This window comes from Pelophylax lessonae, assembly GCF_965119305.1.
Source record: "Pelophylax lessonae genome assembly, chromosome: 6".
NCBI classification, from domain to species: domain Eukaryota; kingdom Metazoa; phylum Chordata; class Amphibia; order Anura; family Ranidae; genus Pelophylax; species Pelophylax lessonae.
The window spans coordinates 31756271-31828359 of record NC_138773.1 but is presented as its reverse complement, the minus strand read 5'-3'; the positions used below and the strand labels follow the sequence as shown (position 1 = coordinate 31828359).

At 46.3% G+C, this 72089-nt stretch overlaps 1 protein-coding gene across 1 annotated transcript; it reads left to right on the top strand.

Moving 5' to 3' along the window:
- Window positions 1-14364: 14364 nt before the first annotated feature.
- On the top strand, window positions 14365-52414 carry TNFRSF12A (TNF receptor superfamily member 12A). Its single transcript, XM_082260128.1, has 5 exons — window positions 14365-14493; window positions 41944-42045; window positions 44496-44633; window positions 47668-47722; window positions 51958-52414. Exons 1-4 carry the CDS (start codon window positions 14421-14423, stop codon window positions 47718-47720), a joined length of 366 nt encoding a protein of 121 aa, XP_082116254.1. The 5' UTR covers window positions 14365-14420; the 3' UTR covers window positions 47721-47722; window positions 51958-52414.
- The last annotated feature ends 19675 nt before the right edge of the window (window positions 52415-72089 follow it).

The window sequence follows — 72089 nt, the reverse complement described above, 5'->3', positions numbered from 1 at the left end:
GATGAGGCTGAACGTATGGGAAACGATGAGGCTATGCTGATGGACACTGATAGACTTGTGGTCTGTGGATGACAGATGACAGGGCGGGTCGTAAACAGTAAAGTGCATGGCCTTTACAGGAAGGGGTGGGTCATATGTAAATTAGGGGGTGTACAAGTTTTGTCAGGCCTAGGGCAGCACAAAACCTAAATACACCACTGCCGACAGCAGAACGGCCGATTGTTCCTCAGTCAGTACAGATTTCGGCCGACAAAAATGTGATGATCAAGACTGGGCATGCTCAGAGAAGAAAAAATACACGAAAAGTAAACCAGAACATGACATCACTTCTGCAGTTGGTTGTTGTTGGCCGAGAAAATTCATGTGCAGTCTAGAGCACATTTCAACCAACACAACAACACTGGACAAAAGACGGCCGAACGGTCGGCCAACAATTGGTGCGTGTGTACGAGGCTTTAGTCAGAAGATGTTGGATCTTCAGTGGACTTCGTTCAGGGAAATTTATCCCTGAAGCTATTGAATAAATGGTTGCAGATAAAGTTAAGGTTAGGTTAGTTGGAGTTCAGCAGCACTGTTGCAATGTCTCCCTGATCGCATTTGCAGTTCACTCGTTTTTTTCTCTCTTGAGTTGCTCTTCATAGCCTACACAGAAGCAGGTGATGTACAGACAGGGTGACCCACATGACTTGGTGAAGAGGGTGATCGTTGTAAAGGTTAGGTGAGTACATTGCTATTTTGGACCTTGGCACCCGTTATCCACTGCATTACCCAGCCATATATGATCTCTGTAACAGGGCCAAAACATTTTCCCTCCAGGTAAGTTTTCCAAAACTCCAAAAAATGTCTTCTAACCTTACCGGATCCTCTTTCCCTAGTTCAAGCAGAACTTTTCCTGGGACAAAAGTCACCTGTAAACTTACATAATATCAATTACCGACTACTTGAATTTTTTTTTCCGTAGTGTAAGCTCCAGAGGTCTCCGTACACAGGATTAAAAATAAAACTTGAGCAGGAGCATGGGGAGTTGTAATCAGCAGCAGAGGAGGAGGTGGGATGGGTCTCAGTCACATGGATACAGTTGGGCATATTCAATAATAATAATCAATAAATTATCAGCGCAACTAACTAGTGAAAAAACCAGAGATAATATAAATAATTGAAACAGCAAATTACCACTTTCCCACTGCTCACATTGCTGCTACTGCAGCAATGTGGCTCGTTATCATCCAGCGACGTAGACCTACATCGCTGGACTCCTCCCCCTGTAGGCGGCGGAGACGCGCTCCCGCTGTTTTCAGTCACAGCGGGAGTCGGGCCAGGGAAGGAGCGGCGGCAATCGCCGCTGCTCTTCCCCGATTGTCAGGGAATCGAGTGAAGAGACCCGCCCGCTTGTGCAAACAGAGCGGGCGGATCTCCTAAGTGACAAACAGGGTCAGATTGCAGGGTTCAGCATAGCTGAACATGCGATCTGTCCCTGTGTCACTCAGTCACCTCCCCCCACACACGTCAGTAAGCACCAGGCATACATTAACCCCTCCCTCTCCAATAAAATTAACCCCTTCCCTGCCAGTGTCATTTTTACAGTAACAGTGCATATTTATAGCACTGATTACTGCAGTAATGTCACTGGTACCCCCAAAAGTGTCAAAAATGTCAGTCAAGGGTCAGATCTGTCCGCGGCAGTGTCGCAGTCCCGCAAAAAAAAACGCAGATCGCCGCCATTACGCGTTAAAAAAAAAAAACACCAAAAATGACAGAAATCTTTCCCTTAGTTAGTAAACGCAATAACTTTTGCGCAAACCAATCAAAATACGCTTATCGTGATTTTTTTTTACCAAACATAGGTAGCAGAAAACAAATTGGCCAAAAATTTTAAAAAAATTTGATTTTTACATTTTTTTGGGGGGGAATTTCATATAAAAAAATGTTAAAAATATTGTTATTTTTACGAATTAAACGCTATTTTATTGTTTATAGTGCAAAAAGGAAAAATCGCACTGGCGATCAAATACCACCAAAAGAAAGCTCTGTTTGTGGGAAAAAAAGGAGATAAATTTTGTTTGGGTATGGCGTCGCACGACCGCGCAATTGTCAGTTAAAGTCGCACAGCGCCGAATCGCAAAAAGTGGCCTGGACGTAAGACAGCAAAATCCTCCGGTGGTAAAGTGGTTAATACTAGTGCAAATAAGTATACAAATATCAGTGCAATAATCCGGCTGCAAACACAAATGTGTAACACCTCACAAATAATATGCAAATACCTATAAAAGTGCTGAGCCAGAAATACTTAATCAATATATAATGTAGTAACTGTGGCGCTACATGCATGTGTATCTGTCTGCATTGCGTGCACCGCTGAGTGTCGCTAAATGTGAGTACCTTTTACTATACCTAATAAAGACATTGGTATTCAGACGGAGAGCAATATATATGTCCCCTTTGTTTTATATATACATCGATTTCTGAGTTTGATTGGAGTTCATCCATCCCCACCTGAGTTATCCATGTTGGGCTGACCGAGAGAGCTAGGAGAGGATAATCTCCAGGTTGCTACAGCTGATATATGCGATCTTTGACCCTTTATGGGTCTGTGGCTGAGGTGAGAGACCAATCTAGCTGGTGGTGGGATATACTGTATGCACAGCGGTGTTTGTGAACATTTTTTTTTTTATGATTTTCTTACCACTTTGTTTTTTTTACCACCTTGTTGGAAGTTTCTTCTTTTCACCTTTATTTGGACACTTATGGACTCTTTTGATATTTATTACACCATTAATATCACCTATTTATATATTGATTAAGTATTTCTGGCGCAGCACTTTTATAGGTATTTGTATTCAATAATAAAGGACTAGCTGCAAAGAAACCACTCAGAATATTGTTTACTGAGATTCATTGTGTACAAGGTGAATTTTTATAAGTTTCTTTATTTTACTGCAATTAGCAACTTGGCAATATTTCATTGCATAATCTGCATTTGCAGTCCAGATGTACCTAAGGAGCTTTTGGCATTGATATCAGTTAATAACCACTTAAGCCCTGGAAGATTTTACCCCCATTCCGACCAGGGTTTTTTTTGCGATTCGGCACTGCGTGACTTTAACGGACAATTGCGCGGTCGTGCGACGCTGTACCTAAACGAATTTGACGTCCTTTTTTTCCCACAAACAGAGCTTTCTTTTGGTGGTATTTGATCACCTGTGCGATTTTTTGATCATGCACTATAAACAAAAAAAGAGCGTCAATTTTGCAAAAATAACAATATTTTTCCTTTTTTTTTTTATATGAAATTCCCCAAAAAAAAAATTAAAAAATCAAAATTTTTTAACATTTTTGGCCAATTTGTTTTCTGCTACATATGTTTGGTAAAAAAATTGCAAAAAGCGTATTTTGATTGGTTTGCGCAAATGTTATCGCGTTTACTAACAAAGGGAAAGATTTTTGTCATTTTTGTTGTTTTTTTTTTTTAACGCGTAATGGCGGCGATCTGTGATTTTTTTTGCGGCACTGCGACATTGCGGCGGACAGATCGGACCCTTGACTGACATTTTTGACACTTTTGGGGTTACCAGTGACATTTATACAGTAATCAGTGCTATATATATATATGCACTGTTACTGTAAAATTACACTGGCAGTGAAGGGGTTAACTTTTTTAAAGAGGGAGGGGCTATGTGTGTCCCTAGGGGCGGGATTCTAACTGTGATTGGCTGTGGCTTGATGTGTAGGAACAATGATCAACGGTCCTACATAGTAGAACCGTATGATCACTATTCCTACACAGGGGAGAATGACAGGCGGCTTGTTTACATAAGCCGCCTGCCTTTCTCCCGCTGTACCGACGATCGCCGAGTGACCAGCGGACATCGGGTCTGCTGGTCACACACGCGGGGGGGGGGGGGGTCCGTGACCGCGCGCTCGCTCCCTAGACCCTTGTTTTACTATTTTGTTATGATACATAGTCCATCCAAGATTGGTGTCTCCACCAACCCAAACAGTCGTGATGAAGGTGTTATACTCCCTTTTTTTTGTCTACGTTGGCTTATAGTGAAGGCATCATAGAAGGGTAACTCCATCATTTGGCCAATAAGGAAATTAAGAAAAACTAGAGATTCCATTGTTATGTTGTATGATAAGAAAATGTCACCTTGGACTCTGTTAGGTTCCATAAATAATCGCTTCTCAGCCTTTTGGCTAAGGCCATGTTTATCATCTGTTCCTGTCAGTTTCCAGTAGGGGTGTTCCTCCATCATTCTGGCTTTTTGGCTGGTATAGCTGGCTGTATTCCTGCTGGCATGATGGGCATCCCGAGGGCTCTCCTCATGGGAAGGCATCCAAATTGAACACCAACTGTGTAAGGTGGGGGTCGGCAATACTTTCCTAGTGTGAAGGGTTCTGAGGGGCCCAGTGCCTCCTGATTGGAGCAGTACTGCCTTTTCTGGCCAGGGGTTGGAGAGGCAGAGAGCCTGCAGTGTTAAGCACCCACTGGGAGTGGCACCCTCAAAATGCTCCTCATACCACTATGGGTTTGGGACCTCACTGTAAGAAAGGGCACTAAGCCACAACATGACCTGTTTTTTTTCTGCATGTTGCCTCATAGACTAAGCCTTTTGGCCATGACTGGCGCAAATTTTGTTACCAGGCTGCAAAGCCTAGCCACTGCACATGCACTGACATTTTTCTTTTTTTTATCTTTCCACATGTGTGTTACCTGCACTTATATACAGTATTTGTGTTTTTTACACTCAGATGGTATGGTGTGGGTCTTCAAGCCTACCTTGAATCCTGGGGGGGGGAGGGGCTCTTCGAGAGAGCCCCTCAGCCAGTACTTGTTGGTTTGCTTTGGCTAATCATGAGGAGCGGGGTCTTTTGAATAGGTGGACCTAAGTGTGTCTTGACTCTGTCCCACACCCCGGGGGGCTCAGGGAAGTGTCCTTTCTCCTCAGCAGAGGACCATATGACACACTTTAAGTACACTTTTTTTGTGTGAATTCACATACTGTACACATTTTTGGTTCACTTTTGGTGTTTTGTTTTTGAGCACCGCACAGCGGTCTCAAGAAGAAGAAAAAAGATTAACCAAATATATCCAAAACTAAAATCTTAATCTTCTTCCATGCTCGCCCCTCGCTGCCTCTTCTCTGACGGCTGGCGGGAAGGTGATGTCGGGACGGTGCGTGAATAATGCACGCACCGCCCCCCCACGCGACGTCACCCGGGATGTCCGCTATGATTGGTCCAGGCTGGAGACTGGACCAATCACAGCCAGGGCATCCTGAAAGTGGGGAGTGTCGGGGCGCATTGCTCTGCGCCCCGATGACCCCCAGAAGGCCACCAATCGGCGGCTCTGCTGCAAGCACATGGGGTGCAAAACCCCACCCCCCCATAGCCACCAGTTAGTCCGGCGCCCCTAGTGGGCTGAAAATTGTATTTATTTTAGTTTTTTCCTTTTTTTTATTGGCCACAGAGATTGGGGGGGGGGCGGCGCCCCTGCGCCCCCCAATAGACCGGCCGCCACTGGTTGTAGGTATGCTGAATCACAATATATCTTATAAGTTCCTTGTGTAGTCTAATGATGAAATACTGTCTACCTGAATTTCTTGTTTTGCCCATAAAAGCTTCATCCTCTATAAACCTGATTATTGGAAGGCCATCCCCCAAAAGAGTTCTTCATAATGCACGATAGCTAAATAGTTGGAGTCCAGCTCTAGCCATGTGTGAAGGGGCGGATACAGACCCCTGTTCAGAATGAAGTCTCCAAAAGCCATTTAGTCCTTCAATACCAGTGCAAAAAGAAAAGCCATGCTGGATGGGATTGTACAATATGCCTGATGGATTTAAATGTTGTGATTGTTTACAAATGTATTAGACCTTCACTAATCTCACAGGCCTGTGTACTCAGTACAAGAAACAGAGTCAGGTTTCAAAAATGACATCAGGTAGAATATCTCTCAATAAAGTCTTTTCATGGTGCCAAAATGCAGAAATGTTCCCAACCATATTGGAGGATCAGTATCATTAGTAGTAATCAGATGGGCTTACGAAGGGTCGATCTTGCCAGACTAATCTGTTAACATTCTACGAGGTGGTGAGCTGCCATCTAGATAGGGGAAGGCCTGTGGATGTGGTGTGATGTGGCCGGTGCTAGACTATTTTACGCCCTAGGCAAGACCAGCTACTTGCGCCCCCCCCCCCAAAAAAAAAGGGAAGGGGTTAAAAACTCCTCTATGTCATACCCAGTGACCCTGATCTGATGGTTCCTCCATGTTATGCTTTCATACCCAGTGTCCCCCCATATTCCTCCATGTCACACCAGTGGATCCTAATGTCCCTCCGTGTTACACCCAGGGACTTTGATGTTTTTCCATGTCACACCCTTGGACCCCAATATTCCTCCATGTTATGCTGTCATACCCACTGACCCTGATGTTCCTCCATGTCACACCCAGGGACCCCCGTGTTCCTCCATGTCATGCTGTCATACTCAGTGACCCCAATGTTCTTCTATGTCAGACCCTGATGTTTTTCCATGTCACAGTTGGGGACCCTGATGTTCCTCCATGTCACACCTGGGGACCATGATGTTCCTCCGTGTCAAACTTCGGGGCCCCAATCCCCCATGGCACACCCAGGGACCCCAATTCCTCATGGCACACCTGGTGACCCCGAACTCCTGTTACACCCGGTGACCCCTATCCTCCATGTCACACCTGGTGACTCTGATTCCCCATGGCACACCTGGTGACCCCGATTCCCTTTCATACCAGGGATGCTCCATGTAACATCCAGGGACCCCAATCCCCTGTTCTGGGGACACTCACTGGGCGGTATGAAGAGAGTGGCCCCCTCTCTGCCCTCCTTCACTGTGATCCTGCTAAATTCCTTCTCCCAGGACGCTCCTCTCCTGGACCACAGTGCTCACCACAGCTCCAACCGACTCCTGGTGGAGGGAAAAGCAGCAGTCAGAGAGCCCCGCACCTCCTTCATCACCAACCTCCTCAGACCATTCTGGTGCCTCGTCGCTTCTGCCCCAGTAAAGGTTCCGCCCTCCAGTGCCGAGCTCCGGCTCAGGTTCAGCTCTCCTCCGCTCCCTGCTTAATACCAACCCAGGGAAATGAACGGCTGCCTACCAGCTCAGTGCAGAGAGTCACTTCCTGCCTGGGGTTAAGGTCGTTCAGCTCCAGCTGAAGAGGATCATCATGCAGGCAGCACTCTGGTGGACTCCATTCCTGCCTCTTGGGGCCCATCCAACAGTGGTGGAAAGCCAGGGCCTGATAGTTCCGCCACTGCACAAAGACACCTGGCATCTTTCTCTGTCCCTTCTTCCTCCCCTACCACCACCTCTCCCCTCAGCTCACAATAATCATTCATAATGGAGAGAGAGTGCCGACTCATGGCTGCGCCCCCAGGTGGCAATGCGCCCTAGGCGGCTGCCTAGTTTGCCTAGTGAAAGCATCGGCCCTGGGTGTATCTGGATTTTGCAAAAGCATTCAATACAGTTCCCCATAAACGCCTAATTTATAAGCGGAGGTCAGTAGGCATGGACTATAAGGTATGTTCTTAGACAGAAAACTAGGTACAGGGGTGTCTCCAAAGGGTGGTGATAAATAACGTGTACTCAAACTGGTCTGGAGTGGTAAGTTGGGTACTCCTAGTTTCTGTCTTGGGACCAATTTTGTTTGATTATTTCATAAATGATATAGAGGATGGGATACATAGCTTAATCTACGTTTTGCGAATGACACAAAAATAAGCAGGCCAATAACTTCACATCTGGATATAGAAATTTTACAGAAAGACCTGAACAAAATAATGGGGTGGGCAATTACATGGCAAACTAGGTTTAATATGGAGAAATGTAAGGTAATGCACTTGGGGGCTAAAAACATGAGCGCAAACTACTCACTAGGGGGAGAACCTCTGGGGGTATCAAGGATGGAGAAAGATCTGGGGGTCCTAGTGGAAGACAGACTGCGCAATAAATAGCATGCAATGTCAAGCTGCAGCCACCAAAGCTGGCAGAATATTAGCATGCATAAAAAAGGGATGTATTCCAAAGATAAAACTATAATCCTGCCACTTTATAAAACTCTGGTCTGACCACATCTTGAGTATTCGGTCCAGTTTTGGTCACCAGTCCTCAGAAGGGATGTGCTGGAGCTGGAGAGAGTCCAAAGAAGGGCAACTAAATTAATAAGGGGATTGGAGGACCTTAATTACGAGGAGCGAATACAAGCACTACATTTATTCTTGCTGGAGAAGAGACGCTTGAGAGAGGACGTGAAAGCAATTTACAAATACCTCAATGGGGTTTCCAGCGTAGAAAAAAAAACTATTCAGTCTCAGGGAGTGTAAGAGAACACGTGGCCACACAATGAGATTGGAGGAGAAGCGGTTTAACCTTAAGCTGCGCAGGGGGCGGTTCGCTGTCCGGGCGATAAGGATGTGGAACTCTCTTCCACAATTGGTGATGTCAGCAGGGAGTATTGATATTTTTAAAAGACTCTTGGGTGTGCATCTCAAAGAACACAACATACAGGGATATGGGAAATGAATGATTATAAACACTGCCACACGTATACCTACACAGGTTGAACGGGATGGACTATTATCTTTTTTCAACCTTACCTACTATGTAACTATGAGGATGACAGTAAACACAGCAACAACATTCTCTGCTCAGGTAACCAGTTAAGGACGGGGGACTGTAACAGGTTATGATGTTGGGGCGTATTATAGTTGGACTAAAACTGTTAGGTGATGGAGGGGTTTGTAGTCTCCAGTGGCTGCAACTATTCTGATCTCCCCACGTTTTCTATTCTCCTCTCCCACCTTTTCTACATTACCCTCTCCTCCTCCTTCCTATCTCTTCCACACTATCAGCTCCTCACCCCTTCCCACCTCTTTTCCCTCTTCTGTCCCCTCATATCCATACCTCTTATTTTATGTTCCCTCCTCCCAACCTCTACTCTCCTTACCCCTTCCCACCTCTCTTCTCTCCTCTTGTTTCATCTTCTGTCCCCACCTTTCTTCTCCTCTTATCTCCTCATCTCCCTACTAACCTCTCTTCTTCTATGCTCTCTTTCCTTCTTCTCCTCTCTTGTCCTCTACATCTCATCTCCCTTCTTCCCCTCTCTCCAGCTTTTAATTCTCACCTATTCCTTCCAGTCCCCACTCCTCTTTTCTCATCTCTCTTCCTCTCTGCTCTCGTTTCCTCTTAAAGTCCTCTCTTTTGTACACTCCAAACCATTGCTCTTTCATTTTCTTTTCTCTTTTCTTCCTCTCCCCTCCCTCTCCTCTTTTTCTCTCAACTCCTCTTCCTCTTACCTCTGCTTCTCTCCTTCTCTTCCCTCCTCTCCACTCCTCTCCCTTCTTCCCGACTCTGCTCCACTCCTCTCCACCCTTCCTCTCTCTTCCCTACTCATCTCCCTTATTCCTCTCTTTTCCCAGTTTCTCTCTCAACTCTATTTCTCCCATGCCCCCCCTCTTCCTCTCTCCTCTCTCCCTTCTTCTCTTCTTTTCCTCTCCCCTCTTCCTCTCTTCTCTCCTCTTGCCTTCTCCTCTCTTCTTTTGCTCTCCCCTTTTCCACTCTCCTCTCTTTTTTTCCACTCCTCCTCATCCTCTCCTCTCTTCTTTTCCTCTCCCATCTTCCTCTCCTCTCTTCAATTCCTCTTCCCTTTCCTTTCCCCGTTCCACTCTTCTTTCCTCTCCCCTCTTCCACTCTCCTCTCTTCTTTTCTGTCCCTCTCCTGTTCCACGCTCCCCTTTTCTTTTCCTCTTCCCTCTTTCTCTCTTTTTTCCCTCTCCCCTCTTTCTCTCTCCCCCATTCCACTCTTCTCTCCTCTCTTCTTTTCCTCTCCCCTCTTTCACTCTCCTCTCGTATTTTCCTCTCACCTATTCCACTCTCCTCTCTTCTTTTCCTTTCCCCTCTTCCTCTGTCCTCTCCTCTCTTCTTTTCATCTCCCCTAATCCAGTCTCCTCTCTTCTTTTCCTCTTCCCTCTTTCTCTCTTTTTTCCCTCTCCCCTCTTTCTCTCTCCCCCATTCCACTCTTCTCTCCTCTCTTCTTTTCCTCTCCCCTCTTCCACTCTCCTCTCGTATTTCCCTCTCACCTATTCCACTCTCCTCTCTTCTTTTCCTTTCCCCTCTTCCTCTGTCCTCTCCTCACTTCTTTTCCTCTCCCCTATTCCACTCTCCTCTCTTCTTTTCCTCTCCCCTCTTTCTCTCTTCTTTTCTTCTCCCCTCTTTCTCTCTTATTTTCTTCTCCCCCATTCCACTCTTCTCTTCTCTCTTCTTTTCCTCTCCCTATTCCACTCTTCTCTCCTATTCCCTCTTCCACTCTCCTCTCTTCTTTTCTGTTCCACTCCTATTCCACACTCCCCTTTTCTTTTCCTCTTCCCTCTTTCTCTCTTTTTTCCCTCTCCACTCTTTCTCTCTCCCCCATTCCACTCTTCTCTCCTCTTCTTTTCCTCTCGCCTCTTTCACTCTCCTCTCGTATTTTCCTCTCACCTATTCCACTCTCCTCTCTTCTTTTCCTTTCCCCTCTTCCTCTGTCCTCTCCTCTCTTCTTTTCCTCTCCCCTATTCCACTCTCCTCTCTTCTTTTCCTCTTCCCTCTTTTTTCCCTCTCCCCTCTTTCTCTCTCCCCCATTCCACTCTTCTCTCCTCTCTTCTTTTCCTCTCCCCTCTTCCACTCTCCTCTCGTATTTTCCTCTCACCTATTCCATTCTCCTCTCTTCTTTCCCTTTCCCCTCTTCCTCTGTCCTCTCCTCTCTTCTTTTCCTCTCCCCTATTCCACTCTCCTCTCCTCTTTTCCTCTCCCATATTCCACTCTCCTCTCCTCTTTTCCTCTCCCCTCTTTCTCTCTTCTTTTCTTCTCCCCCATTCCACTCTTCTCTTCTCTCTTCTTTTCCTTTCCCCTCTTCCTCTGTCCTCTCCTCTCTTCTTTTCCTCTCCCCTATTCCACTCTCCTCTCTTCTTTTCCTCTTCCCTCTTTTTTCCCTCTCCCCTCTTTCTCTCTCCCCCATTCCACTCTTCTCTCCTCTCTTCTTTTCCTCTCCCCTCTTCCACTCTCCTCTCGTATTTTCCTCTCACCTATTCCATTCTCCTCTCTTTTTTCCCTTTCCCCTCTTCCTCTGTCCTCTCCTCTCTTCTTTTCCTCTCCCCTATTCCACTCTCCTCTCCTCTTTTCCTCTCCCATATTCCACTCTCCTCTCCTCTTTTCCTCTCCCCTCTTTCTCTCTTCTTTTCTTCTCCCCCATTCCACTCTTCTCTTCTCTCTTCTTTTCCTCTCCCCGTTCCACTCTTCTCTCCTCTTCCCTCTTCCACTCTCCTCTCTTCTTTTCGGTTCCTCTCCTATTCCACGCTCCCCTTTTCTTTTCCTCTTCCCTCTTTCTCTCTTTTTTCCCTCTCCCCTCTTTCTCTCTCCCCCATTCCACTCTTCTCTCCTCTCTTCTTTTCCTCTCCCCTCTTTCACTCTCCTCTCGTATTTTCCTCTCACCTATTCCACTCTCCTCTCCTCTTTTCCTTTCCCCTCTTCCTCTGTCCTCTCCTCTCTTCTTTTCCTCTCCCCTATTCCATTCTCCTCTCTTCTATTCCTCTCCCCTCTTTCTCTCTTCTTTTCTTCTCCCCCATTCCACTCTTCTCTTCTCTATTCTTTTTCTCTCCACTCTTCCGCTATCCTCTCCTCTTTTTTTTTTCCTCTCCCCTCTTATTTTCCTCTTCCTCTATTTTTTTTCTCTCCCCTCCCCTATTTCTCTCTTCTTTTCCTCTCCCCCATTCCACTCTTCTCTCCTCTCTTCTTTTCCTCTCCCCTCTTCCACTCTCCTCTCGTATTTTCTTCTCCCCTATTCCACTTTCCTCTCTTCTTTTCCTCTCCCCTCTTTCTCTCTTCTTTTCTTTTCCCCTATTCCACTCTTCTCTTATCTATTATTTTTCTCTCCCCTCTTCTGCTATCCTCTCCTCTTTTTTTTTTCCTCTCCCCTATTCCACTTTCCCCTCTTTTTTTCCTCTTCCTCTATTTTTTTCTCTCCCCTCCCCTATTTCTCTCTTCTTTTCCTCTCCCCTATTCCCCTCTTCTCTCCTCTCTTCTTTTCCTCTCCCCTCTTCCACTCTCCTCTCGTATTTCCCTCTCACCTATTCCACTCTCCTCTCTTCTTTTCCTTTCCCCTCTTCCTCTGTCCTCTCCTCTCTTCTTTTCCTCTCCCCTATTCCACTCTCCTCTCCTCTTTTCCTCTCTCCTCTTTCTCTCTTCTTTTCTTCTCCCCCATTCCACTCTTCTCTTCTCTCTTCTTTTCCTCTCCCCGTTCCACTCTTCTCTCCTCTTCCCTCTTCCACTCTCCTCTCTTCTTTTCTGTTCCTCTCCTATTCCACGCTCCCCTTTTCTTTTCCTCTTCCCTCTTTCTCTCTTTTTTCCCTCTCCTCTCTTTCTCTCTCCCCCATTCCACTCTTCTCTCCTCTCATCTTTTCCTCTCCCCTCTTTCACTCTCCTCTCATATTTTCCTCTCACCTATTCCACTCTCCTCTCTTCTTTTCTTCTCCCCCATTCCACTCTTCTCTATTCTTTTTCTCTCCCCTCTTCTGCTATCTTCTCCTATTTTTTTGTTTCCTCTCCCCTATTCCACTCTCCTCTCTTTTTTTCCTCTTCCTCTCTTTTTTTCTCTCCCCTCCCATATTTTCTCTTCTTTTCCTCTCCCCCATTCCACTCTTCTCTCCTCTCTTCTTTTCCTCTCCCCTCTTCCACTCTCCTCTCGTATTTTCCTCTCACCTATTCCATTCTCCTCTCTTCTTTTCCTTTCCCCTCTTACTCTGTCCTCTCCTCTCTTTTTTTCCTCTCCCCTATTCCACTCTTCTCTCTTTTTTTTCCTCTCCCCCTCTTTCTCTCTTCTTTTCTTCTCCCCCCCATTCCACTCTTCTCTTCTCTATTCTTTTTCTCTCCCCACTTCCGCTATCCTCTGCTTTTTTTTTTCCTCTCCCCTATTCCACTCTCCCCTCTTTTTTTCTCTTCCTCTCTTTTTTTTCCTCTCCCCTCCCCTCTTTCTCTCTTCTTTTCCTCTCCCCCATTCCACTCTTCTCTTCTCTCTTCTTTTCCTCTCACCTATTCCATTCTCCTCTCTTCTTTTCCTTTCCCCTCTTCCTCTGTCCTCTCCTCTCTTCTTTTCCTCTCCCCTCTTCCACTCTCCTCTCTTCTTTTCTTCTCCCCCATTCCACTCTTTTCTATTCTTTTCCTCTCCCCTCTTTCTCTCTTCTTTTCTTCTCTCCCATTCCACTCTTCTCTCCTCTCTTTTCCTCTCCCCTCTTTCACTCTTCTCTCCTCTCTTTTCCTCTCCCCTCTTCCACTCTCCTCTCTTCTTTCCCTCTCCCCTCTTCAACTCTCCTATCTTCTTTTCCTCTCCTCCCTCTCTTTTCCTCTCCCCCATTCCACTCTCCTCTCCTCTCTACTTTTCCTCTCTCCTCTCCTCTTTTTCTCACCCTTTCTTTCCTCTCCTTTCTTCTTTTCCTCTCCCCGATTCCACTCTCCTCTTCTCTCCTCTCTACTTTTCCTCTCTCCTCTCCTCTCTTCTCTTTTTCTCACCCATCTTCTTTCCTCTCCTCTCTTCCTCACACCCCTTATCTCTATCCTGCAGTCTGAAGGAAGGGTTCATTAAAGGTATACTCTTCACTCCTCTGATGTAACCCTGTATTCAGGTAAAGTGCACATTTTTTCCTAATGCTCAGCACATGGTTGGGTGTTTGAAGTTGGCACAGACCTGGTTCACCAGCCTTCCCTCCCTCCTCCTCTCCCTGTCCCGCAGCCTGTTACTCCCTCTCTCTTCTCCTCCCCTGCTCTACCCCTAATCTTCGTCACAGTCTGGGGGTGGATAGAGGAAATGGGACAGACCTTCTGCTTATGGATTCAGGATACCAAGTCTGACTCATTCATTCCTGTAAAGGGAGCTGGAGGCAGAGGACAGGGGAGCAGAGACAAAGGGAGGAGAGGGACTGAGAAGAGTTCCAGAGAGAGGACATCAGTGGGGAAGAGAAGAGGAGAGGGAAGGAAGAGTTAGTAACGTTGGTGAAGAAGGGGGCAATTCTCTCCACAAAGAGGGCAGCAGGGCAGAGAGAGAGAGAGGGGGTCTGTGTGTGACTCACTCCTTCCTCCAGACAGCCAGAGACAGTTCAGAGTGCCAGGAGAGAAAGGAGAGTGACTCATTCATTCCTTGAGAGAAAGAGAGGGAATGAGGAGAGACCGCCAGGGAAGAGCTGGCACCAACCACCATTCACCTAGACCAACACGTGGCAACCAGTGAGCAGGAGACCACTAACTGCAGACTGGCATAGCATAGAGACTGGCACAGCACTGGGGTATAGGTTAGAGATTGTCACTATTACACATCAGACCTGGGCAGCCTGGTGCCACCCAACAGACAGAGGGGCACCACAGACATGGAATCCTGGACCTTACTGAAGTCTCTCCTGCTGCTTCTTCTGGTGGAGATCAGTAGACAAGAAGCCACAGGTAAGACATGGCAATTGTTTCACTCTGCTGAGGAATGTTGTATTGAATAAAGCATCAGTCTGTGGTGCAGAAGAGCTTACACTCTAATGTCCTCACCCCAGTCACAGCTTACTATTTTACAATTACATAGCTCTGACATATTACATAGTGCTGTACAGGGGACACTGAGCCATTCCCATCAATTTCTGCACCAGAGGAGCTTACACTCTAATGTCACACACTATATTTATTATTATTTTATATAGCTCTGACATATACCATAGTGCTGTACAGAGGACACAGAGCCATTCCCATCAACTTCTGCACCAAAGGAGCTTACACTCTAATGTCACTCACAATATTTATTATTCTTTATATAGCTCTGACATATACTATAGTGCTGTACAGAGGACACTGAGCCATTTTCATCAATTTCTGCACCAGAGGAGCTTACACTCTAATGTTGCTCACTATATTTATTATTCTTTATATAGCTCTGACATATACCATAGTGCTGTACAGAGGACACTGAGCCATTCCCATCAATTTCTGCACCAGAGGAGCTTACACTCTAATGTCACTCACTATTTTTATTATTCTTTATAAAGCTCTGACATATTCCATAGTACTGTACAGAGGACACAAAGCTATCTCCATCAATTTCTGCACCAGAGGAGCTTACACTCTAATGTCACTCACTATATTTATTATTCTTTTATAAAGCTCCGACATATACCATAGTGCTGTACAGAGGACACAGAGCCATTTTCATCAATTTCTACACCAGAGGAGCTTACACTCTAATGTCACTCACTATATTTATTATTCTTTTATATAGCTCTGACATATACTATAGTGCTGTATAGAGGACACAGAGCCATTCACATCACTTTATGTACCAGAGGAGCTTACACTCTAATGTTAATCACTATATTTATTATTCTTTTATAAAGCTCTGACACATACCATAGTGCTGTACAGAGGACACAGAGCCATTTTCATCAATTTCTACACCAGAGGAGCTTACACTCTAATGTCACTCACTATATTTATTATCCTTTTATATAGCTCTGACATATTCCATAGTGCTGTACAGAGGACACATAACCATTTACATCAATTTCTGCACCAGAGGAGCTTACACTCTAATGTCACTCACTATATTTATTATTCTTTTATAAAGCTCCGACATATACCATAGTGCTGTACAGAGGACACTGAGCCATTTCCATCAATTTCTGCACCAGAGGAGCTTACACTCTAATGTCACTCACTATATTTATTATCCTTTTAATGTCACTTACTATATTTATTATCCTTTTATCCTCTGACATATACTATAGTGCTGTACAGAGGACACAGAGCCATTTTCATCAATTTCTGCACCAGAGGAGCTTACACTCTAATGTTGCTCACTATATTTATTATTCTTTATATAGCTCTGACATATACCATAGTGCTGTACAGAGCACACTGAGCCATTCCCATCAATTTCTGCACCAGAGGAGCTTACACTCTAATGTTGCTCACTATATTTATTATTCTTTATATAGCTCTGACATATTCCATAGTGCTGTACAGAGGACACAGAGCCATTTCCATCAATTTCTACACCAGAGGAGCTTACACTCTAATGTCACTCACTATATTTATTATCCTTTTATATAGCTCTGACATATTCCATAGTGCTGTACAGAGGACACAAAGCCATCTCCATCAATTTCTGCACCAGAGGAGCTTACACTCTAATGTCACTCACTATATTTATTATTCTTTTATATAGCTCTGACATATTCCATAGTGCTGTACAGAGGACACAAAGCCATCTCCATCAATTTCTGCACCAGAGGAGCTTACACTCTAATGTCACTCACTATATTTATTATTCTTTTATAAAGCTCTGACACATACCATAGTGCTGTACAGAGGACACTGAGCCATTTCCATCAATTTCTGCACCAGAGGAGCTTACACTCTAATGTCACTAACTATATTTATTATCCTTTTATATAGCTCTGACATATTCCATAGTGCTGTACAGAGGACACATAACCATTTACATCAATTTCTGCACCAGAGGAGCTTACACTCTAATGTCACTCACTATATTTATTATTCTTTTATAAAGCTCCGACATATACCATAGTGCTGTACAGAGGACACTGAGCCATTTCCATCAATTTCTGCACCAGAGGAGCTTACACTCTAATGTCACTCACTATATTTATTATCCTTTTAATGTCACTTACTATATTTATTATCCTTTTATCCTCTGACATATACTATAGTGCTGTACAGAGGACACAGAGCCATTTTCATCAATTTCTGCACCAGAGGAGCTTACACTCTAATGTTGCTCACTATATTTATTATTCTTTATATAGCTCTGACATATACCATAGTGCTGTACAGAGCACACTGAGCCATTCCCATCAATTTCTGCACCAGAGGAGCTTACACTCTAATGTCACTCACTATATTTATTATTCTTTTATATAGCTCTGACATATTCCATAGTGCTGTACAGAGGACACAGAGCCATTTCCATCAATTTCTACACCAGAGGAGCTTACACTCTAATGTCACTCACTATATTTATTATCCTTTTATATAGCTCTGACACATACCATAGTGCTGTACAGAGGACACATAACCATTTACATTAATTTCTGCACCAGAGGAGCTTACACTCTAATGTCACTCACTATATTTATTATTCTTTTATATAGCTCTGACATATTCCATAGTGCTGTACAGAGGACACAAAGCCATCTCCATCAATTTCTGCACCAGAGGAGCTTACACTCTAATGTCACTCACTATATTTATTATTCTTTTATACAGCTCTGACATATACTATAGTGCTGTACAGAGGACACAGAGCCATTCACATCGCTTTCTGTACCAGAGGAGCTTACACTCTAATGTCACTCACTATATTTATTATTCTTTATATAGCTCTGACATATACTATAGTGCTGTATAGAGGACACAGAGCCATTCACATCACTTTATGTACCAGAGGAGCTTACACTTTAATGTCAATCACTATATTTATTATTCTTTTATAAAGCTCTTACATATACTATAGTGCTGTACAGGTCACACAGAGCCATTTCCATCAATTTCTGTACCAGAGGAGCTTACACTCTAATATCCCACCAGTTACACACTAACATTATAGATTTGAATAGCTCCATAGTGTTGTACAGGGAACATTGAGCCAGTCACATCAGTGTCTGCACCAGAGGAGCTTACACTTTAATATCCGCCCACAGTCACACACTATCATTATCATACATTTATATAGCTCTGACATATACAGAAGTGCTGTATAGAGAACACCTTTTATCCTTTTATCTTTTGGTTTGGGTGGCACCGGGCTGCCTCTTAGTTTTTGCACCAAAGGAGCTTACACTCTGTTGTCCCACTCACACTATGTTATAATGATGATTACTGTTATTTTCCTATCATCCTTCAAAAAGCAACAACATGTTCTGTAGTGTTGTACAATGAACCGGTAAAGGGGTCACATGTAATACATAACATCAGACAACTGGAAGGAGACCCCTGCCCACAAGAGCTTGCAATCCAGAGAACACTGATAAAACATCTTTAGTGTTGGTGACACTTTGTAGCAGATTGAAGCATGGAAATGAAGTTGATACAAAGTTTCATCAAGGAGATGATCAATATACAAGTCTAGAGAGAAATATTTGGGGTCCTGGATTAGTAAATGTAACAAAGTTTGGTCACCGAATCCACAAGGAAAAGTTGAAATAAAAGTTTAGGAGAAAGTTTGGTAGCAAAGTTTGATTTGGCACAGTCAGCAACCAAACAAAAAGGTAATGGCCTTGAGCATTCATTGCGGTATGTGTCACCAGGAAATAGGAAAAAGAATATTGAACGCAGGGAAAGTGCGAAGTGTTGCAACCCCAATGTCGTCACCCGCAGAGGGGGGGCGGGGGATGGGTGTTAGCGCAGGAGCACATTGAAGATTGGTAAAATTGCCATGTGCAGATAATTAATACAACATGTAAGGGATTGAAGGGATCCAATATGAGATCCTGAGCCTGAGAACACACACATCTGAGTGAAGTTTATAGGAACATTGCTGAGCAATAATGGGCTCTGGGATTGTTTTGGAAAATGACCAGCATGCTGAAAAATATCTGATGTTTAACCATGAAAGTCATTGGCTATTGGCCATAAATAGGAAAGTCTTTTACCAATGCATTGCGGATGGTGTAAATGAAATATAATGGATGAGTCCAGTATGGGTTACAACAATGGCCAACTTAAAGGGCCACTCCACGCAGAGTTGATATGTCTCTCTTGGGGGCAGACTGTTGGGTTGAGTTGGCCACTAATTTCTGGGAATCCCAGAACTGAGATATCTGCATTAGTTCCCAACAAAGAAGTGAGAGCTCAGGTCCCAAAGTTGCACCGGTGTTCCCGGCTCCGCCTACTCGCTGCAGCCAATAGAAAAATGGCCAACTTAAAGGGCCACTCTACGTAGAATTGATATTTCTCTGTTGGGTGGAGACTGTTGGCCTGAGTTGGCCACTAGTTTCTGGGAATCCCAATATCTGCATTAGATCCCAACAAAGAAGTGAGATCTCAGGTCCCGAAGTTGCACCAGTGTTCCCGGCTCCGCCTACTCGCTGCAGCCAATAGAAAAATGGCCAACTTAAAGGGCCACTCCACGATGAGTTGATATTTCTCTGTTTGGTGGAGACTGTTGGGCTGAGTTGGCCACTAGTTTCTGGGAATCCCAGAACTGAGATATCTGCATTAGTTCCCAACAAAGAAGTGAAAGCTCAGGTCCCGAAGTTGCACCGGTTTTCCGGGCTCCACCTACTCACTGCAGCCAATAGAAAAATGGCCAACTTAAAGGGCCACTCTACGTAGAATTGATATTTCTCTGTTGGGTGGAGACTGTTGGGCTGAGTTGGCCACTTGTTTCTGGGAATCCCAATATCTGCCTTAGTTCCCAACAAAGAAGTGAAAGCTCAGGTCCCGAAGTTGCACCGGTTTTCCGGGCTCCGCCTACTCACTGCAGCCAATAGAAAAATGGCCAACTTAAAGGGCCACTCTACGTAGAATTGATATTTCTCTGTTGGGTGGAGACTGTTGGCCTGAGTTGGCCACTAGTTTCTGGGAATCCCAATATCTGCATTAGATCCCAACAAAGAAGTGAGATCTCAGGTCCCGAAGTTGCACCAGTGTTCCCGGCTCCGCCTACTCGCTGCAGCCAATAGAAAAATGGCCAACTTAAAGGGCCACTCCACGCAGAGTTGATATTTCTCTGTTGGGTGGAGACTTTTGGGCTGAGTTGGCCACTAGTTTCTGGGAATCCCAGAACTGAGATATCTGCATTAGCTCCCAACAAAGAAGTGAAATCTCAGGTCCCGAAGTTGCACCAGTTTTCCGGGCTCCACCTACTCACTGCAGCCAATAGAAAAATGGCCAACTTAAAGGGCCACTCTACGTAGAATTGATATTTCTCTGTTGGGTGGAGACTTTTGGGCTGAGTTGGCCACTAGTTTCTGGGAATCCCAGAACTGAGATATCTGCATTAGTTCCCAACAAAGAAGTGAGATCTCAGGTTCCAAAGTTACACCGGTTTTCCCGACTCCGCCTACTCGCTGCGGCCAATAGAAAAATGGCCAACTTAAAGGGCCACTCCACGTAGAATTGATATTTCTCTGTTGGTTGGAGACTGTTGGGCTGAGTTGGCCACTAGTTTCTGGGAATCCCAGACCTGAGATATCTGCATTAGTTCCCAACAAAGAAGTGAGAGCTCAGGTCCTGAAGTTGCACCGGTGTTCCCGGCTCCGCCTACTCACTGCATCCAATAGAAAAATGGCCCACCTTAAGGGCCACTCCACGCACAACTGATATTTCTGTGTTGGGTGGAGACTGTTGGGCTGAGTTGGCCACTAGTTTCTGGGAATCCCAGAACTGAGATATCTGTATTAGTTCCCAACAAAGAAGTGAGAGCTCAGGTCCCGAAGATGCACCAGTTTTCCCGGCTCCGCCTACTCGCTGCAGCCAATAGAAAAATGGCCCACCTTAAAGGGCCACTCCACGTAGAATTGATATTTCTCTGTTGGTTGGAGACTGTTGGGCTGAGTTGGCCACTAGTTTCTGTGAATCCCAGACCTGAGATATCTGCATTAGTTCCCAACAAAGAAGTGAGACCTCAAGTCCCGAAGTTGCACGGGTGTTCCCGGCTCCGCCTACCCACTGCAGCCAATAGAAAAATGGCCCACCTTAAGGGCCACTCCACGCACAACTGATATTTCTGTGTTGGGTGGAGACTGTTGGCCTGGGTTGGCCACTAGTGTCTTTAATCTCTTGGGGACTCAAGTACTGAGATATTATCTGCACCAGTTCCCAACAAAGAAGTGAGATCTCAGATGAGTTCCCAGCTCCGCCTACATCCTGCAGCCAATAGAAAAATAGCTGGCTTAAATGGCCACTACACACAGAATTGTTATTTCTCTGTTAGGTGGAGACTGTTGGGCTGAGTTGCCCACTAGTTTCTTCAAACTTTGGGAATTCCAGAACTGAGATATCTGCACCAGTTCCCAACAAAGAAGTGAGATCTCAGGTCTTGAAGTCGCACGGATGTTCCCAGCTCCGCCTACCTGCTACAGCCAATGGAAAAATGGCTGGCTTAAAAGGCCACTCCACGCAGAATTTATATTTCTCTATTGAGTGTAGATTGTTGGGCTGAGTTACCCACTAGTTTCTTTGATCTTCTGGGAATCCCAGAACTGAGATATCTGCACCAATTCTCAATATAGAAGTGAGATCTTAGATCCAGAGGTCCCACATGAGTTCCCAGCTCCGCCTATCTGCAGCAGCCAATAGAAAATAGCCCCCCCCAGTATTTTCTTTTTAAATATTATAATAACATCAGCATGGGGAGGAAGAGCCTGGTCTTCCTCTGTACATGGGGGTCATACACTCCTATATAGCACTGGGTACCGGTGATAGTTGAAGAACACCAAAGAAGTGAGATCTCAGGTGCTGAGATCCTACATGAGTTTCTGGCTCCGCCCACCTGCTGCAGCCAATAGAAAATGGTTCCCCCCATTTTTTTTATTTTATTTTATAACATCATCATGGGGAGGAGGAGCCTGGTCTTCTTCGTTTCATGGGGTCATGAACTCCTATATAGCACTGGCTATTGGTGATAGAACACCAAAGAAGTGAGATCTCAGGTCCTGAGGTCACATATGAGTTTCTGGCTCCTCCTACCTGCAGCAGCCAATAGAAAATGGTTCCCCCAGATTTTTATTCTATATTATAGAAATATCAGCATGGGAAGGAAGAGTCTGGTCTTCCTCTGTTCATGGGGTCATACACTCCTATAGCACTGGGTACTGGTGATAGTTGAAGAACACCAAGTCTCAACAAAAATGCAGCTCATTAACCAGTTAACGAGCACACCAAATGCTCAGCACTTTTGTAGCCATGTTTCAGGTCTTAGTTTGCCTTGAGCATGCTGGTACTTGTGGTTCCTCAGTCACTGGAAGGGCTTATTTTCCATTTTGGCACCTGCGAAATTTGAAGAGCACCATGTTGTAGCATAAATGCAGCTCATCAACCAGTTAACGAGCACACCTAATACTCAGCCCTTTCGTAGCCATGCTTTAGGTCCTAGTTTGGCTTGAGCATGCTGGTACTTGTGGTTCCTCAGTCACTGGAAGGGCTTATTTTCCATTTTGGCACCTGTGACAGTTGAAGAACACCCATAGGTGTGTGCAGCCTATCACATTAGGGTGTTCACCCAAAAGCTCAAACACACATGCCTTTCTCTGCTGCCAAACCGCTCCTTGTTTATTCTCAAACTGAAGCATAATAAACAGTTTACTATGCTTCAGTTGTGAATGAACTCAGTGAGTGAGTGGGATCACTGTGTTCATTTAGAAAAGGAAGCCCCCCACTCTCCATCTCCATCCTGAAACATCCCCTGCAGCAGCTGGGGGGGGGGGGAGAGGAGAGGAGGGAAGCCAGACGCACTGCAGGGCAGGAGGGCCAACGCGGGGGAATCAGCACTGCACCTAGTGATTAGGGAGTGCCTAGGCACACCTGGCACACCCCCTGCGCACGCCTATGAGAACACCATGTTTTAGCATAAATGCAGTTTATCAACCAGTTAATGAGCACACCCAATGCTCAGCCCTTTTGTACACCATTCCCCAGGTCCTAGTTTGCCCTTAGCATGCTGGTACTTGTGGTTCCTTAGTCACTGGAAGGGCTTATTTTCCATTTTGGCACCTGTGACAGTTGAAGAACATCATGTTTCAGCATAAATGCAGCTCATCAACCAGTTAACGAGCATATATAATTCTCAACCATTTGTCTGCCATGTCTCAGGGCCTAGTTTGCCCTCAGCATGCTGGTACTTGTGGTTCCTCAGTCACTGGAAGGGCTTATTTTCCATTTTTGCACCTTCGACAGTTGAAGAACATCATGTTTTGCATAAATGCAGCTCATCAACCAGTTAGCGAGCACACCTAATACTCAGCCCTTTTGTACACCATTCCTCAGGTCCTAGTTTGCCCTTAGCATGCTGGTACTTGTGGTTCCTCGGTCACTGGAAGGGCTTATTTTCCACTTTGGCACCTTCGACAGTTGAAGAACACCATGTTTCAGCATACATGCAGCTCATTAACCAGTTAACGAGCATATATAATGCTCAGCCCTTTGTCTGCCATGCTTCAGGGCCTAGTTTGCCCTGAGCATGCTGGCATTTGTGGTTCCTCAATCACTGATTGTGTTATTGCGCTGCTCACCCAACCTTTTTATACACCACTTAATGACTTGAACGACTCCCCTGGTACACTGCACTATTTGCAGCACCCTATGTATTTTTTAGTGAGAGGGTCTGCAGCAGAAAACCCTCAGGTTGCGATCATCTGCAGGGTACCCCCCCAGGATTGCCGTTGAGAAGGGGTAGCCACTATTTTGGCATGTGCCACAGTTGAAGAACAGCAAGTCCCCATCATGCCAGTGAATGAGCCTAAATATTACCTAAATTTTCTATACAGCATGCTGGGACTTGTGGTTCCTCCTCAGTGTGCCCCTCATCCACAGCAGCCTACATCTTAAGTGAGAGGCTCTGCAGTAACATAACTGGGGAGGGGAGATAATCTGCAGAATTTGCCCTACTCCCTTTTTCTTTTTTTATGAATGAACAAGTTCACATACTTGTGGGAGGTCCCGCCCCCTTTTCTTCCCTGATTGGCTGGCTGAAGATGATGTCGTACACAAAGGAATTTTCTTTTTATAGCGCCTTAAAGGCACAGGCCCCACCCTCGTGTACTTTCCTGAACCGTCACCTGATATCGCAGCCATTCGTCCGCTGGCATTTTCGCGTCGGCCGCATTTATTATTACATTTTTCAGGAATTTTTTCCTGCTTCTTTTCTATTCAGGTCAGATGGGAGCATCTGATTGGCTGCTGCTATAAAGATCATTTCCAATTTAGTTAATTTTCTACTAATATTATTATTATTATACAGGATTTATATAGCGCCAACAGTTTACACAGCGTAGAGGGGGCAGAACCATTACAGTACAGGTCAATACAAAAGGAATAGGATGGCTTTATACAATGTCACCAGCTGAAAGCTGAAATCAGGCTTGCAGCGAACGTTGTTGCTGTTTGTGGGAGTGGGAGGTACCTGGATGAACTTATGGGTGGGAAGGAGCTCAGGGTGGGTGTCACCAGGACAGGAGGCGGGGCAGTGACACCAAGTCTGCAAAATGGCAGCTCTGGAACGTGTTGTCACCTGATACTTTGCTGCCATATCCACGCAATGCCGAATTGCGCTCCCCCCCCCCCAAGATGTAAAAATATGTGTTAGCAAAAATCCCCCTTCCCCCCCAAAAAAAAAAATGAAGCACTAATCTGCATACCCCTAACCATAAATCCCCCCTTCCTCCCAGTACAAATCTACCCCCCTGCTGAAATCTTCCTCCTGGCACCAATCCCTCCCTCCCCTAGCTCAAATCTGATCTCTCCCCATATGCCCCCCAGCATAAATAAATTCCCCCTGCCCCCCCCCAAAAAAAATTCCCCCTCTTAGCACAAATCCGCTACCCCTCAAATTTCCCCTCTGAGCGCAAATCCTACTCCAAATCCTCCCCCCTTCCTAGAACAAATACCCCCCAGTCATCCCTACTAGCATAAATCTACCCCTCCCTCACAAAAAAATTCAGATCTTAGCACAAATTCGGACCCCCCCACCCCCCGACCATCCTTGCACAAATTCTCTTCAACCACCCCCCCCCCCCCTCCCCAACACAAATCTCCCAAATCCCCACTCCTAGCACACCTCCCCAAATTTTCCCTCCTAGAACAATTCTTGCCCCCTTTTGCCACTCCTCCAAATTCCCCCTCCCAAACACAAATCCCCTCTCCCCAGTCTCCTTGTGGTGCTCCCCCACCTCACATGATACCACAGTGGCCAGGGCAGCTGCCTCTCTTGCCCACCCCTTGTCCCGGCTCCGGTTCTGGGATCAAGGTCATCTAGGGCTCAGTGCAACATGCCAAACTGCACCCCCCCCCCCAAGATGTATTAGGTATTAGAAACCGCCCCACCCCCCAAAAAAAAAGCAGTAATCTGCATGCTCACCTCCTAAACATAAAATCCCCCTCCTCCCAGCACAAATCTGCCCCCTGCTGAAATCCCCCTCTCAGCACTAACCTTTGCCCCCCCCATCCCCCATCCTAACTTAAATCCTCACTCTCCACAACCCCCCCCCCTTTTCCCCCTTAAAAAAAACTCTGCCTAACACTAACCCTGTACTCCTCAAATATCTCCTATGAGTATTCATCCTCTCCCCCCACTTCAAAATCTCCCTCCCATCTACCCTACTAGCACAAATCTCCCCTTCTAGCACAAATACCCTTCAATCATCTCTACTAGCCCAAATCCCCCCCTTCAAAAAATGTCCCCTCCTAGCACAAATCCCCTCCTCCCTCTACCATATTGCCACTTCTAGCAAAACTCTTCTTCCCTCATCCCCCTCCCACAAATCCCCCCAAAACACCTTTCCTAGCAGCCCCCCCCCCCAAATTTCCTCTCCTAGAACAATTTTTACCCCCTGCTGTCCCCCAAGTTTCCCCACCCAACACAAATCCCCTCCCCCCAGTCTCCCTGTGGTGCCCCTGCACCTCAGAGGATACCACAGTGCCCAGGGCAGCTGCCCCTCCTGCCCACTCTTTGTCCCGGCCCTAATTATAACTGTGCCCACATGAAAAAGCTTTATAATCCCCCTAAGTCATGCAAATATCAAAATTCCTGGACGGGTGGGTGTGAGTCTGCAGGAGAGGGTGTTCATAGGCAGACTACATTTGCATGTAGACAACCCTAGGTAACACCCCAATGTGATACTGAGCCTCCATGATTGAAAGAACTGAAAGACAAAGAATGAAAGGGACGGGCCAGAGACAGTCAGTCTGGGGAGCAAAGCCCTAGATCAGGGGTGTCAAACTCAATTTCTTTGCAGGCCGCATCAGCATTATGGTCGCCTTCAAAGGGACGGTTAAATTGGTAAGACTAGATGTCTAGAGCACGCCACCCCCTCTTACATCAGATGGCAAGAACCCCCCCCCCCCCCACCATCAGAAGTCAAAGGTCCCCCACGCTCCCTTACATCACAGTACACCCCCCTTACCTTGTATTGCTGCTGGGAAGAATCTGGGGCTTGCAGGGAAGCAGAAAGTGCAGGGTCTGGAGGAGGACCAAGGTAGGACAGGGGCAAGGGCCACATAAAATGGCCTGGAGGGCCGGATTCGACCCTTGAGCCTTGTGTTTGACACATGTTTTTTTTTTTCCTTAAATCCGTGGTGGTGCAAAACCTAGAATGAAAAAACCCCGTAAGTCTACAAAAAAGTGCATGTGAAACACACACTTAAGGGTGTGCTTTTAGTCCACCCCCGGAAGGGGCAGGACCTCTACTCTGATCCCCCGGGGCACAAGGCTCCTGACAGGGACAAAGGGTTTCCAATGGTCTGCCTAGCCAGAAGGCCTGGCAGACCCCGTTCTTGTAGGCCAGCCGAAGCCGAACATTAAATACTTGGTCGTGGGGCAGGGGAGGAAGGAACCTGAGGGCCACACATCCCCCCCCCCCCTGTTCTTGTAGGTCAGCCAAAGCCGACCATCGAATACTTGGTCGAGGGGCTCTCCCAAAGAGAGACCCCCCCCAAAGGGCAGGGAAAGGAAGGAACCTGAGGACCACACATGCTCCCCCCGTTCTTGTAGGTCAGCCGAAGCCGACCATCGAATACTTGGTCAAGGGGCTCTCCCAAAGAGGGACCCCCCAAGGGCAGGAGAGGAAGGAACCTGAGGGCCACACATCCTCCCCTCATACTTGTAGGTCAGACGAAGCCGACCATTGAATACTTGGTCGAGGGGCTCTCCCAAAGAGGGACCCCCCAAGGGCAGGAGAGGAAGGAACCTGAGGGCAACACATCCTCCCCCCATTCTTGTAGGTCAGCCGAAGCCGACCATTGAATACTTGGTCGAGGGGCTCTCCCAAAGAGAGACCCCCCCAGGGGCAGGGGAGGAAGGAACCTGAGGGCAACACATCCTCCCCCCGTTCTTGTAGGTCAGCTGAAGCCGACCATTGAATACTTGGTCGAGGGGCTCTCCCAAAGAGAGACCCCCCAAGGGCAGGAGAGGAAGGAACCTGAGGGCCACACATCCTCCTCCTAGACGTTAGGGCAAACCCAAGGACTTACACCCTTCATCCCTGAGAAAAATACACACGAATGTGAAAGAGTGACAAAGAGTGGGAGGAAAAATTACTAAAAAATAAAAAAGTGGCCGTGCCAAATGTGCATTGGCCTAGGCCCTGAGGCCTGGTAGACAAAAATTGCCCCCGGACATAGCCAAAAGGCCAGGACCTAAAAGGCGCAGTACAGAAAGAAAAGCTTTTGGTGGCCTTTTCACACCGTGGGGTCCCACACCATTGTGTTACTTAGAGCACCCCTAGGGGTGACCATACCCAGGGGGCACAGACACCATGGACCTTCTGCACTCCCAGCCCATGGCCAGGCAAGGTAGAACGTTCAAACCAGGAGGTAATGGGCTCTTCCAACTTTCCAGGGGAATTTCTCCCGTGCCCCTACTGCCTGTGGGCGCCCGATTTCTGTTCAAGCCAGTTCTAACCTTCCAAGCCCCCCAGAGCTTCATAGCCCCCACTCCAACCTTGGTCAGGTCAGATGATAGCACATCGCCCCCCACTGGATCACTGATAAGAACAGATACTACATTTGATCTTAGCCAAAATGCCAAGAAGATCAGTGCTGTATTTTGGCCTAGGCCAACAAGGCCCAGGCCTAGGGCGGCACTTTGCAGGGGGGCATCAAAAAAGCCCCCCTCCACCTTAGACTCTATTGGCCACTAGTTGCTAGAGCTGCCTCTCCCACCCCCCCTCTCTCTCTCTCATCGCCCTCTCTCTCTCATCCCCTCTCTCTCATCCCCCCCCCTCTCCCTCATGTCCCCCCTCTCTCTCACCCCCCCTCTCTCTCAGTCTCTAATCCCCTCTCTCACCCCCCCTCTCTCTCTCGGTCTCTAATCCCCTCTCCCCCCCCTCTCTCACCCCCCTCTCTCTCTCTCACACCCTCTCTCTCTCTCTCTCACCTCTCTCACCCACCCCCTTTCACCCCCCCCCCCCTCGTGAGATCTCAGGGGTTCATGCTGGGACTTGTAGTCCTTCAATTTTGGAGGGAGTCACATCCATTAAAAAGGAAGGAGTGGGGCACATTTTACATAGGAGGGTGAGGGGGGTTCCCAATTTTAGTCTTGCCTAGGGCAGCACAAAACTTAAATACACCACTGGAGAAGATGTTGGGTGTCCTCCAGCCAGGAATTGAGACCATCTCTATGGGACTTGCTGCAGCTTCTGATGCACATTGTGGGAATCTCACAGTGTGCAGTAACTTCAGAGTAAGCCAGTACAGGAGAGGAGCCGGTACAACTGTGCAAGACTGAAGGGGGGGTTGGAGGTCAGATTTCAAATACTTAAAAATGAAGGCAGCCCATAGATGGACTTTTTTTTTTTTTTTCGTTCAGCCAGCAGGTTGAATGAAAGAACTGACCCGATTCCATCATCTTCACATTCGATGTGGATGGGGGAATCCCCGCTGAGCTATTGTATTCTAACAGCGGAGAGACTTCCCCTCCATCAGAATACACTGATCGGCACTGCAGGCTATAGGTGGCGGAACTGATCGATCGGGGTAAACCCGGCAGAGCTGTTGCACATAAGTGGATGGGAAGATGGATCTCTGTACAACCTCCGTGCCCATGTATGGATCGAGATGTGTCTGGTTCCTGCTGAACCGGCCAAAGTCTATCCCATGCACGACTGGGTAAGAATTTACCATTAATATAAAGTGAATAGATCCCACGTTGGATTGCACAAGACTCCGCCGATTGTCTGGATTTCAATGGATGAGTCTTCAGTAAATACTTAGTTGCCGGGATACGTGGCTCCCTGGAATTATCCGTCTTCTTCTAAATGTAAAACACGTGTTCTAGATTGTCTCCGGATCCCGTCTGTCTCCCGCACATGTGTGTGTGGCCGCCACTTCACCTCTTATATAAAACACGTGTGTGCCTGTGTACCATAGATGTCATTCATGGAACATTCGTATTGGGATACAGAGATATTATAACATTTGTATCGGGATACAGAGACATTATAACATTTGTATCAGGATAAAGAGATATTGTAACATTTGTATTGGGATGCGGGGAAATTGTAACATTCGTATCGGGACACAGAGACAATATAAAACTTGTATCGGGATGCAGAGACATTGTAACATTCTTATCGGGATGCAGAGACATTTTAATATCAGTATTGGGACGCAGAGACAATCTAAAATTTGTATTGGGATGCAGAGACATTGTAAGATTCAAATTGGGATGCAGAGACATTGTAACATTCGTATCGGGATGCAGAGACAATATAACATTCGTATCAGGATACAGAGACATTCTAACATTTGTAACAGGCTGTAGAGATATTATAACATTCGTATCGGGATGCAGAGACATTATACCATTCGTATCAGGACACAAAGACAACATAACATTTGTATCGGGATGCAGAGACATTATAACAATCGTTACAGGACACAGAGACATTATAACATTTGTATCAGGACACAGAGACATTATAACATTCCTATCAGGACACAGAGACAATATAATATTCGTATTGGGATGCAGAGACATTATAACATTCGTTACAGGACACAGAGATATTATAACATTCTTTACAGTACACAGAGACCTTATAACATTTGTATTTGAATGCAGAGACATTGTAACATTCGTATCGGGATGCAGAGACATTAAAACATTTGTATCGGGATACAGAGACATTGTAACATTTGTATCGGGATGCATAGACATTGTAACATTCGTATCGGGATGCAGAGACATTGTAACATTCGTATCGGGATGCAGAGACATTGTAACATTCGTATCGGGATGCAGAGACATTGTAACATTCGTATCGGGATGCAGAGACATTAAAACATTTGTATCAGGTTACAGAGTCATTAAAACATTGGTATCGGGATGCAGAGACATTGTAACATTCGTATCGGGATGCAGAGACATTGTAACATTCGTATCGGGATGCAGAGACAATATAACATTCGTATCAGGATACAGAGACATTCTAACATTTGTAACAGGCTGTAGAGATATTATAACATTCGTATCGGGATGCAGAGACATTATACCATTCGTATCAGGACACAAAGACAACATAACATTTGTATCGGGATGCAGAGACATTATAACATTCGTTACAGGACACAGAGACATTATAACATTTGTATCAGGACACAGAGACATTATAACATTCCTATCAGGACACAGAGACAATATAATATTCGTATTGGGATGCAGAGACATTATAACATTCGTTACAGGACACAGAGATATTATAACATTCTTTACAGGACACAGAGACCTTATAACATTTGTATTTGAATGCAGAGACATTGTAACATTCGTATCGGGATGCAGAGACATTAAAACATTTGTATCGGGATACAGAGACATTGTAACATTTGTATCGGGATGCATAGACATTGTAACATTCGTATCGGGATGCAGAGACATTGTAACATTCGTATCGGGATGCAGAGACATTGTAACATTCGTATCGGGATGCAGAGACATTGTAACATTCGTATCGGGATGCAGAGACATTGTAACATTCGTATCGGGATGCAGAGACATTGTAACATTCGTATCGGGATACAGAGACATTGTAACATTCGTATAGGGATGCAGAGACATTAAAACATTTGTATCAGGTTACAGAGTCATTAAAACATTCGTATCGGGATACAGAGACATTGTAGCATTTAGTACAAAGTTATTCAGTGTGGAACTCCAGCTAGAACTTTGATAGAGTAGCGAAGGTTTGGAACAGTGGTGGTAAACTTTTATGTGGAATTTCTTTTTTGTGTTTCTCGCCCGTAGGGCAGCATATTGAAACGGATGGGCTGCCCTACATGGGACGCTGCCCTACATGTGTAAAATGCATGGAAACATATGCATGCACCCACGTACGTAGTAAGGTAACCCAAAGATGGGGACTGAGGGCTACACTATCAGCACCAAAGGGCCCCATGTGGCCTCCAGGCCATAGACTAAGCACCTGCAGTCCACCTTGTAAAGATTTCCTTTTACTTCCTGTCCTGGTGACCACATCACCTGGACAGGAAGTGATGTTAATTCAAAATGTTCCAGTTGTCTCCAGGAGAAGTGTAGAGGTGAAATCTCTCAATGGGGACACCAGAGGTGGGATTGCCCCTTAATTTGGGGAGACACAATAGGAATTGAGTGGTGGTGACACAGACATCATTAAAAACCTGACAAATCCTCTAACCCTTCCATGCGCCATCCAAAACTAGAAAAAAGTTTTACCCAGAGTTCTACTTTAGGAACTTATGAATGTCCTTGGACGGCATGGTGGCATTCATTCATCGATGTGCCCCATTTACTAAACTATTATCTCTAAAATGTTTCCAACTTTAAGCCATTTTTTTTTGCTGCCTTAGCACACCGTCTCCGCATTTCGCACACCGGCGTCATCTACTAAGCACGTCGCTACTTGCAGTCTCTCCTTTGTACTGCCCCCCCCCCCCTGCCCTCCTTGTCTGTGTCCCAGTATAGCCGCTGACCTCACCAACTGGGTATGAAACCTGCATGAGTCAGCCAGGAGGGGAGAGGAGGGAGCAGAGGAGAACGGGAGTCCTCAGTCTTCAACCCCCCCCATAGACTGTCACTGTACCCTCCTCCCTGCTCACTCCCCACTATGAGTCACTTGACCAGTGATTCCTCTCCCTGGTATGTGTGTGTGTGGGAGCCCGGAGACATCCACACTGGGAGACTACCAGAGACCTCTGGGGAGAGAGAGAGAGCGAGAAAGAGAGAGAGAGAGCGAGAAAGAGAGAGAGAGAAAGAGAGAGAGAGAGTGAGAAAGAGAAAGAGAGAGAAAGAAAGAAAGAAAGAAAGAAAGAAAGAAAGAAAGAAAGAAAGAAAGAAAGAAAGAAAGAAAGAAAGAAAGAAAGAAAGAAAGAAAGAAAGAAAGAAAGAAAGAAGAGAGAAAGAGAGAGAGAAAGAAAGAGGAGAGAGAGAGAGAAAGAAATAAAGAGGAGAGAGAGAGAAAGAGAGAAAGAAAGAAAGAAAGAAAGAAAGAAAGAAAGAAAGAAAGAAAGAAAGAAAGAAAGAAAGAAAGAAAGAAAGAAAGAAAGAAAGAAAGAAAGAAAGAAAGAGTGAGGGAAAGAAAGAGTGAAATAGGAGAGAGAGAGAGAATGAGAGAATGAGAGAAAGAAAGAAAGAAAGAAAGAAAGAAAGAAAGAAAGAAAGAAAGAAAGAAAGAAAGAAAGAAAGAAAGAAAGAAAGAAAGAAAGAAAGAGGAGAGAGAGAGAAAGAAAGAAAGAGGAGAGAGAGAGAGAGAGAGAGAGAGAGAGAGAGAGAAAGAAAGAAAGAAAGAAAGAAAGAAAGAAAGAAAGAAAGAAAGAAAGAAAGAAAGAAAGAAAGAAAGAAAGAAAGAGATTGAAATAGGAGAGAGAGAAAGAAAGAAAGAAAGAAAGAAAGGAAAAAAGAAAGAAAGAAAGAAAGAAAGAAAGAAAGAAAGAAAGAAAGAAAGAAAGAAAGAAAGAAAGAAAGAAAGAAAGAAAGAAAGAAAGAAAGAAAGAATGAGTGAGTGAAATAGGAGAGAGAGAGAGAAAGAAAGAAAGAAAGAAAGAAAGAAAGAAAGAAAGAAAGAAAGAAAGAAAGAAAGAAAGAAAGAAAGAAAGAAAGAAAGAAAGAAAGAAAGAAAGAAAAAGAAAGAGAGAGAAAGAGAGAGCGAGAGAAAGAAAGAGTGAGAGAAAGAATGAGTGAAATAGGAGAGAGAGAGAGAACGAGAGAAAGAAAGAAAGAAAGAGGAGTGAGAGAGAGAAAGAAAGAAAGAGGAGAGAGAGAGAAAGAAAGAAAGAGTGAAATAGGAGAGAGAGAGAGAGAAAGAAAGAAAGAAAGAAAGAAAGAAAGAAAGAAAGAAAGAAAGAAAGAAAGAAAGAGGAGAGAGAGAGAAAGAAAGAAAGAGTGAAATAGGAGAGAGAGAGAGGAAGAAAGAAAGAAAGAAAGAAAGAAAGAAAGAAAGAAAGAAAGAAAGAAAGAAAGAAAGAGAGAAAAAGAGAAAGCGAGAGAAAGAAAGAGTGAGAGAAAGAATGAGTGAAATAGGAGAGAGAGAGAGAGAATGAGAGAAAGAAAGAAAGAAAGACAGAGGAGTGAGAGAGAGAACGAGAGAAAGAGAGAGAGAGAAAGAAAGAAAGAAAGAAAGAAAGAAAGAAAGAAAGAAAGAAAGAAAGAAAGAAAGAAAGAAAGAAAGAAAGAAAGAAAGAAAGAAAGAAAGAAAAAAATGAGAGAAAGAATGAGTGAAATAAGAGAGAGAGAGAGAAAGAAAGAAAGAAAGAAAGAAAGAAAGAAAGAAAGAAAGAAAGAAAGAAAGAAAGAAAGAAAGAAAGAAAGAATGAGAGAAAAAAAAGAAAGAGAATGAAAGAGAGAGAGAGAGAAAGAATGAGAGAGAGAGAGAAAGAATGAGAGAACTAATGAGTGAAATAGGAGAGAGAGAGCGAGAACGAGAGAAAGAATGAAAGAAAATGAGTGAGAATGAGTGAGAGAAAAAGAGATAGTGGGGAGGAGGAGAGGAGAGAGAAAGATGGGGGGCTGCAGAAAAGGGGGGGGGAGGGGAGGGAAAGGGAGGAGAGAGTCCGTTCTGTAGAAGTGTACCAGTGCACTAGCAAAACTAACTGCTCATAGACAACACAGATGAGTACTGCAATTGATTGTTTTTACTTTGGCACTAACAGTTTTTAAGGACAAACTTTTGAAAGATGGATTCCATAAATCCTGTTCAATCAAAGATCTGATATGCTGATATCTCTTCTGGTCCAAGCAGAGATACACAACCTTCTTACTGTCCTAACATAGATCCAACTTCCGATCCAAGCAGAGATCCACTCCATTCTTCCTGTCCCAACAGAGATTCAACTTCTGGTCAAAGTAGAGCTCAACTTCAATCTGCTCTCTTGTTCTGGTCCAAGCAAAGATCCACTCCCTTCTCCGAGTCCAAGCAGAGATCCACTTTCTTTTTCAGTCCTAACAAAAATCCACCTAGTCTTAGTAAAGCAGAGATCACCTTTCTTTTTCCATTCCAATCAAAAATCCATTCCCTTCTTCCAGTCCATGCACAAATCTGTTTCTTTCTTACATTTCAGAAATCCTCCTTTTGGTCTAAACAAGGATCCCCTTCCTTATTGTCCTGCAAGCTTAGATCCACTCCATTCATCTGGCCCAGGCAAAGATCACCTTCCTTCTTCTATTCCAAGCAGGCATCCACACCCTTCTAGTCCTGGTAGAGACCCACTGCCTTTTCCAGTCCCAACAGAAATCTGCCTCCTTCTTCTGGTCAAAGCAGAGATTGCCTTCATTCTTCCATTCCAAGCAAAGATTCACTCCCATGTTCTGGCCCAAGTAGAGATTTAATTCCTTCTTCGAGTCCAAAGATCCACCTTCAGCTGATTTAAGGACACCAAATTTTTCTTCTTCCAGTCCAGAGACCCACCTTCTTCTTCTGGTCCAATCACAAATCCCGTTCCTTCTTTCTTTCCAAGCAGAGTTCCTCTCCCTTCTTCAGATTAAAGCAGAGATGCACTCCATTCTTTTGGTCCAAACAGAGTTCCATCAGCTTCAGGTTCAAGCAGAGTTCCACTCCCTTGTTTCAATCCTAACAGAGTTCCAACCTCTTTTGGTTGAAGCAGAGATGGAGTGCCTTCTTCCATTCCAAGCGGAGATCAACTCCCATCCTCTGGTCCAAGCTGAGGTCCATTTCTTTCTTCAAGTCCAGAGATCCACTTTCTTCTTCTCATCCAAGCCGAGATCACCTTTCTTCTTCCCTTGCAAACAGACATCCCCGTCCTTCTTCTGGCCCAAGCAGGGACTCACATCTGATCTAGAGATTCACCCTCCTTTTCCAGTCCAAGCATGGATTCCTTTCTTTCTTCCATTCCAAGCAGAGATTGTCTTTCTTCTTCTTCTTCCTTCCTATTATTCCAAGCACAGATCCGCTTCCTTCTACTGGTCCAAGCAGAGGTCCACTACCTTCTACTGGTCCAAACGGGGATCCACTCCCTTCTACTGGTCCAAGCAGAGATCCACTCCCTTCTACTGGTCCAAACGGGGATCCACTCCCTTCTACTGGTCCAAGCAGAGATCCACTCCCTTCTACTGGTCCAAACAGGGATCCACTCCCTTCTAAAGGTCCAAGCAGATGTCCACTCCCTTCTACTGGTCCAAGCAGAGGTCCACTCCCTTCTAAAGGTCCAAGCAGATGTCCACTCCCTTCTACTGGTCCAAGCAGAGATCCACTCCCTTCTTCTAATCCAAACAGTGACTTGTCCTCTTCTTTTAGTCCAGGCTGAAATCCACTTTCTTATTTTATTCTAAGCAGAGCTCTACTGTCCTCTTCTGCTCTAAGCAGAGCTCTACTGTCCTCTTCTGCTCTAAGCAGATATCTGCTTTCTTTTTTCAGTCCAAGTCAGGGGCATAACTCCATGGGGTTGCAATTGCAACCAGGCCCCATGCTCCAGAGGGCCTGTGTGGCTCCCCTGTACACCTGGATAGGAGGGCGGCAGGGGCAGCATGTAGAGAAATCACTGTCCTCCTTTTTCCTTCTGTAGCTGAAGGAGGAAAATGGAGGAGATTTGTTCCTCTGTATTCTGCCCCCGCCACTCCTCCTATCCAGTTCACTTGTGTTCTGCTGTCTCTGGGCCCCTGAGTGCTCTCCTGGTCCCCCCAACCCCACTGTGTTGCCCCCCCCCCCCCCACTGTGCTCCCTTCCCTCTCCTGCCGGCTGCTGCAGGGGATGTGTCACAATAGAGAACCAGGAAGGGGCAGGTAAATATGTAATTTACTAGCTCCTTCCTTTTCTGAATGGACAGAGTCATAGTCAGTGACATTGTAAAAAAATAAAATGATAACAAATACAATTAAAATACCAAAAAATAAAAACTACTGACACCAGTGGGTGAACTTCCAGGATCGCAAAGGTCACACTTGTGACCGGGAACTGGCATTCCACCACCGTGGGGAGGCCCCAAGATGGCAGGAAGAGAGACCACTGCAGAACTTGTGAAAGGGTCCCGCAACTAGAGTAAAGGGCCCCAGGATCAGTGGGAAGAGCCCCAGGCTTGAAGGGAAGGGCCCCGGCCAGGGGTCCGGGGGGCCCTTCATGGTTTCTTGCACCGGGGCCCTGAAGGTTCTAGTTACGCCTCTGGCACCTACTACTCCTGTTAGGACTACTAGAAAGAAGTGGATCTCCAGAAAGCTTGTCCAGAAATATGAACTGTCTCCTCTATGTAGCATTGTCCCCGTAGGGCTTGCTGTATGATGACTTGTTGGGCCTCCTCTGATTACCAGCACACAGTCACTTAGGGTTCATATCACACATTCATTCTTACCCCCAATGGCTCGTTGCTCTATAATCAGTCCAGGTGTGTTGGTTTTTTGGTGTTTATTTTGGAACTTGGATGGGAGAAGGGAATAGTGGGATACTCCAAATGGAACTATGTACATTGGATAAGGACAACTCTCACTTGGCCTCACCTGGTTTCTTGTGGAAGCAGCTGCACAGCTTGAACCATACTGCCACATGTATGGAAAGGGACTCCTTGCTCTTTCTCTCCAGCAATAGATTTGGTGATCTACATTCTCTTAAGGACACTCACTAGTATCCCCTTTACTGACACCCGTCCAGTGACCCTTCTAGCTGCAGGGGTGGCCCCCATCAGGCCAGACCCCTTGACAAAAATCTGTACTGACTGTACTGCAGAATCAGATTCTTCAGTGTCTTCCCCTTCCAGTCAGCTTGACAGGACCTCTGGGTTCAGTTCCGCTCTAGCTCTCTTTAGGCCCTCAGGTTGACTACCTGAGGCCACATGGCACCTCTATAGAGGAGGAGGCAGCTGCTCCTCCCTCCGGGACTCCAGACGAAAGACCCCGAGCACATGTGCTCCTGGCATTTATACAGTATCCCAGCATGCACTGAAACACTTTCCTCTGCCAAATTACCAGGGCTGTATCAAACACCTCTGCATTCATTTGTCAGGCTTCCTCTCGCTGTCCAATATGCCTCCCTATTGGACCAGTATGAAACACTCTGCAGACAGTATGAGTTGCACCTGAGAGCAATAACCTCCTCACTAACAGATCTTGCTGTCTGGCAGGCAGGGAACAATATAGATTTACCTGCAATCCCTCTGGTAAGCAGACAGAGCTCAAAACTACACTTTCTCTCTCTCGCTCCCACCTGCTGTGCCCATTATGAGGGGTTCCCACCATCCCTGTGCTGAGTTCTGGGTCTGTACATCTGCTGTGCCCATTATGAGGGGTTCCCACCATCCCTGTGCTGAGTTCTGGGTCTGTACACCTGCTGTGCCCATTATGAGGGGTTCCCACCATCCCTGTGCTGAGTTCCAGGGTCTGTACACGTGCTGTGCCCATTATGAGGGGTTCCCACTATCCCTGGACTGAGTTCCCAGGTCTGTACACCTGCTGTGCCCATTATAAGAGGTCCCCACCATCCCTGTGCTGAGTTCTCAGGTCTGTACACCTGCTGTGCCCATTATGAGGGGTTCCCACCATCCCTGTATTGAGTTACTGGGTCTGTACACTTGCTGTGTCCATTATGAGTGGTTCTCATCATCCCTGTGCTGAGTTTCCAGGTCTATGCACCTGCTGTGCCCATTATGAGGGGTTCCCACCATACCTGTACTGAGTTACTGGGTCTGTACATCTGCTGTGCCCAATATGAGGGGTTCCCACCATCCCTGTGATAAGTTCCTGGGTCTGTACACCTGCTGTGCCCATTATGAGGGGTTCCCACCATCCCTGTGCTGAGTTCCCGGGTCTGTACACCTGCTGTGCCCATTATGAGGGGTTCCCACCATACCTGCCACTGTTGTCTTTAAGATGCCAGATATTTGCCTGCCTCTTCTGATTTATCACTTTTCATTCTGTCCTGGGTCGGTTGAAATCTCACAAATAGGCCAAGCATGTGACACTTCTTGGAAAGTCTGCGGGCAGTTTACACTGGCTGTGTAGCACCCATAATGTGATCACATAACATATGAGATAACCTCGGACACTGCTGACCCAGCACGACATGTGCAAATAGGAGCGCTGACCCCAGCCATGTATAAATAGACCCCAGATGAGTTTCCACATCTCTCTGACCAGTGGGTGACATCACTAGCCCAGAGCGTTTGGTGACACCACCAGATAAACAAACACGTGTGTCACCAATTATATATACACAGCGTACGGGGACACACAGCTGCAGAGTCTGCAATACATAACTCTTATGTGGTAAAGAACTCCGCTCTTGAGTGCCTCTGTACCCGAAGCCCTAGATGATTGACGTAGTTACATACTTAAAAACATAAAAAGACATAAAAAGACAAGAAAAGACACGTGTCCATCGCATCCATCCAAAGCGATAAAAATAAATCTAATTAAAAAAACGCATCCAACCAATGGGCTGCCCTAACACGACGCATGTTATTGCCAGAAGTAACGCACATCATCGCGCTTTTGTGTTGGTGTACAGTACAAGTGTGAACCCGACGTAAAAGGCTTCTTCTTCTTTTTCGTCTTCTTTCTTCTTCTTCTATTTCTTCTTCCTTCTTCATTCTTCGTCATTCCTCTTCCTCTTTCTTTCTTCTTCTTTTTTCTTCTTCTTCTAAGTCTACTTTTTTTCTTTCTTCCTCCTTTTTCATTCTTCTTCTTTTCCTCCAGTCTTCTTCTTTCCTTCTTTTTCTTCATTCTTCTTCTCCTTCGTCTTTCTTCATTCCTCTTCATTTTTCTTTCTTCTTCTTTATTTTTTTTCTTCCTTCTTCTTCTTCTTCTTCTTCCTCTTTCTTTCTTCTTTTTCGTCGTCTTTCTTCTTCTAATTATACTTTTTTTGTCTTTCTTATTCCTTCTCCATTCTTCTTCTTTTTTTGTCCTTCTTCTTTCATCTTCTTTTCCTCCATTCTTCTTCTTCCCTTTTTCTTCTTCTTCTCCTTCATCTTTCTTCATTCCTCTTCATTCTTCTTTCTTCTTCTTTTGTTCTTCTTCTTTATTTTTTCTACTTTCTTCTTCTTCTTTCTTCCTTCTTCTTAAGACTCCCTCTTTCTTCTTTGTCTTCTTTCTTCTAATTCTACTTTCTTTTTTTCTTTCTTCTTGCTTCTTCATTATTCTTCTTCTTTCTTTGTCCTGCTTCATTCTTCTTCTTTCTTTGTCCTGCTTCATTCTTCTTCTCCTCCATTCTTCTTCTTCATCATTCTTCTTCTCCTTCGCCTTTCTTCATTCATCTTCTATCTTCTTCATTTTTCTTTCTTCTTTTCTTCTTCCTTATTTTTTTCTTCTTTCTTCCTCTTTCTGTCTTCTTCATCTTCTGCTAATATTTCTTCTTCCTTCCTCCTCCTCTTTCTTTCTTCTTTGTCTTCTTTTTTTCTTCTTCTTCTAATTCTACTTTTTTTTCTTTCTTCTTCCTTCTCCATTCTTCTTCTTTTTTTGTCCTTCTTCTTTCTTCTTCTTTCCTTTTTCTTCTTCTTCATTCTTCTTCTTCATCTTTCTTTATTCCTCTTCATTCTTCTTTCTTCTTCTTTTGTTCTTCTTCTTTATTTTTTTTCTACTTTCTTCTTCTTCTTTCTTCCTTATTCTTCTCCCTCTTTCTTTCTTCTTCTTTCTTCTGTGTCTTCTTTCTTCTTCTAATTCTACTTTCTTTTTTTTTTTCTTTCTTCTTCTTCTTTCTTTGTCCTGCTTCATTATTCTTCTCCATTCTTCTTCATTCTTCTTCTCCTCCGCCTTTCTTTATTCCTCTTCTATCTTCTTCATTTTTCTTTCTTCTTCTTTTCTTCTTCCTTATTTTTTCTTCTTTCTTCCTCTTTCTGTCTTCTTCATCTTCTGCTAATATTTCTTCTTCCTTCTTCTTCATTCCTCCTCCTCTTTCTTTCTTCTTTGTCTTCTTTTCTTCTTCTAATTCTACTTTTTTTTTTCTTTCTTCTTCCAACTTCATTCTTCTTCTTCTTTCTTTGTCCTGCTTCATTCTTCTTCTCCTTCGCCTTTCTTCATTCCTCTTCTATCTTCTTCATTTCTTTCTTCTTCTTTTCTTCTTCCTTATTTTTTCTTCTTTCTTCCTCTTTCTGTCGTCTTCTTTTCGTCTTTCTTCTTCTTTGTACAATGTTGCAATTTAAAATCTATTTACAAAACACGACTGTTACATTTACAAATTTGATAACCTGAACTTTATGACATTTGCTGAAGCTCTGTGTATCATAACAATTGCTTTTTTTCAAGAAAATTCACATTTTATCATCCTCTCCTCCATCTCAATGCTACTGATCTCCTGCAGCCTCTTTCAGGTGACCAATGTGTACCAGCATGGCTGCTTGTAGTCTCCACCATGGGAGCATTTGACAGAATGACAATGATGGAACACTAGCAGGTGATAGGGACAGTTTGTTGTCACCCCATAACAGGAAGTGCCTGAACAAGGACCATCGTGGATTTTTTAAAAAAAATGTTGCAGATGATTGAAAATGACTTATGAGTGTTGCCACCCAATAACAGGGAGTGTCTATTTAAGCTTCATGGCAGGATCATCATATCTACATGTACTTTCTTCGAGGGCATCTATATACACTAAATAACCAAAAGTATTGGGACGCCTGCCTTTACACGCACATGAACTTTAATGGCATCCCAGTCTCAGTCTGGCCATAGATGTTCAACTTTTGTTGCACAATTTTCAAAGCTAAACAACACTTTCACTTGTATCCAGTTAGGCAGGCCTTTGCACTACATAGGTGAAGGTAAATTTCAAGAAAATTGTATCATTAATGGCCAGTCTTAGTCTGTAGGGTTCAATATTGAGTTGGTCCACCCTTTGCAGCTATAACAGCTTCAACTCTTCTGGGAAGACTGTCCACAAGGTTTAGGAGTGTCTATGGGAATGTTTGACCATTTTTCCAGAAGCACATTTGTGAGGTCAGGTACTGATGTTGGACGAAAAGGCCTGGCTTCCCAGTCTCCGTTCTACTTCATCCCAAAGGTGTTCTATCGGGTTGAGGTCAGGACTCTGTGCAGGCCAGTCAAGTTCCTCTCAAACATTCCAAACTCGCTCATCTATGTCTTTATGGACCTTGCTTTGTGCAGTGGTGTGCAGTCATGTTGGAACAGGAAGGGGCCATCCCCAAACTGTTCCCACAAAGTTGGGAGCATGAAATTGTCCAAAATGTCTTGGTATGCTGACGCCTTAAGAGTTCCCTTCACTGGAACTAAGGGGCCAAGCCCAACCCCTGAAAAACAAACCCACACCATAATCCCCTCTCTTTGGACTGGCTTCCTGACAGTGACAACGCAGGACCCTATCTAGGCAATGGGTGTCAGCACAGCCGCTTGTAGCCTCCATCAGGGGTGCATGTGACAGGGTGACAACGCAGGAGTCCAATTGGGAGACAGGGACATTGTGTTGTCACAGCATAACAGGAAGTGCCTGAGCTGCCACGTATATACAAGGGGTTAAGGATTATATAAGATTGTAGCAATTTACTATAACAATCTTTTTATTTTTGATCATTTATGCGGATTTTATACTTCACTTTATCGCGGTTCCCCCGAGGAAGGACCGTGTCACCTGTCACATGCTGGGAGGGGGGTCACCAAGAAATCTTGTGATATCTCTATCATGTTACAGGCTAGGATTTATCACCCTCTTTCATAGCAGAAGGCTGACCTCACCGGTCCCCAGTTATAAGCCATGACGGTATCGTCACACCATGAAGATGTTATCATTAATTCTGATGTCTTCCTTGTTTTCACAGATCCGGTGTGTGCGAGGGGCTTCCGATGGAGCAATGATCTGGAGAGGTGTAAAGACTGCCGGCTCTGCGAGATTTCCAGCAAGGACGACTTCTGTCAGACATGTAAGAGACTGCTCGGGGCTCCGGGGACACTGAGATGGTTTACAGCAGTGGTGGTCAACTTTCCTGATATGGGGGGGGGGCATGAGTGCGGCCCCGGACCTCACCAAGGGGCCGCGCATAAAATTCTGTGAATATTCAGTCTCAGAGAGTGCAGACATGACACAGGAGAGGGTCAGAGACTGCAGACATGATACAGGAGATGGTCAGAGACTGCAGACATACAACAGGAGATGGTCAGAGACTGCAGACATGATACAAGAGATGGTCAAAGACTGCAAACATGATACAAGAGATGGTCAGAGACTGCAGACATGATACAGGAGATGGTCAGAGACTGCAAACATGGTACAGGAGATGGTCAGAGACTGCGGACATGATACAGGAGAGGGTCAGAGACTGCAGATATGATACAAGAGATGGTCAGAGATTGCAGACATGATACAAGAGATGGTCAGAGACTGCGGACATGATACAAGAGATGGTCAGAGACTGCAGACATGATACAGGAGAGGGTCAGAGACTGCAGACATGATACAGGAGATGGTCAGAGACTGCAGACATGATACAGGAGATGGTCAGAGAGTGCAGACATGATACAAGAGATGGTCAGAGACTGCAGACATGATACAAGAGATGGTCAGAGACTGCAGACATGATACAAGAGATGGTCAGAGACTGCAGACATGATACAGGAGATGGTCAGAGACTGCAGACATGATACAGGAGATGGTCAGAGACTGCAGACATGATACAGGAGATGGTCAGAGAGTGCAGACATGATACAAGAGATGGTCAGAGACTGCAGACATGATACAAGAGATGGTCAGAGACTGCAGACATGATACAGGAGATGGTCAGAGACTGCATACATGATACAGGAGATGGTCAGAGACTGCAGAAATGATACAGGAGATGGTCAGAGAGTGCAGAAATGATACAGGAGAGGGTCAGAGACTGCAGACATGATACAGGAGATGGTCAGAGACTGCAGACATGATACAGGAGATGGTCAGAGAGTGCAGACATGATACAAGAGATGGTCAGAGACTGCAGACATGATACAAGAGATGGTCAGAGACTGCAGACATGATACAAGAGATGGTCAGAGACTGCAGACATGATACAAGAGATGGTCAGAGACTGCAGACATGATACAAGAGATGGTCAGAGACTGCAGACATGATACAGGAGATGGTCAGAGACTGCATACATGATACAGGAGATGGTCAGAGACTGCAGAAATGATACAGGAGATGGTCAGAGAGTGCAGAAATGATACAGGAGATGGTCAGAGACTGCAAACATGATACAGGAGATGGTCAGAGACTGCAGACATGATACAAGAGATGGTCAGAGACTGCAGACATGATACAGGAGAGGGTCAGAGACTGCAGACATGGTACAGGAGATGGTCAGAGACTGCAAACATGATACAGGAGATGGTCAGAGACTGCAGACATGATACAGGAGATGGTCAGAGACTGCAGAAATGATACAGGAGATGGTCAGAGAGTGCAGAAATGATACAGGAGATGGTCAGAGACTGCAGAAATGATACAGGAGATGGTCAGAGAGTGCAGAAATGATACAGGAGATGGTCAGAGACTGCAGAAATGATACAGGAGATGGTCAGAGAGTGCAGAAATGATACAGGAGATGATCAGAGACTGCAAACATGATACAGGAGATGGTCAGAGACTGCAGACATGATACAAGAGATGGTCAGAGACTGCAGACATGATACAGGAGAGGGTCAGAGACTGCAGACATGGTACAGGAGATGGTCAGAGACTGCAAACATGATACAGGAGATGGTCAGAGACTGCAGACATAATACAGGAGATGATCAGAGGCTGCAGACATGATACAGGAGATGGTCAGAAACTGCATAAATTGTACAGAAGATGGTCAGAGACTGCAGACATGATACAGGAGAGGGTCAGAGACTGCAGACATGGTACAGGAGATGGTCAGAGACTGCAAACATGATACAGGAGATGGTCAGAGACTGCAGACATAATACAGGAGATGATCAGAGGCTGCAGACATGATACAGGAGATGGTCAGAAACTGCATAAATTGTACAGAAGATGGTCAGAGACTTCAGACATGATACAGGAGATGGTCAGAGACTGCAGACATGACACAGGAGATAGAGACTGCAAAAATTATACAAGAGATGGTCAGAGACTGCAGACATTATAAAAGAGACGCTGTGGCTGAGACTGGGACATCAATGATGGGGAGCTGTGACATTACTAATGAAGAGGCGGAGCTGTGGCATAACTGATGAGGAGGCGGGGCTGTGACACACAGATTCTTGATAGCAGGCTCAGATAAAAGTGGTGTTGGGTTCTTATAAAGAACAGGAGAGTGTATGAGAGCAGAGAGTGTCGGAGAGTCGCCGTTCACAGGAAGTTCTGACACTTTCTTGTTGTATTCTCTTTCAGGCGATTCTCAGGATAAACAAGCGGATTTCCCGTTGTTGTGGGTCATCGTGAGCGTCGCTGTCGCAGCTTTCGTATTCACCTTCGTCATCACCCTCACCATATACCTGATCCACTGCCGCAGGAAAAACAAGTTCACCAGTGAGTGCAGAACAGACCTTCCTTCCCTTCCTACCTCCAACCTTTCCAAATCCTAACAAAGTCTGCTGTCTGTGTCCAAACCAGGAAGATTCCCCCTGTCTATCTGCTCTGTCACCCCAAAATAAAAAAGAAATAAATAGAATGATACAGTTGTCACCAGAACAGGAAGTGGGGGGAAATTCTTTCAATGGGGACACCTGTTTCAAAGAAATTTTACCTTTGGAAATATTTGTTTTTAATCTCCTATTGCACCTCCAGGGACAGGAAGTGAAGAGAAATGTCACTGATGGGGACACCAGTAGCAGTAAAAACCTGACTGTGGTTCAAACCCTTTAACCACTTTCCGACCGCCCGCCGCAGATCTACTGCGGCAGGCTGGCTTGGCTACGCCAACCTCCGTACCTGTAGCAGTTCACGAGAGCCCTCCTGTGCCAGCGGGGAAGCGATCCACGGGGCCGGCGGCCAGGATTGCTGCCTGCCACATGCGGTCGCTCCGTGCTGAGAGAGAAGGACGGTCGGGTGTTGTAAACACAGCTGACTGTTCTTCTCTCTGGAATGAACACAGAGCGCCTGTGATCCTTCTATATAGGATCGCAGGTCTTTATGATCATTTCACAAGTACCTCCCCCCCACAGTTAGAAATCACTCCCCTAGGCTCACATCTCCCCTGGGTTAACCTTTTCCCTGCCAGTGTCATTATTACAGTAACAGTGCATATTTTTAGCACTGATTACTGTAGTAATGTCACTGGTCCCCCCAAAAGTGTCAAAAATGTCAGTTAGGGGTCCGATCTGTCCACCGCAATGTCGCAGTCCCACTAAAAATCGCAGATCGCTGCCATTACTAGTAAAAAAAATAAAAAAAATAGAAATAACCGAAATCTTTCCCCAATTTGTACACACGATAACTTTTGCGCAAACCAATTAATATACAATTATTGGGATTTTTTCTTTACCAAAAATATGTAGCAAAATGCAAATTGGCCTAAAATGATGAAAAAATCAGATTTATTTTCTTCTTTTAATTTTGGGAATATTATATAGCAGAATGTGAAAAAAAAATATATATTTTTTTCCAGAATTGTCGCTCTTTTTTTGTTTACAGCGCAAAAAAAAAAAAAAAAATCACACAGGGGATCAAATACCACCAAAAAAAAATCTCTATTTGTGGGGAAAAAAGGACATCAATATTATTGAAAATGATTAAAATGATGAAAAAAATTAGATTTTTAAATACTTTTTTTTTTGGGAATGTCATATAGCAGAAAGTGAAAAAATATTGTTTTTTCAGAATTGTCGCTCTTTTTTTGTTTATAGCCCAATAAATAAAAACCGCACAGGTGATCAAATACCACCAAAAGAAAGCTCTATTTTGGGAAAAGGACATCAATTTTATTTGGGTACAGTGTTGCATGACCGCGCAATTGTCAGTTAAAGTAACGCAGTGCCGAATCGCAAAAAATGGTCTGGTCATTAAGGGGGAAAACCTTCCGGTCCAGAAGTGGTTAAACCTTTTTCACTTTAATTTCTGCCATTTACACATACTGGACTTTTAGGCCCCTTTCACACACTCCGTCCGTTGGACGGAGTCCGTTTTTCTCAGCGGGGGATCGAGCCGCCGATCCCCCGCTGAGCAGCAGGAGGACAGCTGTGTCTCCGCGCTGTGTGCGGAGACAGCTGACAGTTCCCCATGCATCTCTATGGGGGAGATCGGATGTCAACGGACCGTCAGTCCGTTCTCACCCGATCCCATCCGATCCGATCCGCTGGACGGATGGAAAATAGGGTTTCTATCCGTCCAGATTTGACGGATCGGATCGGGTCGGATGTCAGCGGACATGTCTCCGCTGACATCCGATGCCCCATAGGAATGCATGGGGGGACCGTTCAGATCCGCCAAAAAAACGGACAGGCGGATCTGAACGGTCCGCCTGTGTGAAAGGGGTCTTAGTGACAACGTACGGGGGAAGGGGGGGGGATGCAACTCTGCCAATCAGATTTAAAACCATCTGGAAGAGTTGCAGAGTTGCATTTCCCATACCTCCATACGTTGTCACTTAGAAGACCAGTATGTGCAAATGGCAGAAATTAAAGTGAAACTTCAGCCAAAAGATTTCTTTTTAATTTTAGAAGGAGCAGTGAAGGGTTTAAATCCCAGTCAGGATTTTACCGCTATTGGTGTCCCCATCAATGACATTTCTCTTCACTTCCTGTACCTGAAGATGCAAAAGGAAATTAAAACAAATCTTTCCAAAGGGCAAATGTCTTTGAAATTGGTGTATCCATTGGAAGATTAAATTATTGTCCTTAAGGCAGAACAAAAAGCAAAACTTTTTTTTATTTCATTTTGGATGGGTTATAACCCATCAGTTTTTTTTTTTATTTTTGCTATCCCATCAGGGAGATTTCCTTTCACTTCCTCTCCTGTAGCTGAAACAGGAAGTAAGAGGAAATCCCTCTGATAAGGAATCCCTGGTTTTCGCCTGAGCCAGTGTCCCCATTGGAAGATTTTCCCTCTTTTCCTGTTCTGGAGACAACCAAAAATTTGGGATTTTCTCTCCCTTTCACTCTCAGCGTTACAAATAGAGAGGGCGACTCTCCATAATGGGGGACACAGAATGCAACCTGACAGGGGTTCTAATTCCTCCCCACTCTATCCAAAACTAACAAAATGCCTTTAGTGATACTTTGATACATTTAAATTACTATATTTATTTAATGTGGGATGCTGGGCATTTTTTTAAAGTTGTAATAGTGTAGGAAAGGCACAGAAGCCATGTCAGGTTTTTATCATGTGAGGTCACTGAGACAGGAAGTGGGAAAAATACCTCCAGCGGGGACACAGACAATGATAAAAATGATAAAAACCTGACAGAGGTTCTAAGCCTTCCCTGTTCTATATATATATAAAAAAAAAAAGATAATGGGCTAATGTGCCAGTTTAAAGGAGAACTGCTATCTGAAGTGTTGGGTTGTGACATGTGAAGGGGACTCCTCAATCTCTGTCTAAAGTCCTTTTCTTGTTCTCTCCGCAGCCCCTATAGAGGAGACCGGAGCCCACTCCGCTGAGGAACTGCTCATACACTGAAGGTGAGATACTCTGCTAGGATTGCAGTATGTATTCCCAATTATACACCAGAGCAAAGCTCTGCAGGCTTGTATTAGCCACTGGGCCATAGTGCAATGCTCTGTAGGCTTGTTTTATCCAATAGACTATTTTGCAACGCTCTGCAGACATGTATTAGCCACAAGAACATAGTGCAATGCTCTGCAGGCTTGTATTATCCAATAGACTATATTGCAAAGCTCTGCAGGCTTGTGTTAGCCAATAGATGATAGTGCAATGCTCAGCAGTCTTGCATTAGCCAATAGACCATAGTGCAATGCTCTGCAGGCTTGCATTAGCCAAGAGACCATAGTGCAATGCTCTGCAGATTTGTATTAGCCACTAGACTATTGTGCAATGCTCTGCAGGCTTGTATTATCCAATAGACTATAGTGCAATGCTCTGCAGGCTTGTATTATTCAATAGACTATAATGCAATGCTCTGCAGGCTTGTATTAGCCAATAGATGATAGTGCAATGCTCTGCAGTCTTGCATTAGCCAAGAGACCATAGTGCAATGCTCTGCAGGCTTGGATTAGCCACTAGACTATAGTGCAATGCTCTGCAGGCTTGAATTAGCCACTAGACCATAGTGCAGTGCTCTGCAGGCTTGTATTATCCAATAGACTATATTGCAAAGCTCTGCAGGCTTGTATTAGCCAATAGATGATAGTGCAATGCTCTGCAGTCTTGCATTAGCCAAGAGACCATAGTGCAATGCTCTGCAGGCTTGCATTAGCCAATAGACCATAGTGCAATGCTCTGCATGCTTGTATTAGCCAATAGGCCATAGTGCAATGCTCTGCAGGCTAATATTAGCCCATAGACACTGATGCAGTGGTCTGCAGGCTTGTATTAACCCATAGACTATAGTGCAATGCTCTGCAGGCTTGAATTAGCCAATAGACCACAACGTAAGGCTCTGCAGGCTAATATTAGCCCATAGACCCTAATGCAGTGGTCTGCAGGCTTGTATCAACCCATAGACTATAGTGCAATGCTCTGCAGGCTTGTATTAGCCAATAGGCCATAGTGCAATGCTCTGCAGGCTTGTATTAGCCAATAGACCACAACGCAATGCTCTGCAGGCTTGTATTAGCCAATAATCCATAATCAGCTGTGGTAGGCGGCTTGTAGTCCTCAATGAACTGTCAGGGTGTTTGTTCGCTCTCATAGGTCACTGATTCTTCCTGTAGTGCAGAGAGAAGTTTGCAGGATCATAGAATTGCACCAATGATCTGCTGATTGTTGGGTTCAATGTTAAAGGTTGCAGTGTAAGAAAATAATAAATGCAAATGTTTTACCTGCCAAAAGATGTGCATTTATTTATTTATAAAAGGTGAATTTATCCTTTAGGTGCTGCAGGTGGGCATCTCCTGCATATTTAGAGGGGGGTCTGAATGGGGCCAAGAAAAGTTGGGGAGATGGGCTGACCACACATATTAGAGGCAGGGTTTGGGTGGGTCCAACCAGTAAGGAGGTATCTGCATGTTTACAGGCAGACTCTGGGCAGGACCAATCAGTACAATGAGCCAATGAGCATGATGGGCGGTCCCCGCATGTTTACAGGCAGACTCTGGGCAGGACCAATCAGCACAATGAGCCAACGAGCATGATGGACGGTCCCCACATGTTTACAGGCAGGCTCTGGGCAGGACCAATCAGTACAATGAGCCAATGAGCATGATGGGCGGTCCCCACATGTTTACAGACAGGCTCTGGGCAGGACCAATCAGTACAATGAGCGTGATGGGCGGTCCCCACATATTTACAGGCAGACTCTGGGCAGGACCAATCAGTACAATGAGCCAATGAGCATAATGGGCGGTGCCCGCATGTTTACAGGCAGACTCTGGGCAGGACCAATCAGCACAATGAGCCAATGAGCATGATGGGCGGTCCCCGCATGTTTACAGGCAGGCTCTGGGCAGGACCAATCAGTACAATGAGCGTGATGGGCGGTCCCTGCATGTTTACAGGCACGGTCTTGGTGAGGCCAACCAGTAAAGTGGGTGAGATGAATGGTAATCACATATTTAGAGGCAGGATCTGGGTTGGGCCAACCAGGAGAGTGGGTGAGATGGTCAGTCTCCACAGATTTAGGGATGGTGTGAATGGGGCCAACCAGTAATGTGGGCCCCGGCATATTTAGAGGCAGGGTTTGGGTATGACCCACCAGTTCAATGAGCATTATGGGTGGTCCCCACATATTTAGAGGCAAGGTCTGGATGAGACCAACCAGTAAAGTTGGCAAAATGGGCGGTCCCTGCATATTTAGAGGCGTGGTCTTGGTGAGGCCAACCAGTAAAGTGGGTGAGATGAATGGTAATCACATATTTAGAGGCAGGATCTTGGTGGGATGGTCAGTCTCCACAGATTTGGGGGGGGAGGGTGTGAATGGGGTCAACCAGTAATGTGGGCCCCCTGCATTTTTAGAGGCAGGGTTTGGGTATGACCAACCAGTTCAATGAGCATTATGGGTGGTCCCCACATATTTAGAGGCAAGGTCTTGATGAGACCAACCAGTAAATTGGGCAAGATGGGCGGTCCCTGCATATTTAGAGGCAGTATCTAGGTGGAGCCAGCCAATAAGGTGGGTGAGATGGGTGTTCCCCACATATTTAGAGGCAGGATCTGGATGAGACCAACCAATAAAGTGGGTGAGATGGTCAGACACGACATATTAAGAGGAAGGATCTTGATGGGACCAACTAGGTAAATGGGCGAGATGGACCATCCCCACATATTTAGAGGAGGATTTTGGTGGGTCCAACCATCAAATTGGGCAAGATGGCAGTCAGGGCATATTTGGAGGCAAGGTCTGGGTGAGACCAACCAATAAATTTGGTGAGATGGGTGGTTCCTGCATATTTAGAGTCAGTATCTACATCGGGACAACCAGTAAAGTTGGCACACTAGGTGTTCCCCACATGTTTAGAGACAGGGTCTTGATGGGGCCAACCAGTAAAGTGGTTGAGATGGTCAGTCTCCAGATATTTAATGGGGAAGGGGGTCTAAATGGAGCCAACCAGTAGAGTGGGCAAGATAGGCGGTCCCTGCGATTTTGAAGGCAGGGTTTGGCTGAGACCAACCAGTACAGTGAGCATGATGGTTGGACCCCACATATTTAAAGGCGTGGTTTGGGTGAGACCAACTAGTAAAGTGGGCAAGATGGGCAGTCCCTGCATATTTACTGTAGATGCAGTGTCTAGGTGGGGCCAACAAGAAAAGGGTGTTCCCCATATATTTAGAGGCAGGGTCTTGGTGAGGCCAACCAGTGAAGTGGGCAAGACAGGCTATCCCCACAAATTTAGGGGAGTGGTCTAGGGGAGACCAACCAGTAAAGTGGGTGAGCTTGGTGGTCCCTGCATATTTAAAGTCAGTATCTACGTGGGGCCAACCAGTAAAGTGGGCACAATAGGTGTTCCCCACATATTTAGAGACAGGGTCTTGGTGGGGTCAACAAGTAAAGTGGTTGAGATGGTCAGTCTCCAGATATTTAGTGGGGAAGGGGGTCTAAATGGAGCCAACCAGTAGAGTGGGCAAGATAGGTGGTCCCTGCTAATTTGAAGGCAAGGTTTGGCTGAGACCAACCAGTACAGTGAGTGTGATGGGTGGACCACCACAAATTTAAAGGCATGGTTTGGGTGAGACCAACTAGTAAAGTGGGCAAGACAGGCAGTCCCTGCATATTTAGATTCAGTGTCTAGGTGGGGCCAACAAGTAAAGTGGGCACGATGGGTGTTACCCACATATTTAGAGGCAGGGTCTTGGTAAGACCAACCAGTAAAGTCGGTGAGATGGGTGTTCCCCTCCATATTTAGAAGCAGGGTCTCAATGAGGCCAACCAGTGAAATGGGCAACATGGGCTGACCCGCACATTTAGAGGCGGGGTCTATGTGGGGCCAACCAGTACAGTAGGCATGACAGCAAGTCCCTAAAGATTTAGTGGCAGGGGCTAGATCTGGCCAACTAATAAAGGGGTGAGATTGGCATCCACTGCATATTTAGAGGCAGGGTCTTGGTGGGGAAAACCAGTAAAGGGGTGAGATGGGCGGTTCCTGTATAATTAGAGGCGGGGTCTGTGGGGAAAACCAGTAAAGGGGTGAGATGGGCGGTTCCTGTATAATTAGAGGCGGGGTCTGTGGGGAATCAAAGTTGACCTTCTCTGTAGTTTCCTCATTGTCATTCTTACTAATCGGGTCTTTCTCCCCTGCAGATCGCCATCATGGGAACATCCGAACACCTCCGAACAAGAAGGAAGCTGCTATCCAATCACTGTGTGTATATATATATGTATAGAAGGTGTATATATATATATCTATATATGTATAGATATATATATAAGATCCTGCGCAGGCGCACAACATGGATCTTTTTGTTTTTCTATTTAACCTTTTCTCGTCTTGTGGGGGCAGGGACGCATTGCAGAGCATGGCGTTCCCCTCTCCCCCTGGCCAGCGAGGGGTTAATGACGCTTCCTGCGCCCACCGTGAATCTTCAATCCGTTGTGTCCAATAAAAAGGTTCTCTTCCCATTCATCAGAATCGGAGCTCACTTCCCACCAGCGCACCCGCTCACATTCCTCCAAGACCGCCGCTAGGAAGGACGCCCCCGCCCCCCCTTTGTAAAGCCCAGACGGGCCTTAAAATAAAATTGTGTTTTGTTTTTATAAACCCGTTTCTGTTCATTTATTTATATTAGAAACAAAACTCAGAGATCAGCAAATATAGTCTATATACAAGATGATTGTTTATTGTCCCCCGGGGGGGGGGGTCTATATATATAAAATATTCCTAAGCATTCACACAAGCACCATGAATGAATGGCAGGTATGGTAATATGATTATCTTGCATGATCGGCAGCTCCATCTAGTGGCCATAATTGTATTTCAGGAAATTACGCCATTATGGCCACTAGATGGAGCTGAGGAATCTTAAGCATTCCCACAAAAACACCACTATTGAACACTATGATTATCTTGCATGATCGGCAGCTCCATCTAGTGGCCATAATGCATGATTATATTTATTGTTGTATTTCAGGAACATGCGCCCTTATGGCCACGAGATTAAACTGAGAAATCGTAAGCATGTAAACAAACACCACCACCACTGAACACTATAGGTTTTACAATATGATTATCTTACATGATTGGCAGCTCCATCTAGTGGCCATAATGCATATTTGTTTTTATTGTTGTATTTCAGGAACATATGCCATTATGGCCACTAGATGGAGCTGAGGAACCTTAAGCATTCACACAAACCCCACCACTGAACACTATTGGTTTTAAAATATGATTATCTTGCATGATCGGCAGCTCCATCTAGTGGCAATAATGCATATTTGTTTTTATTGATGTATTTCAGGAAAATACGCCATTATGGCCAGTAGATGGAGCTGACGAATCCTAAAGTGATTGTAAAGTCTCCTTTTTTTCCTATTAAAATAACAAACACTTACCTCCCCTGTGCAGTTGGTTTTTGCACAAAGCAGCACGGATCCTCCTCTTCTCGGTTCTCTCTTCGGTGCTTCTAGTCCCTCCATCCAGTCGAGTGCCCCCATAGCAAGCAGCTTGTTATGGGGGCACCCAAGCCGAGCTGCAGCTCTGTGTGTCCATTCAGACATGGAGCTGCCATTCAGCCCCGCCTCCTCTCTCTCCTGATTGGCTAAGTTTGATTGAAAGCAGCGGGAGCCAATGGCGCCACTGCTATGCCAATCAGGAGAGAGAGTCCCGGATGGCTAAGACACTTGTTGACATCGCTGGATAGAGAGGGGGCTCAGGTAAGTATTAGGGGGGCTGAGGCGGGCTGCTGCACACAGAAGGATTTTTATCTTAGAGCATAGAATGCACCTTCTGACTTTAGGCATTCACACAAGCACCACCACTGAACACTATAAGTTTTGCAATATGATTCTCTTGCATGGTCGGTAGCTCCATCTAGTGGCCATAATGCATGATTATTTTTATTGCTGTGTTTCAGGAACATATGCCATTATGGGAAAAAGCCAGTGGTGTACATAGCCCAGGGGTGCCTTAATTCTCACTGGTGAGGGGCAGCTCGCCTTGAGTTTTTCGGCACCTTGGTCACTGCACCATACACACTTTTTTCACACCTGCCTCTTGGGACGGGCCTTTTGGCTCGGACCAGAGTAATTTTTTTTATTCCTGGCCGGAAGGCCTGCCATGGTACCTCGCTATGGCACCATAGCACTTTCCCCACTTCCCTTTCCCCACCTTTTTGTTTGTGTGTGTTTTCTTTGTTGTAGTGTCACTGCACTTTCACCTTTTTTTCCTTGCACGATGAGTAGGATGTGGGTCCTCTGGCCCAGCCTTGAAAGTCTTGGGAGGGGGTGGATATGGCCTTCTGGCTTAGTTCGCCCTCTCTCATGTGGTCTCCCTTCGGGGGAGCCCCACCAATACTTGGGGTGGGCTGTTTCGGCAGTCCCCCTGGAGAATGGGGTTTGCCTGGTTTCGGCCAGGCAGACCATTGGAAGTACCTCAGTCCCTGTCAGGAGTCTTGCGCCCCGGGGGATCAAGGTCAGGGTCCAACCTCTTCGGAGGGAAGACCATTTCGCACACCCTGTGCACTTTTTGTGTTTCCCACGTTTGCGTGTGTGCACTTTTTTATGCACCGGGTGATAGTCTTGAGTGTGTTCACTCACCACGGTCTTTAAAAGAAAAATATGCCATTATGGCCACTAGATGGAGCTGAGGAATCTTAAGCATTCACACAAGCACCACCACTGAACTCTATAGGTTTTGCAATATTATAATCTCGCATGATCGGCAGCTCCATCTAGTGGCCATAATGCAAACACTTTTTCATTAAGGTATTTCAGGAAAACAAGGCATTATGGCCACTAGATGGAGCTAGTTATCAAAAGAGGTTATCATATAAGAAAAAATACAGGGATTATTCATTGCTTAATACATAGATCCCTTGGTGTGCTTTGTGTATTTCTTCCAGATCTGTGCAGTCATCCAGTGTTTTCCTGTAATAAAGGCCCCTCACTGCTGCTCTCTCTCCTTGTGCAGGGTGGCTGGCCTTGCCTCATTCCCCTCCTGTAGTTTTCTGCAGGCAACCTGTAGTGGGTGGGGCCTGCTGGGCCCCTCCCACAGTTCAACTCTCTACACGGGCTATGTACAGCACGGTGATGATGCCACTGCTACTTTTACAAAGTAATATCTGGGTTTGCAAAGGCATTTGGCGCACACAAAGTGGATTTATATCCTTTGTGACTATTAAGGAATGTCTTTAAATAAAAGTGTTTGTGATTGGAGTTCAACTTTAAAAGAGAAACAGAAGTTGTGGCCTGTGACTAATAGAGCTGGATTGTCTTGTCACACTGGCTATGCAACCCACAAGTGAAATAACAGCTTCAATCTAAAACTTTGCACACAGTCGTTGTGATCCCTTATTGATTCTCTTTAAAGCCCAGACCTTCCGGTGTACTGTGTTGGAGAAAAATAGTGAATGCATACCTGCCAACTTTTTGAGATGGGAACGAGGGACACCCATTAGCAAAGTATGAATGCATAGGACACACCCCCCTGCCACGCCCCCTTAAAGGAGAATTATATAAAAAAATGATTAGTTAAACCCACAAGTGCGTTTTCTTTTACCACTACTATTCCTTTATATTAACTTATGAAACTTACAAATGCAGCAATGTAGAAATTGGATGAAAGGTTTAGCACTGGGAAAGACTTTTTGAAAGATAAAAAGTGCATTTTATGTAGATCAGAGCAAAATGAGGGAGAAATGAGGAGGAAAGAGGGACAGAGGGAGTTTGTTCCAAATCAGGGACAGTCCCTCGTAAATTAGGGACAGTTGGGAGCTTTGTGAATGTCTGAATTTTTGTCCATTCCAGTGCACTGGCAGGAAATATGTATATGGGCTGCACGCAATGCACAGCAACGTCCGGTGCGAATTGTCTTTCACCATTCTCGCCAAAAGGAAACAAATCTAAGTTCTGAGTGGAGTTCAACTTTAAAACGATTGTAAAAGTCTATCTAGTGGCCATAATGCATAATTGTTTTTATTGATGTTTTTCTGGAAAATACAGCATTATGGCCACTAGATGGAGCTGACGAATCTTAAAGTGATTGTAAAGTTTCCTTTTTTTCTATTTAAATAATAAACATGTCATACTTACCTCCTCTGTGCAGTTGGTTTTGCACAGAGCAGCCGGGATCCTCCTCTTCTCGGGTCCCTCTTCTGCTCTCCTGGTCCCTCCCTCCTGTTCATTGCCCCCACAGCAAGCAGCTTGCTATGGGGGCACCCAAACCGAGTTACAGCTCTCTGCGTCCAATCAGACACGGAGCTTGACCCGACCCTGCCCCCTCTCTCTCCTGATTGGCTAGCTGACTTTGATTGACAGCAGCGGCAGCCAATGGCCCTGCTGTGTCAGCGAATCAGGAGGGAGAATCTTGGATGGCTGAGACACTTGTGGACATCACTGGACAGAGAGGGACCTCAGGTAAGTGTGAGGGGGGCCGAGGGGGAAGCTGCGCCCAGAAGGTTTTTTATCTTAATCGCATAGAATGTACCTTCTGCCATTACATGTCCTTTAAAAAACTGTCTGTTCACCATTTACTTTCTTTTTATTTTATGGGTTGCAAATTACAGTGTGATAGCGCCCCCTGCTGCCTTTTCTCTTTATCAGCTACTGTTTAGCCCTTAAAGCGGTTGTAAACCCAAAGAACAAAAAAAAAAAAAAAAAACCTGCAAGACAAAGGCATAATGAGCTAGTATGCATCGCATACTAGCCCATTATGTGTAACTTACCTTAGAACGAAGCCCCGACACGGACCCCCGGACATCGCTGCGGGCGCTGCCATGATCCCTCGCCGTCTCTTCCGGGATCGGCGGCTCCGGCGCGGTGATTGGCTGGAAGAGACGGCTCCGGCGCGATGATTGGCCGGAGCCGCGATGACGCCACTCCCGCGCATGCGCGCGGGAGTGATTTTCCGGCAAGCTCACGGCAAATAGATTGAAAGTCCCCCCGGACCTTCAGAGCGCATGCGCCGCTCGCGCGAGCGGCTGCATGCACTGTAAATATCTCCTAAACCATGTCGGTTTAGGAGATATTATTTGTACCTACAGGTAAGCCTTATTATAGGCTTACCTGTAGGTAAAAGTGTCAAAAAGCGGGATACTACCGCTTTAATTCACAAGGAATGCACAAGGAATGCAATACCAAATCTGGCCAGTAGATGGAGACAATACACTGACTGAGCTAGATGATCCAGCCAGAGGATTTCACAATTGGGTCAGATATTAGAGAAGGAAGTGAGAATGAGTCACATGTCATTGGCACAGACTTTATGACTAAAGAATAGACAAAAAGGTTAACCCCAAGGATCAGCTGCAACATGCATACCTAATCTTTAATTCAATTCAATTACAACAATTATAGAATAATTACATCCTGAATCCACCCAGAACTGGCATTCCCATTATGGATTGGGCATTGGAGGTAAACATTTGGCTAGCTTCTCATTATGGAAATGTTAACAGCTGCAATTGCTTGTGTCCCCTCCAAAGGCCATAAAGAATGTGTCACTGTCTTACTTGTTTTCACATTCTGCGGTACGCAACCTTACAGAGGCGGCGATCTACCTGAGCACCATGGGAGAAGTCAAAGATCACCAGGCACTGTGTCACTTCCTCACATCTGATTTAAACCTTGAATTGCCGCACTACTGCGTCCCAACCGTGTGCATTGCATGCATTCATGGGTTTAAATCAGGTAGTGAGGAGGCAACATGCAGTATATCACAAAAGTTAGTACACCCCTCACATTTTTGTAAATATATTATTCTATCTTTTCATGTGACAACACAGAAGAAATGACACTTTGCTAAAATGTAAAGTAGTGAGTGTACAGCTTGTATAACAGTGTAAATTTGCTGTCCCCTCAAAATAACTCAACACACAGCCATTAATGTCTAAACCGCTGGCAACAAAAGTTAGTACACCCCAAAGTAAGCATGTCCAAATTGGGCCCAATTAGCCATTTTCCCTCCCCGGTGTCATGTGACTCGTTAGTGTTACAAGGTCTCAGGTGTGAATGGGGAGCAGGTGTGTTAGATTTGGTGTTATCGCTCTCACTCTCTCATACTGGTCACTGGAAGTTCAACATGGCACCTCATGGCAAAGAACTTTCACCCCTAAGTGAAACTGTCCAAATTGGGCCCAAAGTGTCAATATTTTGTGTGGCCACCATCATTTTCCAGCACTGCCTTAACCCTCTTGGGCATAGAGTTCACCAGAGTTTCACAGGTTGCCACTGGAGTCCTCTTCCACTCCTCTATGATGACATCACGTAGCTGGTGGATGTTAGAGGATGCCTCATAGATGCTCAATAGGGTTTAGGTCTGGGGACATGCTTGCACAGTCCACCCTTTACCCTCAGCCTCTTTAGCAAGGCAGTGGTCATCTTGGAGGTGTGTTTGGGGTCGTTATGTTGGAATATTGCCCTGCGGCCCAGTCTCTGAAGGGAGGGGATCATGCTCTGCTTCAGTATGTCACAGTACATGTTGGCATTCATGGTCCCCTCAATGAACTGTAGCTCCCCAGTGCCGGCAGCACTCATGCAGCCCCAGACCATGACAGTCCCACCACCATGCTTGACTGTAGGAAAGACACACTTGTCTTTGTACTCCTCACCTGGTTGCCGCCACACACGCTTGACACCATCTGAACCAAATAAGTTTATCTTGGTCTCATCAGACCACAGGACATGGTTCCAGTAATCCATGTCCTTAGTCTGCTTGTCTTCAGCAAACTGTTTGCGGGCTTTCTTGTGCATCATCTTTAGAAGAGGCTTCCTTCTGGGATGACAGCCATGCAGACCAATTTGATGCAGTGTGCGGCGTATGGTCTGAGCACTGACAGGCTGACCCCCCATCCCTTCAACCTCTGCAGCAATGCTGGCAGCACCCATACTTCAATTTCCCAAAGACAACATCTGGATATGACGCTGAGCACGTGCACTCAACTTCTTTGGTCGACCATGGCGAGGCTTGTTCTGAGTGGAACCTGTCCTGTTAAACCACTGTATGGTCTTGGCCACCGTGCTGCAGCTCAGTTTCAGGGTCTTGCCAATCTTCTTATAGCCTAGACCAGTGATGGCGAACCTTGGCACTCCAGATGTTTTGGAACTACATTTCCCATGATGCTCAACTACACTGTAGAGTGCATTAGCATTATGGGAAATGTAGTTCCAAAACATCTGGGGTGCCAAGGTTCACCATCACTGGCCTAGACCATCTTTATGTAGAGCAACAATTCTTTTTTCAGATCCTCAGAGTGGAGGGGCACAGTGGGGGTTGAGGGTTCCTTAGAGTCTGAGGACACTGTAGGAGGTTGAGGGGCACAGTGGGGGTTGAGGGTTCCCAGGGGGCTCGGGACACTGTGGAAGGTCGAGGGGCACTGCGGGGCTGGAAGATTTCCAGGGGACTCAGGACACTGTGGGAGGATGAGGGGCACAGTGGGGGTTTAAGTTTCCCAGGGGTCTTGGGATACTGTGGGAGGTTGAGGGGCACTGTGGGGGTGAGGGTTCCCAGGGGTCTGAGGACACTGTGGGAGGTTGAGGGGCGCTGTGGGAGTTTAGGGTTCCCAGGGGGCTGGGAACACTGTGGGAGGTTGAGGGGCACAGTGGGGATTGAAGGTTCCCAGGAGTCTTGGGACACTGTGGGAGGCTGAGGGACACTGTGGGGGTTGAAGGTTCCCAGGAGTCTTGGGACACTGTGGGAGGCTGAGGGGCACTGTGGGGGTTGAAGGTTTCCAGGGGTCTGAGGACACTGTGGGAGGTTGAGGGGCACTGCGGGAGTTGAAGGTTCCCAGGGGTCTGAGGACACTGTGGGAGGTTGAGGGACACTGTGGGAGTTGAAGGTTCCCAGGGGGCTCGGGACACTGTGGGAGGTTTAGGGGCACTATGGGGGTTGAGGGCTCCCAGGGGTCTCAGGTCACTGTGGGAGGTTGAAAGGCATGGTGGACCACTATAGGAGGTTAAGTGGTACTATGTGAGCTTGGAGGCACTGTAAGAGGTTAGGGGACCTGCTGGAGGCCCAGGAGGAGAGAGGCCATGTCCGGGATGACAACCACTGCTCTAATGCCATTGAAGTACAGTTAGCCTCTGGCTAATGGCTGACAGCAGTTGGCTAAACTTAGTTTCACACTAACCGCCAATATCGTCAGGTTTACTTTCTATATATAGGTGGGTTGTTAGTATCAGTGGCATTTTTTTAATTTTCTTTAACTGTAATATTAACATTTTGGGATTGTGTGGCCCCTCTTATTGCTGTGGCTATACGATAGCCCTGGTTACCACCCAGCTTAGCCCCATTACAATCAGACAGCTGTCTCCCTTCTAATTCAGACGCCATCCTATTCTAGTCACATAAAGTTATGGGGACGTATTGGTCACATGGTCTCTGCTGGAGGGGGTTGAAGTAGACAGCTGGATACTCAGTGGATCTGCTGAACGCTTACTTTTTATCCAGCAGAGATCACATGACAGATGCCCCGGCACTGGAAGAGTTCTAACATGGAAGAATTAGATACAATGTGTTTGATGTGTCTTTTGTTTCTTGTAGTCTATGTAGGAGTGGCCATTATTACACAAGGCATTGGTTACACAGGTCCTCTTTAAATGGGCCGTATAGAGGTTTTGGTTATTTATTTTTTTCTTTATATTGGCCAGGACTAAAAAGATAAACCATAAAAAATATTGCATGCACTACCATTTTTTTGTCAGCAGGTGGTGCCTATCCTTGTCAGCTGAATGCTTTAGTCATTAAATTCACATACAGTAGTCGCTGATAGTTTAATCCTAGCTCAACCTTCTGGACATTTGGAGACATAAGTGTGGCCCCTGACATCTTTAAAGTGCCACAAGTAACATTAAAAAAATGTAATTCTACAGAAAGCTGTCAGAGACTGCAGACATAACAGGATAGGTTTAGAGACTGTGGGCATAGTGTAAGAGATGGTCAGAGGCCAAGAACATGCTACAAGAGATGGTCAGAGGCTATGGGCATGCTACTAGAGATGGTCAGAGACTATGGGCATGCTACAAGAGATGGTCAGAGACTATAGGCATGCTACTAGAGATGGTCAGAGACTATAGGCATGCTACAAGAGATGGTCAGAGACTATGGGCATGCTACAAGAGATGGTCAGAGGCTATGGGCACGCTACTGGAGATGGTCAGAGACTATGGGCACGCTACAAGAGATGGTCAGAGACTATGGGCATGCTACTAGAGATGGTCAGAGACTATAGGCATGCTACAAGAGATGGTCAGAGACTATAGGCATGCTACAAGAGATGGTCAGAGACTATGGTCATGCTACTAGAGATGGTCAGAGACTATAGGCATGCTACAAGAGATGGTCAGAGACTATGGGCATGCTACTAGAGATGGTCAGAGACTATAGGCATGCTACAAGAGATGGTCAGAGACTATGGGCATGCTACTAGAGATGGTCAGAGACTATGGGCATGCTACTAGAGATGGTCAGAGACTATAGGCATGCTACAAGAGATGGTCAGAGGCTATGGGCAGGCTACAAGAGATGGTCAGAGGCTATGGGCAGGCTACAAGAGATGGTCATAGGCTATGGGTTTGCAACAAGAGATGGTCAGAGGTTAAGTGCATTCTACAAGAGATGGTTAAAGAATATGGGCATGCTACAGGAAACAGTCAGAGGCTATGGGCATGCTACAAGAGATGGTCAGAGACTGAACATGCTGTAGGAGTTGTTGGAGACGGGGGGCATGCTTTAACAGACATATCACAGACATTTGGTGGGACTGCTGGAGATCACCACTATTACAGGGCAGTAGGAGAACACCGGTCACCGTATTCAGGGGCCTAAAGGGCCATATACCAAAGGGCCACCACCAGGGGTCTAATCATTGATCTCAAAGCAGCCAGGTGTTACCAACATTACCCCTTCTCTTATCCCCGCATGACATGGGGGGGGGGGGGATGTCATACAAACATTGGAGTGTAAAAGCTTCACAACGCAGACTTAAAGAGGAAGTAATCCCTCCTCTGACACTTGTACCTATAGGTAAGCCTATATTAAGACTTACCTATAGGTACTGTAAATATCTCCTAAACATGTACCGTTTAGGAGATATTTACCTTACATGCAGCCAGTGACGTCACTGGCGCATGTGCTCTGAAGGAACGGCCGCTGGTGCCGTTCCCCCAGAGTCCCGTGCCGTGACTGTCGGCTCCCGCCAATCAGGTGACGGGAGTGACGTCACCGCGGCTCCGGCCAATCAGGTGACCGGATGCCGCGATCTCGGAAGAAGGGTGACTGGACATGTCGCCCGTCATAGAGGTGAGTGAGCGGCACTGCGGGGGCTCGTTCTAAGGTAAGTATTGCATAATGAGCTAATATGCGATGCATACTAGCTCATTATGTCTTTCTCTTGCAGGGTGAAAAAAAAAAAAATATGCAAGTTTACAACCTCTTTAAGTCTGCAGTCCTGCCCAGAAGCACTGTGAAAGGCCTGCTTAATTTATGTTGCCGGCAGCCTCCCTTGACCCTATCTGGCGTGTTGCTGGGTACTGACATACACTACCCGCCCCCAGCTGAGAATGACAGGGAATGGCGGTGTCTATGACATGAGCTCTTATCGCGGTGCCCAGACAAAATCGCGTCACAACCTGGATCTCGTCCTGCAGGTTCTGGAGGGGGGGAGGGGGGTTTTTGTGGAAGTGAAGCAAATCTGGCAAGATAACAATAAAAAGTTCATGAGACTCACTGCCGACTGAACTTTCTGCTTCTTATAAACTGTCTTAAAGAGATCCGTCACCAATTCTAACATTGCAGGTAAAAGCACAGAACAATCCAGTATAGGACGTACTTACCTTTCCATAAATGACTTTTATTGCAACATGCATTTGGAATTGGTAACAAATGTAACCAAATGTAACCAAGCACAGCTCCCTCTTTTTCTCGTGACAGCCTCTTCTTATTCTGGGAGTATCCAAATACTGTCTGTGCTGACCCAGCTCCTCCACCCCTTCACTTTCCTATATAACCTATGTAGCTCCTGTAGAAGCAGCAAAAAGGAATAGTATAGAAAGTATCTGGTCTGATCATATGCTTTCTCTGGATGAATGCCAGGTCAATCTTTTCTACTGTTGCAGGCTTTCCTTCTGGGCATTTCTGTATGATGGATTCTGTCCTTTGATCCCCTGTCTGGGGCGCCCTTTCCTGTATATTGCACCCCTTGCTTGGAATCCACAGATTGGTTCCTCTCCCTGCAGTGGGCTATACAGGGAGGTTGTCATGTACCTGGAGATGGAGCCTGGCATGGAGAGGAAGGCGATCTCTTACACCTCCGGCCTGGTACCCCTGATAATGTAAACAGGAGGCATGGAAGCCTGCAGTGGCATGAGTGCCTAGAAGTTCAGATGGTGAAGGCTGCAGATGTGAGGTCTGTGCTTACTTGGATGCAGGCTGGTTAGTGACGCAGGGCAGCAGGTACTTGGCAGGCTGGCCGGTGGCAGACAGCAGGCACTTGGCAGGCTGGCAGGTGGCAAACAGCAGGGACTTGGCAGGCTGGCAGACAGCAGGTACTTGGCAGGCTGGAGGGTGGCAGACAGCAGGGACTTGGCAGGCTGGCAGACAGCAGGTACTTGGCAGGCTGGTGGGTGGCAGACAGCAGGTACTTGGCAGGCTGGTGGGTGGCAGACAGCAGGTACTTGGCAGGCTGGCAGGTGGCAGACAGCAGGTACTTGGCAGGCTAACAGGTCACAGGCAGCAGGCATTTGGCAGGCTGGCGGGTGGCAGACAGCAGGTACTTGGCAGGCTGGCAGACAGCAGGTATTTGGCAGGCTGGTGGGTGGCAGACAGCAGGTACTTGGCAGGCTGAGGCTGGCGGATGGCAGACAGCAGGTACTTGGCAGGCTGGCAGGTGGCAGACAGCAGGTACTTGGCAGGCTGGCCGGTGGCAGACAGCAGGCACTTGGCAGGCTGGCAGGTGGCAAACAGCAGGGACTTGGCAGGCTGGCAGACAGCAGGTACTTGGCAGGCTGGAGGGTGGCAGACAGCAGGGACTTGGCAGGCTGGCAGACAGCAGGTACTTGGCAGGCTGGTGGGTGGCAGACAGCAGGTACTTGGCAGGCTGGTGGGTGGCAGACAGCAGGTACTTGGCAGGCTGGCAGGTGGCAGACAGCAGGTACTTGGCAGGCTAACAGGTCACAGGCAGCAGGCATTTGGCAGGCTGGCGGGTGGCAGACAGCAGGTACTTGGCAGGCTGGCAGACAGCAGGTATTTGGCAGGCTGGTGGGTGGCAGACAGCAGGTACTTGGCAGGCTGAGGCTGGCGGATGGCAGACAGCAGGTACTTGGCAGGCTGGCAGGTGGCAGACAGCAGGTACTTGGCAGGCTGGCAGACAGCAGGTAATTGGCAGGCTGGCAGGTGGCAAACAGCAGGGACTTGGCAGGCTGGCAGACAGCAGGTACTTGGCAGGCTGGCGGGTGGTAGACAGCAGGTACTTGGCAGGCTGGCGGGTGGTAGACAGCAGGTACTTGGCAGGCTGGCTGGTCACAGGCAGCAGGTACTTGGCAGGCTGGAGGGTGGCAGACAGCAGGGACTTGACAGGCTGGCAGACAGCAGGTAATTGGCAGGCTGGCGGGTGGCAGACAACAGGTACTTGGCAGGCTGGTGGGTGGCAGACAGCAGGTACTTGGCAGGCTGGTGGGTGGCAGACAGGAGGTACTTGGCAGGCTGGTGGGTGGCAGACAGCAGGCATTTGGCAGGCTGGCGGGTGGCAGACAGCAGGTACTTGGCAGGCTGGCAGACAGCAGGTATTTGGCAGGCTGGCAGGTGGCAGACAGCAGGTACTTGGCAGGCTGGTAGGTGGCAGACAGCAGGTACTTGGCAGGCTGGCAGACAGCAGGTATTTGGCAGGCTGGCAGGTGGCAGACAGCAGGTACTTGGCAGGCTGGCAGACAGCAGGTATTTGGCAGGCTGGCAGGTGGCAGACAGCAGGTACTTGGCAGGCTGGTAGGTGGCAGACAGGAGGTACTTGGCAGGCTGGCAGACAGCAGGTATTTGGCAGGCTGGTGGGTGGCAGACAGCAGGTACTTGGCAGGCTGGCAGGTGGCAGACAGCAGGTACTTGGCAGGCTAACAGGTCACAGGCAGCAGGCATTTGGCAGGCTGGCAGGTGGCAGACAGCAGGTACTTGGCAGGCTGGCAGACAGCAGGTATTTGGCAGGCTGGTGGGTGGCAGACAGCAGGTACTTGGCAGGCTGAGGCTGGCGGATGGCAGACAGCAGGTACTTGGCAGGCTGGCAGACAGCAGGTATTTGGCAGGCTGGTGGGTGGCAGACAGCAGGTACTTGGCAGGCTGAGGTTGGCGGATGGCAGACAGCAGGTACTTGGCAGGCTGGCAGACAGCAGGTATTTGGTAGGCTGGTGGGTGGCAGACAGGAGGTACTTGGCAGGCTGGTGGGTGGCAGACAGCAGGTACTTGGCAGGCTGGCAGACAGCAGGTATTTGGCAGGCTGGTGGGTGGCAGACAGCAGGTACTTGGCAGGCTGGCAGGTGGCAGACAGCAGGTACTTGGCAGGCTAACAGGTCACAGGCAGCAGGCATTTGGCAGGCTGGCAGGTGGCAGACAGCAGGTACTTGGCAGGCTGGCAGACAGCAGGTATTTGGCAGGCTGGTGGGTGGCAGACAGCAGGTACTTGGCAGGCTGAGGCTGGCGGATGGCAGACAGCAGGTACTTGGCAGGCTGGCAGACAGCAGGTATTTGGCAGGCTGGTGGGTGGCAGACAGCAGGTACTTGGCAGGCTGAGGCTGGCGGATGGCAGACAGCAGGTACTTGGCAGGCTGGCAGACAGCAGGTATTTGGTAGGCTGGTGGGTGGCAGACAGGAGGTACTTGGCAGGCTGAGGCTGGCAGATGGCAGACAGCAGGTAGTTGGCAGGCTGGCGGGTGGCAGACAGCAGGTATAAGGGTGGCCGGTTACACAGCATGGTCAGGCAAGCTGGGTCGGTAACTAGCAGGCATGTCAGGAAAAGAGCAGAAGGCAGCAGAGAAGCCAGGTTCAGGCTGGAGTTGGCAACAGCAAACAGGCAGACAGAGGGATAAAACAGAGACTTTGTCGAATAGCATATATATATATATTTATTTATTTTTTTGGGGGGGATTCTAAGTAATTTTCTAGCAAAAAATACTGATTTTTAACTTGTAAGCAACAAAATGTCAGAAAAAGGCTTAGAAATGAAGGGGTTAAAGTTCTTCTCAAAAATTAAAAAAAAAGGAAAGCACACCTTTTATTTTTTCACCACAGTATGCAAAAACTCAGACGGGTTTCAGGGGCTCGAAACGACTTCATCAGGGGTTTGTGTGATGGCAGAACATGCAAAACTTTCCCTAGATAACTTTAGGAGGGTAAGGAGGGCTGAAGGTAAAGTGACGGTGTCCCCCTGTGGTACAACGACCACATTATGCAAAGCAGTGGGGGCGGGGTTAGTCTGGGCTTTCTAGAGACCTGGAAGGTGAAGGAGGATTTTAGAATGGAGGTACCATGGTGCTGTGCAGAAGGACTGAATGACGCTGGAGGAACCGGCAGGCATTTCTTATTTCTTGGCAATGGGCCCAATGTCATCCATTGAACTAGGGGACAGTTTTGCTTGGCGTGCGTCCTGGATTGTTCCCCCCTCCCCCCACTGTTTGTATAATGTACTCTGGACTTTCCAGACACGCACCGTTCCAGCCATAAATCTGATCCCAATTCATCAAAGGGTAGAAGAATTAAAGGCACCCTACAGCGTACTTAAAGGGACTTCAAACAATCACCTAGTAAAACACATTCAGTTTAAAATAGAAATTAAAACATTTTTGTATAGATATAAAAAAGAAAAAAAAAAAAAAAAAAAAAAGGTATTTATATTTGTATGATACCATACCCTCTGTTCTCAGCTGCATAAGAGATGAGGGGAGGGGAAACAGCAGCAAACTGAGCTTCCCAGTGAATGGCTGTACAGCAGGGGCGTGTCAGGACAAGTCTGATCATTGGAGGAGAGTACACCGAGTTCTCAGCACAGCTAGAGAACTCACCACGCTGTGCTCTCCTGCTTAGTGTGGTCAGTTTTTAATAGGAAAGCAGAGGGACTGGCAGAAACACCAGGGATTTCACACAAAGGAAGCAATACAAAGAACAGGAGACTCTCATACCCGTACATGGTACAGCAGCCACATACCAGGAATATGACGTTTTGGGGTAGAAGCTTTAAAGGGATAGTAAAGGCAGAAGGTGCATTCTATGCATTAGGATAAAAATACCTTCTAAGTGCAGCAGCCCCCCTAAGGCCCCTTTCACACAGGCGGACCGTTCAGATCCGCCTGTCCGTTTTTTTGGCAGATCTGAACGGTCCCCCCATGCATCTCTATGGGGCATCGGATGTCAGCAGAGACATGTCCGCTGACATCCGATCCGATTCTGTCCGTGAAATCCGGACGGAAGGAAACCCTATTTTCCATCCATCCAGCGGATCGGATCGGATGAGAACAGACAGACGGTCCGTTATCATCCGATTCCCCCATAGAGGACAGCGGGGACCTGACAGCTCTGTCTCTGCACACAGTGCGGAGACAGAGCTGCCATCCGCCTGCTCAGCTGGGGATCGGCGGATCGATCCCCACTGAGAAAAACGGAGTCCATCCGACGGACTCCCCTGTGTGAAAGGGGCCTTATCTTTATCCAGTGATGTTGCAGGAGTGTCTCAGCTGCCCGGGACTCCCCTCCTTATAGGCTAAGACAGAAGTATGGCGTGATTGGCTCTTGGCTGGCTGTCAAAGTCAGCCAGCCAATCAGGAGAGAGAGGAGGAGGGGCCAGGTCGTGGCTCTGTGTCTGAATGGACACAGCTGTAACTCAGCTCAGGTGCCCCCATAGCAAGCTGCTTGCTGTGGGGGCACTCAACAGGGAGGGGCCAGGAGCACCGAAAAGGGACCTGAGAAGAGGAGGAGCCAGGCTGCTCTGAGCAAAACCAACTGCACAGAGGAGGTAAGTATAACGTTTGTTATAAAAAATAAAAAAAACAGCGAGACTTTACAATCACTTTTAGGCCTCTTGCACACTGCAACTTAACCACTTACTACCCGTCAAATGACGGCAGAGCGGTGTAGCTATTATCCTGGGACGCCGTCATATGACAGCGCACCAGAACAGCCTCTCATGGCGATCGTGACTACGCTGTGTTGCTAGGATACGGCGCGATCCCGATAAAGAGTCAATGACATGACTCTTTACCCATGTGATCGGCTGTGTCCAATCACAGCCGGTCACATGTAAATGAGGAAGTGCCGTTATTCGGCTCACACTGTCAGTGTGTGAGGCAAGGAGAACCGATCAGCGGCTCTTCCTCATAGGGGACGTAGGGAAATGTGATCACCAGTGCCCTGATTAAACAAGAGTGAAATAAAGTGCCATAACTGCCCACCATCAGTGCCCACAGTGCCCATAGTGCTGCCAGTCAGTGCCCATCAGTGCCTGCTCATCTAGGCACTGACTGGCAGCACTATGGGCACTGAGTGTGGGCACTGATGGTGCTGCCCATCAGTGTCGCCCATCAGTGCCACCCGTCAGTGGCCATCACAGGCCACTGACGGGTGGCCATCACAGTGCCCCGACACTCCCCACTTTCCTGGACTCCTGGCTGTGATTGGTCCAGACTCCAGCCTGGACCAATCACAGGAGGACATCCCGGGACGGTCCTGGTCACGTGACGCGTGGGGGCGGTGCACCGCCCCGGCGTCATGTCCTTCCCGCCCGCAGACGGAGTGCTACCCGTCAGTGGCCATCAGTGCCACCTGTCAGTGCCGCCTCTCAGTGCCCATCAGTGCCACATCTCAGTGCCACCTATCAGTGCTCATCAGTGTGGCATATTAGTACCTCCTCATCAGTGCCCATCAGTGCAGCCTATCAGTGCCCATCAGTGCAGCCTCATCAGCGCACATCAGTGAAGCAGAAAAATTTATTTATTTTCAAAATTTACACAGAAAATAAGAAAAACTTTTTTTTTTCAACATTTTCTGTTTTTTTTCCTTTTTTTTTGTAAGAAATAAAAAACCCAGAGATTATTAAATACCACCAAAAGAAAGCTCTATTTGTGTGAAAAAAATGATAAAGATTTCATATGGGTACAGTGTAGCATGACCGTGCAATTGTCATTGAAAGTGTGAGAGCGCTGAAAGCTGAAAATTGGCCTGGGCAGGAAGGGGGTGAAAGTGCCCGGTAGGCAAGTGGTTAAAAATGCTCAGTATAGCTTTTTTTTCTGAGCTAAAATACAGCCCATTCATTGTAATGTGCCTGTGCACACAGGCGCGTAAATGAGCGCTTTGTACTCTTCAGTAAGAACAAAATAGAAAAATCTGCATTTTTGGACAGTAATTTACGCCTAATACGCACGAATGAACGCACACGAACATACTGTTGATCTGAAAAATGCTAATTTGCATATTTAAAAAAAAAAAAAAATGTGAGAATACATTTGTGCGAAAAGACGCAAATTTGCGTGAACGCATTTAAATAAGTAAAATTTACGGCTGAAAAAGGAGATGCTCAAACCGGAGTATCGTGTGTAAGAGGCCTTAGGCATGCCAAAAAAGCCCCTCAGTCAGTACGTCATTTTGGCATGCCGAAAAATGCAAATATATTCTTTACTCCTCTCTGTTCCAGTTACTATTTCACCAATAAATCAAATAACACACAATTGTTCCTTATTAAAACATTTATTTGAAGTAGTCTCTCTTCAAAACAGTACAATTAGTATTTGCATATAAGGAAGTGATTCTGTGCCCCCCCCCCCCCCCCAGATTAACACAAACAAAGTATATAATAAAAGCCCCTCCCCCCCTAGCCCCTTGATCCGGTGCTAGCAGAAAATAAGCAGAAAGCCAAAAGAAGAAACACATTAATGACTATGATATGGTTATATACGGTATATACAGAAGAACCACACGATATATCAGAAAAAAAAAAATGTTATACATTGTATTGGGTCCCCTGTGCCTATAACTGCCAGGTCTTGAATCACACAACTAACCTGCGATCCTCATTCCTGTTCCGTATTACTAGAGTGAACTTACACTTATCACTTGTTCCAATTCCATTATCAGCAACCAAAAGTCTAACTCCAAGCCCCGCCCCTGAGGACCCCCATCCTTACATTCAACATTATCATTCAACCTGGAAGACTGAGGACATCTTGTGGCAGAAAAGAAGAACTGCGGGCCTGTAGATGAAGACATGTCTTAGCAAAATCCCCATTTCTGTTTTTAGTTTTAGGGGGAACTTATGAAAAAAAGAGAACATTAGCCTGGAGATGTTCTAATTGCTGGTGTAGAATGAAAGAACTACTAATCATCGCCCTTGTAGATATAACAAGCACAGTATGGGGCATAGTGTTGGAGCCAGATCACATTAATTCTAGATGCCACATTTTTCTGTTTAACACACAACTACTTCATGTTGCATTTCACAGCTAGGATGTAAGTGTGTTCTGTGTGTCAGACCTGACGAGTTCCAAGAGTGGAAAAATGTAAATGGCTGCGTATGACTGCCAGGGCCGTCTAACACAGGCCAAAAGGGGCAGCTGCCCTGGGCCCAGTCATTATTGTGGGGCCCAAAGCAGCTGCCTCTTGAGCCCCCCACTGCTTGCAAACAGTTGATAAGTGAATTTGGATGGGCCCAAAAAAATGTTTGCCCAGGGTCCAATCAGTATTTAAGACGGCCCTGATGACTGCGGCAGTTAAAGGCACCGGGGCGCCATCTTTGTCCTTAGTGAAGTGCTTCTTTACAACTCAAACATTTCTAATGATTGGCGATACAAATTTCAGTTTCCACAGGATGTACTAAACACAAATCACTTCCAATTGTCTGTCATTTTATTTTTAAATACAATTTGATATAATGAAAAAAAATTAGCATTCACAGATATGACACCCTCAGGGCAAAAGAGTCACAGGAAGAAAAGTGTACGCCGCTCAAAGGGTTTCCCACAGATGTCTGTAGTCCATCCGCTCATTGGTGATCTCCAGCAAATTTACATTTTCTAGTAGAGCTTAGAATGGTATAAAATAGAGTTTAATTATGGTGTGTCCCCAGGAGGGAGATTCGCCCTAATTTCCTGTGTCCCTAAGTCTGAGATTTTCCTTCACTTCCTGTCCTGGTGATGAACAGGAAGTTTCCTCTATGGGAAAACGTCTATAGGCTGTAAAGTCACCAAAGGTGGAAAAACCCCTTTAAGAGGTCCCCCAGGCTTTATGAGGGTACCCAGTCCTTAACCAGCTTACCACAGGTTCTCCCAGCAAGGCTCCTGACTGTATGGTAACGTATCTGTGAATGCGGAAAGTCACGTTTTTATAAATTGTAATTACCATTTGGGTTCTTGGCACAATAATTAATGACCATTTATAATATTGCCATTAAACTCCTATTATGAAAACCGGACACAGACCCGGATTTGGAGGGGGATGCGGGACAATATTCTAGCAACAATTCCACCCCAGATGCAGGTCATGTGACCGGCGAAGTGCTGTAATTACTGAAAATACTTCAATGTTCACACAAGATAATTCCAGGCAACAGATGCAGTTTAAGAGAGGCGGAGCAAAGTCAAATCAGCGAAGAGCTAAGGACTAATCAAGAAGCCTGAACTGGATGATAACGCGACTTTCTGGTGGAGCAAGTCCAGTTCTCGCCAGCAGGTGTCGACGCTGGGCTACGATCCGATGGAATGCTTTGTTCTGTATGATTGGCTGCAGGATAGAAAAATAGGCAACTTTGTGATCAGATGAGCAAACAGGCGATCATGGGCTATATAAGTATTTCTGTACTCTTTATGAATCATGTATGTTTATAATGGGTGTATGTTTAGGTTTTTATAGGAAGCACTACAGTTTATTTAAATTGATCTATTAACCACTTCCAGACCGCTTACGTTATATTTACTGTGGTAGACTGGCTCGTACAGGCAAAACTACGTAGGTCCAGGCCGCTCGCCTGGGGGCAGCTAGGGGGTGAGCGCGGGCTCCCACCCCCGATCGTCAGTGGGGAAGCCAATGCGGGTGTCAGGTGGCTCTGATTGCCGCCTGACACCCGCGATCGTTCCCAGCTGAGAGAGAAGAACGGTCAGCTGTTGTAAACACGGCCGACCGTTCTCCCTGGGATGATCACAGAGCCCTGTGATCCTTATATATAGGATCACAGGTCTCTATGATCATTTCACAAGCCCCGCCCCCATACAGTTAGAATCACTCCCCTAGGCTCACACACAGCCGACCGTCCTTCTCCCTG

Excerpts from the sequence above, each read along its gene's own strand:
- TNFRSF12A (XM_082260128.1), top strand. The coding sequence starts at position 14,421 with ATGGAATCCTGGACCTTACTGAAGTCTCTCCTGCTGCTTCTTCTGGTG. Across the intron at positions 14,494-41,943 it reads CAGTAGACAAGAAGCCACAG|ATCCGGTGTGTGCGAGGGGC; the intron begins GTAAGACATGGC and ends TTGTTTTCACAG. Across the intron at positions 42,046-44,495 it reads GGACGACTTCTGTCAGACAT|GCGATTCTCAGGATAAACAA; the intron begins GTAAGAGACTGC and ends ATTCTCTTTCAG.